This window comes from Centruroides vittatus, unplaced genomic scaffold (assembly GCF_030686945.1).
Source record: "Centruroides vittatus isolate TY-2023 unplaced genomic scaffold, ASM3068694v2 contig_103, whole genome shotgun sequence".
Lineage (NCBI taxonomy): Eukaryota > Metazoa > Arthropoda > Arachnida > Scorpiones > Buthidae > Centruroides > Centruroides vittatus.
In genome coordinates, this window is record NW_027120667.1 from 12,583 (window position 1) to 84,004 (window position 71,422).

General features: G+C 40.0%; 5 protein-coding genes, 1 long non-coding RNA gene, 3 other non-coding genes and 1 pseudogene across 9 annotated transcripts; 1 reads left to right on the forward strand and 9 right to left on the reverse strand.

The window, feature by feature from the left end:
* Positions 1 to 682: 682 nt before the first annotated feature.
* On the reverse strand, positions 683 to 867 carry LOC136989874 (U2 spliceosomal RNA). The gene has a single exon (XR_010882971.1). It is a non-coding gene; the product is annotated as a U2 spliceosomal RNA (small nuclear RNA).
* Positions 868 to 4,311: 3,444 nt separating this feature from the next.
* On the forward strand, positions 4,312 to 13,355 carry LOC136988551 (uncharacterized). The gene is made up of 3 exons (XR_010882775.1): positions 4,312 to 4,327; positions 13,077 to 13,108; positions 13,306 to 13,355. It is a non-coding gene; the product is annotated as an uncharacterized lncRNA (long non-coding RNA).
* A 6,373-nt stretch (positions 13,356 to 19,728) lies between these two features.
* Positions 19,729 to 19,901, reverse strand: LOC136989995 (U2 spliceosomal RNA; annotated as a pseudogene).
* An 8,425-nt stretch (positions 19,902 to 28,326) lies between these two features.
* On the reverse strand, positions 28,327 to 28,980 carry LOC136988762 (uncharacterized protein PF3D7_1120000-like). Its single transcript, XM_067286755.1, has one exon. The coding sequence runs from the start codon at positions 28,978 to 28,980 to the stop codon at positions 28,327 to 28,329; it is 654 nt and encodes a 217-aa protein (XP_067142856.1).
* Positions 28,981 to 29,620: 640 nt separating this feature from the next.
* LOC136988842 (uncharacterized) lies at positions 29,621 to 30,376 on the reverse strand. Its single transcript, XM_067286861.1, has one exon. The coding sequence runs from the start codon at positions 30,374 to 30,376 to the stop codon at positions 29,621 to 29,623; it is 756 nt and encodes a 251-aa protein (XP_067142962.1).
* A 1,386-nt stretch (positions 30,377 to 31,762) lies between these two features.
* On the reverse strand, positions 31,763 to 33,463 carry LOC136988922 (uncharacterized protein T26G10.4-like). The gene is made up of 2 exons (XM_067286968.1): positions 33,253 to 33,463; positions 31,763 to 33,162 (listed from the first exon to the last, which is right to left on the reverse strand). Exons 1-2 carry the CDS (start codon positions 33,461 to 33,463, stop codon positions 31,763 to 31,765), a joined length of 1,611 nt encoding a protein of 536 aa, XP_067143069.1.
* A 7,653-nt stretch (positions 33,464 to 41,116) lies between these two features.
* Positions 41,117 to 44,102, reverse strand: LOC136989071 (uncharacterized). Its single transcript, XM_067287201.1, has 2 exons — positions 43,022 to 44,102; positions 41,117 to 42,969 (listed from the first exon to the last, which is right to left on the reverse strand). The coding sequence occupies exons 1-2, from the start codon at positions 44,100 to 44,102 to the stop codon at positions 41,117 to 41,119; spliced, it is 2,934 nt and encodes a 977-aa protein (XP_067143302.1).
* A 727-nt stretch (positions 44,103 to 44,829) lies between these two features.
* LOC136989169 (uncharacterized) lies at positions 44,830 to 48,493 on the reverse strand. The gene is made up of 3 exons (XM_067287287.1): positions 46,973 to 48,493; positions 45,515 to 46,892; positions 44,830 to 45,473 (listed from the first exon to the last, which is right to left on the reverse strand). Exons 1-3 carry the CDS (start codon positions 48,491 to 48,493, stop codon positions 44,830 to 44,832), a joined length of 3,543 nt encoding a protein of 1,180 aa, XP_067143388.1.
* A 10,714-nt stretch (positions 48,494 to 59,207) lies between these two features.
* Positions 59,208 to 59,397, reverse strand: LOC136990048 (U2 spliceosomal RNA). The gene has a single exon (XR_010882999.1). It is a non-coding gene; the product is annotated as a U2 spliceosomal RNA (small nuclear RNA).
* Positions 59,398 to 69,914: 10,517 nt separating this feature from the next.
* Positions 69,915 to 70,101, reverse strand: LOC136989932 (U2 spliceosomal RNA). Its single transcript, XR_010882981.1, has one exon. It is a non-coding gene; the product is annotated as a U2 spliceosomal RNA (small nuclear RNA).
* Between the last annotated feature and the right edge of the window lie 1,321 nt (positions 70,102 to 71,422).

Sequence of the window (71,422 nt, forward strand, 5' to 3'; positions counted from 1 at the left end):
TTAGCCAATAAGGCTGAGAAGCGATAAAAAACAGATCAAAAGTGCCGACGCGCCAAGTGTGGAGACGTCTTTTTCATTTCCTATGTCCTCAATTGTGACGTCATTTCGTACGGAGCAGTTTTTGCGCAGAAAATCAGGTCAGGAGGAGAATGGTGAGATGATAAAAGCTTCAGGAAGTAACTGGATAGCGCATTTAAAAGTGTAGATAGGTGCCAAATAATCTTTTCGACCATCAGTAGCCAGAGGGAGGAAAACGCCCCCGGCATTCGTCTCGGTGCGTAATTGTGGTACTGATGCAAGTTCGAGTATATAATTGTTTCCCCCTTCCGAAAAAGTTCCAAGCGTGTGTATCGTATTGTACGAAAACAGCCGATTCCGTTTTTGATTTTTTGCATATGGAAAATTTCGAAAAAATTGGTTTTTTCGAATTTTTGGGAAATAATTTTTTTGCTTCCTCGTTGTTTAATGTTTACTTCTTATTCGCTGCACAGTGACTACTTGCGTTATGTAGTATTATTTGTTCGATTCTGCCACATCAAATAAAATACAGGGAGTGTAAAAATATTTTTCATAAAAATATTTCAACTCTGTTCTTATCAGCTTGAGAAAAATTAAGTTGAGAAATAATTCTTTCTCTTCTTAATTTGTGTCTGTTTCTAATTTTGGTTATTTATTTCCCCCAAAGGGGTGGGCTATCTTGAGATGTAGTGCAATACTCGGGCAACTTGTGGTTGGGAGGGAGCAAGTTCTTGTTCTTAGCCTATTTTCAAAAATCAGATTATATTTGAAGGCCCCCGATGGGGGCCCTATCAGATATCAAGCTGATAAGAACAGATACTGCGTGGTTTTAAAGTTTTAAAAAGGGGGAGTACACAAACTACAAAACAGAAAACCCTCAATTCAATGTTTACAATTCACTCCCCCTGTGCAGTATACAATACAAAAGGTTATTTACAATGTTAGACGGCAAGTAGTAATTACAAAAAACAAACCCGACAATAAGTATTAATTTACAATATAAGTTTAACAAGATTAGTATTAACACAAACTTAAAATATAACTAACAATAATAAAACTTATTTAGCCCTATCCCAATCATCAACTACTAAATTACATAAATGCAATATAGTATTACATGAGATATTATACACAATTTTACCAAAATTTTATAATCTTTCAAAAAATAGAAACAATTCATCAAGGTAAGTATAAATATATATAAATCATTAAATATAACTATTTTCTTTTTAGGAACATCATTATACAGTGAAAGTTTCCAATTACAAAAAGTAAGTATCAATAATTAACAAAATTTTAATTTATATATTTTTAGACATAAATAAGTTCTTAAAATATAATATCAAAATACAAAATAGAATATAAATTTTATAGACAAAAGAATAAAATCCAAAAGCGGAAATGTAAAAAAATATAAATGTATAAAGTATAATACAACATAATAAACTGTTAGTAGAACAAACAATTATAAAAGTGTTACCAATTATCACAAAATAAAACATTAAAACCGCTTATTCTCAAGGCTTTATCTGTACCATTATATTTTAAATTAAACTCTCTCTGCGTCATATTACAAATATCACTTTTTATTTTATATGTTGTTTCTTGTTTTATTTTTACACACCATTAATGACGCATTGCACCACTTATTTTCAAATATCATAAAGCACCTTGCTTTCTATAATGATCTCTTAATTAACGCGATCATCCAAGCCAGAAAATAATTACTTTGCCTGTTTGTACAATATCCAATATTATATCTAACAATTTCCCAATTTATTGGAGTTCTACAAATATTAACAAGCCATCCCCATACTGATTTTGCAATATCACATTCAAAGAAAATGTGTTCAATAGTTTCAGTTTGACCGCATCGTGGGCAATTAGCATTGTTATTTCTATGAAATCTCAATAAATATTCTTTTGTTATGACTATGTTATTCAAAATTCGCCAGGAAATCTCTACCCACTCGGCAGGTAACTCGTGTATGTTCTTCCAAATTAAATTCCAGTTTGTTTGGCTTGTTTGCATGTTTGTGTTTACATGTTGTTTAAAAATAATCTTGTAAAATTCTATGGGTCTTATCTTATCATTATTTATAATTTCCGGTTTGTCATTTAAAACTTGTATAATAAGTTCTCTTTACCTCTTGTAAGATTTTTTATTACTTAAATAAAACGGGAACATACCACTATTATTAGAAAGTTTCCTAGAAACGGGTCCTAAAATATATTGTAAAATATAAAAAACGGGGTGTATATTATTTAAAAGATTATTAAAAATTAAAGATAATTGTAAAGAAGTTTCTAAAGACTTAATATCCTTAACTCCCCACCCTCCCAAGTTGACGTCATTCTTCATAATCTTTCGACTTAATGGCTCAAATGTACTAGCCCGAATATAAGAAAAGATCATTTTTTCAATGGATTTAGCCTCACTTGCATTTAAATTTGTATAATATAAAATATAAATTGCCTTAGATATTAGTACTCTATTTGCGATTATAGCTCTTTCAGGTAAATATAACCAGATTTTTGTCCATTCTTGTATTGCTTTACTAATTCTCTTTTTAATTCTGTTCAAATTATTTATATGTGAATTTCTACCGAACCAGATGCCTAATATTTTGATATCTTGTACTTTTTCAATGTCATTTATATTATATCCTATATTTCCCACTACAGACAATAATTTAGATTTATTTTTGTTTATCTTCATACCAGTTAAAAGACTAAAAACTTGGAAAATATTTAAAAATCCTTTCCAAGCTAAAATCATTTAAAACAAAGAAACTTATATCGTCTGCGTGAGCTATAAATTTAATTTTTTCACATCTATTCGGTATATAAACAGCATCAATTAAATCATCATTTTGTATATTTTCAAGTAAAACATTAATAAAAATTGTAAATAATATCATCGATGAGGGACATCCCTGTCTTACCCCTATGTTACATACTATATTTTCAGACATTTTGCCATTGAGATATATAGACGTATAGGGTAGCGTGTATAGTCTTTTTACGCAATTAATTTTATTCTCATTTAATCCATATATATCAAGAATTTTCCATAAAATAACTCTATTCACGGTATCGAAGGCTTTACTGACGTCAACTGAGATAATGGAGAGCGGTCGGTTACAGTTTATATAAGGATCACTTATTGTTTTCATGCAGAATAAATTATTGTGTATTGTTCTGCCTTTTATGCCACCACTTTGTGTTTTAACGATATTGTTGCTAAAAATATTCTCTAAACGCCGAGCAATAATAAAACTGTATATTTTGTAGTCTAAATTTAAAAGAGTAATAGGTCTAAAATCGCTAACACTATTATCCGTCGCATTCTTTTTATTTATTAAAACCATTTTCTCCATACCAAAAAGGCTACTAAAATCACTAAAATTGTATAATTTATAAAATAAATCAATAAAATCATCCCGAAAAAACGATAAAATTCTGCATTTAAAAAATCCCTCCCCGGAGCTTTTCGCGTATGTAGGTCCTGAATCGCATCACTAATATTCTGTTTACTAATTTCTCTATTTATAATGTTATCATCTTTTTCTTTTACAGGTTTAATACATTTAATAATCATCTCCCAGTAAGTTTCATCTGTAGCTGCTTCATGAAATAATTCAGAGTAAAAACCAACAAATTGGGTAAGTATATCATCGATATCTGTTACTATATTATTATTAACTTTTAATTTATTAATTTCTAGGCTTTCTTTTAATATTACTTTCTTTGAGAATAAATGTTTTTCAGCTTGCCTCTAGATGCTATATTTTTCAATTTTATGATTTACGTAACTTTCTTTGTTACGCTTCTCTATTTCGTCACTAATTTCTCTTTCCACTCTACTTATCTCATTGTAATTTTCTTGTAATATATTCCTTGTTAATTCTCTTTGCAATTTTTTCACCTGATTAAATCTTTTCTTTTTAATATTTTTCCATGTTTTTTCAGCTAATTTCCAGATATTCTCTTTTAAATTTATCCAACTATCCCAATTAATATTATCTTTACTATTTTCTAACATTCGTTTTGTTTGTCTTACAAATTCCTCATTTTCTAATATTTCTTTTGTTATCTTTACTCTATTTTGTACACTTGTTTTATTTGCTATACATATATTAACATCAACCATTTTATGATCTGATATTTTCCTATTATTATATTTTATTTCATACGAGGATATACTTAGAATATTATTTAATGTTTCAGAGACGTAGACGCGATCCAGGCGCTCTTTGATTTCCCTCCCTTGCCAAGTAAAATCAAAATGCGATGGATAAAATGAACGGTAAGTATCATATAAATTAAAATCTTGTATAATCTTAGATAAAATTCCCCGTGAACTATCTGGTTGTAAATTTCCATTTTTATCTAAAACTGATAAAATATTATTAAAATCACCCATAAAAATAATGTCTCTCCCGCCAGTTAAAAATTCAATAAAATTTTTATAAAACTCTTTCCTTTCAGTGGTATTCGGAGGTGCGTATATATTTATAACTCTTATCTGATTATTTGCTATTTCTATATCTACTGAGACCACTCTTCCTCTGCTATCAGTCTTAAAATCTTGTACTTTTATGTTTTTGTGAATTAATAGCAATACCCCCGTACTTCTACGTACTGCGAATGAGCTATAAATATTGTATTCTACAAAAATTTTTCTTAAAGATCTAAGTTCTATAAAGTCTACTATATTTGTATCTTGTATCTCTAAAATGTCAATACGATTTGAGAGAACTAAATTTAAAATTTCAACCTGTTTTATAATGCTTTTGAAACCGGAAATATTAATAGTACGAATATTTATATTAGTTTTACTATCCATTATCGTTTTTAGGAGTTAGATTTGTCTTAGATCTTTTACTTTCTGACTCACTTCCCGGATCTATTTCAAAACTTATCAAATTACTTTTTTTTATTGGAGATAACCTATTTAGTTCTATCTGCAAATTATTCATACTTTCACGTCTTTCAATCTCTTCTTGAACGAAATACGTTTACCCCTAGGATCAATTAACCCACTACTCCTTCTACGTTTTTTATCTTCTCTTTCATTTGTCTCCATACTTTCTAGTGTGTGTAATGTCTGCTGCTTAGCTTTTTCTAATTCATTCACCTCACTATTTTCAACTGTACTAACTGTCATGCTTATATTCTCTAAACTTCTCTCACGTTTTCTTTCTATACTTTTTGATCTAGGGCCTTTTTTGCATACCTCTGCGAATGTTAATTCCGTGCATTTACTGTTTTTATCGTGCTTAGTCTTACAGTTATAACATGTGTCACACTCTCTTTTTAAATGATGCCGGCTTTTACAGATATAACATAATTTCACAGTACATGTCGTTATATCATGATCCCAACTCCCACATCTCTTACATTATTTTTGTTGACCGACATATAGAATTTGGACTTGTCGTCCCAAAACTTCAACAAAATTAGGTATATGTTGTCTAGTCAATATAATTACACGATATGTTCCAGTCTTTACCTTAGTACTTGGATAAGTATTTGCTGTAATATTAATTATTTTCCCATAATGGACTAACATATCATTGATTAATTCCTTGTCTACCTCGCACGGTGCCAATCTTACAGTTAGAACTATTAATTCTGTTTCCAAGCTTTCGCACATATATAAAAACTCTCCTACCTTTATCTCCTTTCCTATTATATTCATTTTGTCTTGTACCGTTTCAAAACCGATCTCCACCACGTTTCTGGGATGGTAACATATCTGTTCTACACTGTCTTTTCTTCCAAGTGTTTCTTCTAGTACTTGTATCAGTTCCATTGTATCAATTTTTTCTTTTGTGATAATTCTCACTGACCTTATCTCCTTGTATCTCTTCATCCTTTCCTGTTGTTTTCTAATCACCTCTTCCGCTTCTTTTGCAACATCCCCGTCCTGGATTTCATCCTGTACGTTGGTCGAAGATCCTTCATCAGGAATTAAACATCCGGATCCACTTGGTGTTTCTCCAACATTACTTGTGGCACCAGTCATAAACTGACTCATTCGACGATCCTCGGGAGCAATTTTGTTCACCGACGGGAGAGGGGAACCCGTCTGGTGGCCAACAGAACTCGGCTGACTTGCCGGCAAGATCGTAGCTACCTGCTCCCGATCTCTCGAGGATGTCCGACTCGTCGAAGGACGAGGTGTGTCCTTCTGACGGTCCTTAGCAGTCGGTCGACTCGCCGATGAGCTTGGGGTACTCATCAAGCGGCTGAAAAAGCCGAACTAGTCGGCAAGCAGAGGTTAACAAAAAGTCAGTAAAAGTCCACAAAAACTTACCAAGACGGCTAAAACTGTTGTAGAGAATCGGTAAAAACGTAAAAACTGTAGAACAATAAAAAACTCCAATAAAACCAGGCAAAAATGGCACTTCCAAGCGGTAAAAACTGTAAAAAATAAAGCAAGATTAATAAGTGGCTAAGTCAACTGAACAGATACTATTAAATAAAGTTTATTATTTCATTCAGATCAATACAATACTTTTTTTCTCAGGGAAAACAATTTTCCTTATAAAAGGTGGTCAAATTACATACATTTTGCTTACAGATTCTTGATTACAAAGATAAGTTCACTACACTCTTGATGAATAAATATAAGTATATACAGAAGTTGGGTGTAGAGCATACATCCACATGACTCACATTGGGAGTGTCACATTTATATACGCAAAAATACAAAATAGAGAAACATTAACATTATAGAAACATTACACCTATATTTTGTAGTATGTCAAGTTATCTAGACAGATTGACATCTATTGAGTGATTGATGCATAAGTATAACTATTGTTCCTTTACATTATTCTTACATAACAAAATTTTTTTCTTATTTTTATTATATTAGTATAATAGGTTATCTAGGCAGACAAGACTACATAGTATTGATACACATTTTACACAGATTGAAATGTACGATAATATACAGATTACACATTGGCAATAGACATACATTATTTACGTATAGTTTGATAAAAGCATTAACCGAACAGACAGACATGCATAGAATTAGTGCAAATTATACACAGATTGATTGATGTAAAGATACAAAGAGTAGGCATACACAATCTTAATCCACTATACAATCATAGTTTTATATAATCCGGTATTCAAGCATATAGTCTTAGATAAGTAGATGCATAGTTGGCCACTGGTGCGACCGCGGAGATATCGCACAAAAGTGCAGGAGGGTTACGTAAGGTCGACATTGACAAAAGGTAGCAGCCGGGAAGCAAGGAGAGAGGGGAGTCAGAGCGGAGGGAGCCAAGAAGTCCAGGACTAATCCCATTGGTCGTTTAAGGTGAACTCGTCGTCTTCCTTCTTCCAAATCACCATTTCTGTGCCTCTATATAAGATGTTAAAATCCTTCTCTTTTATTTCTTTGATATCTTCTTTTATTTTTAAGCTTACCACATCTCTAATTTTGTTTGCCAATAGTGTGGCATTGTATCTTTTGTTATTGAAGATTAGGTCGCACCTTGCCTTCCACAGATGTCTTTTTGTGGCAGCCATCAACCAATTGATAAGGTAAGTGTTTTGATTTCTCACCGGGAAATCAACGTGATAGAGTATGGTGTGCCAAGTGAGATTTGTTTTGAATACTTTATTTATCCATCTCCATATTTGGGTGGCAATTATACACTCATAAAAAATATGAAGGTTATTTTCTTCCCTTCCACAGCGTGGGCATTTGTTATCCCTTGTCATACCAAATTTGTAGAGGAGGGCTTTGCACATTACGATGTTATTGATTAAACTCCATGCTGTTTCTCTCCATTCTGCAGGGAGGGTCTTGATGTTATTCCAACATGTTGTCCAATTTACAGATGTGTCACTTAGGTTTTCATTGGGAGAATGTTTATGAAATATGTTATAGATTACTGTAGGTTTTATTCTGTTTATGAGCTGATCATTTTCACTGATAGTATTGATTATTGTTCGCCATTGACTGAAGGTGCTGTTGTTATCAATAAGAAAGGGGAAGGCATTACTCTGCGATTGAATTTTTCCTGTGGCTGGCCCAATGATATACCTTGCTATGTTCGCCAAGGGATGATCACTAGTTTTAATAGCGTTTATTATGTTTGATGTCTGTAGGGAATATTCAAGGTCTTTTATCTCCCATATTCTCCACCCACCATTCATTATGTTATTTCTTATTATTTTTCTCTTCAGTGGTTCGAATTTCTTTTGCCATATGTATTGGTATATTGGTTTTTCTAGATCAGTAATGTCCTTTTTTCTCAGATTGGTTGTGTACAGCTGATACATTATCTTTGCTATAATTATCTTATTCACTACTATGATTCTCTCAGGCAGGTAAAGCCACATGTCTTTCCAGCGATCAATGGTTTCATTTATTTTATTTAGCATATCCTTCTTGTTGAGATTTGTACTATTTTTGCCTATCCATATCCCCAATGTTTTCATGGAGTCCACAGTGCTGATTTTCACATTGTCACATTTAATGCTCCCATAGATGTTTATTATTTTACTTTTGGCTTCATTTATTTTCATTTGAGTTATGCTGCTAAAGATTTTTATTTTTTCTATTGTTTTGTTGAGTGCTACATTATCTGTGATTATAAAGATGATATCATCAGCATGAGCAATATATTTGATTACTTTTTGCATCCCTGGAATGTGCACAGAAGGAATTAGGTTTTCTTTATTGATCATTTGTAGGAGGGCTTCGATGTAGATTGTAAATAGTCCCATGGAACAGGGGCAACCCTGTCTGACACTAGCTTCACAATTTATGTTATCAGATTCGCTGTTACTTATACTGATTTTCGTTTTTGGTGAGCTATATAGTTTTCTGATATTATCTATTTCCTGTTTATTTAAGCCGTATAAATCTAATATTTTCCAAAGTACCTCTCTATTTACTGTGTCAAACGCTTTCTGGACGTCAATGGATAGTATGGATAAAGGTGATTGTCTTTTTTTATAGACATATTGAAGAAGGCCTAGAAACATAGTATTATTTTGGATTGCTCTTTTCTTTATTCCTGCTGTCTGAGTGGAGCTTATCTTGTCTTCAAATATTTTATTTAATCTGTTGGCTATAATAATGCTATAAATCTTATGATCCACATTTAGCAGAGTAATGGGTCTATAGTCATTCACTGTGCTATTATCCTTGTCAGTTTTCTTGATGAGAGTCATTTTCCCTTGATTAAAGTTTCCCACGAAAGGGTTTTGTTTGAAAAGTTTAACAAGGCAGTCAGTGATGTCGTCACTAAAGAATCTGTACACTTCGGCAGGAATGTTGTCTTTACCTGGGGCCTTTCTTATGTGGAGATCTTTAATGGCCTGTTTAATGTCATTTTTTGAAATTTCTCTATTTAATATGTTATTACTTTTTTCTTTTATGGGTTCGATTACTTTTTCAATTTCGTTTCAATAATTAAAGTCTGTTTTGGGCTCTTTGTAGAGGGTGGTGTAGAATTTCCTGAACTCATCAATAATTTCTTTCGAGTCATTGGTCATCCTGTCATTTATTGTTAATGTTTCTATATTGATTTTGCTTTTATTCTTTTTATTCTTCTTGAATATGGTATTTTCTGCATTGTTCCCGATACCCAGCCTACTCATTTTGTATAAGGTATAACTCTCCTTTATCTTTTTTCCCATTTCATTACTAATCTCTTTCTCTATTTTCTCTATTTGGTTTAAATTATTATTGATGATATTATAACTGAGCTCTCTTTGTAACTGTTTTAGAGTGTTAAAATTGTCTTTTTTAATTCTTTTCCAAACTTTCTCTGCTATTTTTAGTATTTTCCTTTTTATCTCTATCCATTTTTCCCATGTGATATCTCCCTTATTATCATCTAGTAACTTTTTAGTTTCTCTGATAAATTCATTATCACTTAACATGATATTGTTAATTACTATTTTATTTGTTCTTTTTTTTGTGTTTTCAATCAGCAGATCCATGTTCATCATTTTGTGATCTGAGATTTTCTTCCCCTCCCATATCAAGTCATTTACTCCAAAAAGTTTGATTTTTCCTAATAGTTTATCAATATATATTCTATCTAGCCTCTCCTTTATGCCTTGGCCTTCCCATGTGAAACCGTTGTGGTTGGGATAAAGAGAGCGGTATGCGTCCTTCATATTTTGATTTGTGATCAGTTCTTCCAAGTTCTTTCTCGAACTGTCTGGGAAGAGTGGGGTGTTTTTTATCTAGCTGGCTCAGCACGCAGTTGAAATCACCTGCCATTATTACATCTCTCTGTCCACCTAAATAATTGTTAATTTCATTAAAGAATTCTCTTCGTTCCGCATGGTTGGGTGGGGCATAGATGTTTGCCACCTTTATCTTCTTATTCCTAATTTGAATATCTATGGTGAGAATTCTACCCTTAGAGTCTGTTTTGAAGTCATCTACTTTAATCCTTTTATTAACCATAGTTATTGTGCCCGTACTACGTCTACTAGCGAAGGAGGTATAGATATTAAAATTTGCAAAAAGTTTCCTTAATTTTCTTATATCATATAGGTCATACATGTTAGTGTCCTGCATCATCAGAATATCAGTTTTTTCTGTCATAAGTAGATTTGCCATGATAATTTGTTTTATTTGACTTCTAAAACCAGAAATGTTTACAGACTTAATATTGATTAGTTGGTTATCGAATTTTACCATTGTTTGTTTTGTACTTTCACTCTTTTGCTCTTTCTTATTCCCTTTTTGTCTCCTTTTATAACCTTTTCTACTTCTTCCCTTATTTCCTGCTGTGATAAGCTAGCATCCAAACTTATGGATAACAGCTTATCTCTAAAATTATCTGATTCTGTTCTCTTCCCTTTCTTCGTTTTCCCATATGTTTTGTTCCTCTTTGTTTTCCTCTATCTGGCTTTCGTTTGTCTCCTGTTCTGTCCTATCAGTTACTATATTTTCTTTTTCCTTACTCTCTTGTGTTCTCGTATCATCTATCTCTAAGTTATTTGTGATATTTTTGTTTTTTTTGTCTTTATTTTTGTTTGTCTCTTGGTTCTTTAAATCGGCTATTATTATCTCCTCCCCCTCTCTCTGATTTTCCTGGTCTCTAATACATCCGTTGTTTCCGTTTTCACTTTCATTGAATTTTATTTGTCTTTTAGCTCTCTTTATACTTCTCTCCCTTTTGCTCTCGTTCCCTTTATTTCTGGCTCCCCTTTTTAGGATTTTTGAAAATGTTGGCGATGGGCAGTTGGTATATTTGTCATGTATCTTACGACAGTTATAACAATGTGGGCAGTCTCTTATGAGATGGCTGGGGCTCTTACAACGGTGACATAATTTGATGTCACAATCTTTAATTAGGTGAGATAAACTCCCGCATCTCCTACACTGTTTTTTCATACCGACATACGTGAGCTCAACCTTATTCCCTAAGAGATCTAAATAGTTAGGTATTAATTTTCTAGTTTTTATTATTGCTCTAAATATCCCAGTACGATATTTAATGTTGTTATGTGTGATAGTATTCACTAGGACCTTTATTACCTTCCCATAGGGAGCTACCATCTTTTCTATAACCCATTTTTCTATCTCCGCGGGTACATGCTTTATGGTTACAGTCACAAGATCTTCTTCTAGGCTTTCGCATAAATAACTAAAGTTGCCTACCTTTATGGAGTGGCCAATCATCTTTTCCTTATCTTCTGGTTTGTAAAATCCTATTTCAACAATGTTCCTTGGTTTGATGCACACCTGCTTCACTTTTCCAGCCTGTCCTATTATTCCTTCACAAGCATCTATAATGTCAGTGATATTGATTCTCTCATTAACCACTACACGAATTGAGCTTCTTGTTGTCAGATTTTTAGACATGTCTAGTTCTTCTTCTACCACTGTTGCGCTGGATGACTCCATGTCCTCGTCAACGGGTGGTTCCGTTAATGGGACAGCCGTTGCTGCTAGACCTGGATCACCATCCTCCCTAACATCCTCAGGGATGATGGGGCACTTTTCATCCATCAGCTTACTCCACTGAACCATGGGCTCCGGTGATGAGGGTGATGACAGCACTGCCGAGGCAGAGGCCGATGCAGATGTCGAGGGTGGTAAATCCATGTTTGATAATGGCTGCTAATCCACAACTCACTACACAAGCACCAAAACACGACACTAGAACACACACTAACTGATATTCAAAAAAGTTGTTCACAAGGCACACGCACCGGGCCAAGATCAAATGCGCAGTAAGATAGGGGAGAAGTGTTAACCCTAGAGTGGGGGAAGACGAGGTGGGGGGAAGACCAAAGGTCAGCCACCCCAAAGGGGGAAAGGGGGGACAAAAAAGAAGTTATATAACCAGCGAATACACAATGTGTTTCAACTGTGCAGGCCGGAGATACGACGAAGAGAGAAGGTGTTAGAAAAGGCTAGAATAGCGAAAAATACTTACCAAAAGCAAAAAGATGGCAACCAGATACTGCGTTTTTAAAGTTTGATGGGGATCCAAGTCCCCGCTCAGTACCGAGTGCAGAGCCCCCCAAAGGGAGGAGTGCAAACGATACCCGCAGATCCAAAAAACATGCCGTATTGCTGCCGGCAAAGGCCCCAGCACGGCGGGTCGCTACCCTATGGCCTCGACCAAACGGCAGGTCTCTGTGCTCCTATAGGCTGCCGGCAAAGGCCCCAGCCCAGGAAAGCGACCAGATACTAAGAGTTTTTAAAGTTTGAAAAATTGTTGCAAACATATGGTGACTAACATACTCCTCAATAGTTGTTCACCATTTACATCTGTTCTTAGGCAGAACCGAACTTACAAAAATGTTATATACAAACAAAAAAGAACCGACATAAAGAAAACAATTTGTTAGTTACATAATAAACCCGACAATAAATTTATAAATACAATAATAAAATGCTTACTAAAAGCATAAAGAAAAATTATTCTTAGTGTAATATTAATTACACAAGACAATTTCATTTATAGGACTACAGGTCAAAAAGGCCTGTAACAAACGGTAAGTATAATTTTAAATTAATTTTTATACTAAATATATAATTTCTTTTGCAGGAACATCAATACCATCATCTTAATATAAACAGGTAAGTAACACAAAAATAATAATTAATAGACATTAACTCAATAGAGTTCAACTATTAGTTTAGGTACAACACAAATATCGGTGTATTACATACAAGAAATACATAATTACAGGTTAAAATAACCCGCAATAAACAATAAGTATATTTCTAGTTTAATTTCAATTTATAATTATTATAATATAGAATTTCATTTACAGGAACCTCAACAACATTAAGATTCGCAAAGGAAATTATAACATCAACAGGTAAGTAGCATAAAAGACAAAAACTCAATTAAATTGGTTTAAAATAAATTAAATATCCATATAAGTAAATTAACATTAGACAAAAATATAACTAACATCATCACAGGAATATTAACATCAGATAACACAAAACGTGAAAAACCTCACGTAATTAAAATTCAAAAAACGAATGTAAAAATATATAAATGTATAATATAACATAAACATCAAAACATAGAAGTTAGTAGAACAAAAATAAATTGCAAGTTATTTACAATTACCAATCATCACAAAAAATAACACTTAAATCGCTAACTCTGAAGATCTGATCTGTTCCTTTATAGCACTTATCAATTTCCCTTTGGCTCATATTGCATAAATCACTAAGAATCTTATAGGACTCTTCTTGTTTAATTTTAATGACCAATAAGGACGCATTACATAGTTTTCTTTCAAAAACAAGTAGGCATCTCGCTTTCTATAATGCTCTTTTGATTAGAGCAATCATCCAGTTTAAAAAGTAACCGCTTTGCCCACGAACGCAATAATCAACATGATATTTAATATTTTGCCAGGTTATATGAATTTTATAGACACTTGCTAACCACCCCCAAACTGATTGTGCGATATCGCATTCAAAAAAGATGTGTTTACTAGTCTCAACGTTACCGTATCGTGGACAATTTGCATCATCCCCTCTATTAAATCTTAATCTATACTCCTTAGTAATAACAATATTGTTTAAAAGACGCCATGAAATCTTAAGCCATTCTGCAGGCAGTGTATGTACATTCTTCCATATTAACGTCCAATCAATTTGGCTATCCTGCATGTTAGAATTAACATGTTGTTTATGAATGACATTCTAAATATGTACAGGTCTTATTTTAGTACTACTATTCACAATTTCAGGTTTATCGTCTAATATTTGGTTTAGCAACTCCCTCCACCTTTTAAAAGATCGTTTGTTGGTAATTAAAAACGGGAACATACTATTACTATTTGAAATGCGTTTCGTAACCGGACCTAAAATATATTGTAAAACATAAAATATGGGATGCGATTTATATAAAAGATTATTTAAAATAATAGATAGTTGTAAAGCAGTTTCAAATTTCTGGATATCCCACACTCCCCATCCTCCCAGGTTGACGTTGTTTTTCATAATTTTCCTACTAAGCGGTTCAAATGTATTATTCCAGATATAAAGGTAAAGCATTCTTTCTATAGCTTTTGTTTCATCAGAACTCATATTTACATAATAAAGTGTATAAATAATTTTTGGTATTATAACTTTTTTAACGATTGTTACTCTCTCAGGTAAGTATAACCAGTTTTGTTTCCATTCATTTACGGTATCATTTATTTTCTTTTTAATTTGATATAGATTATTTTTGTGGGCATTTTCACCAAACATTATACCCAATACATTCATATCGTTAACTTTTTCGATCTTGTTCATATTATTCCAATATCACCCACTACCTTTAAAAGTTTACTTTTATTTTCGTTAATTTTCATATCTGTTAAAAAGCTAAAAACGTGTAAATGCTTAAAAATACGCTCGAGGCTAAAATCGTTTAAAATGAAAAAACTAACATCATCGGCGTGGGCTATAAATTTTATCTTTTCTTTTATCCCAGGGATATGCACTGCAGTCACTAACTCATCATTATATATATTATTCAAAAGAACATTAATGTAAATAGTAAAAAGAATCATTGACGTTGGACATCCCTGCCTCACACCGATGTTACAAGCAATGTTTTCTGATTTATAACCATTTAAATATATAGAAGTATAGGGTGATTTATATAGGCGTTTAATAAAATTAATTTCTTGTTCGTTTAGGCCATACTTATCTAAAAATTTCCATAAAATTTCTCTGTTAACTGTGTCGAAGGCTTTACTTACGTCAACCGAGAGGATGGAAAGTGGGCGGTTTTGTTCAATGTATAAGTCACAAATCATCTTCATACAGGAAATATTATCGTGTATAGATTTTCCTTTAATGCCACCGCTTTGTGTGTTTACTATATTATTACTAAACATTTCTTCTACTCGCTTAGCCACAATAAAACTGTGTATTTTATAATCGAGATTTAAAAGAGTTATTGGTCTAAAATCGCATACATGTTCATCCACTATATTTTTTTTATTTAATAAAATCATTTTTCCATAACTAAAAGAATTACTAAAATCGCTAAAATTGTAAAGAGTATAAAGTAAATCACTAAAATCTTCCCCGAAAAAACGATAAAACTCCGCGTTTAAAGAATCCCACCCCGGTGCTTTCCTAACATGTAACTCTTGGATCGCGTCATATATCTATTGTTTACCTATTTCTCTATTTAATATATTTGCTTCTTTTTCTTTTATAGGTGCGATTTCCTTTGTAGCAGCTTCTCAATATGCTAAGTCAGATCGTGCATCTTTAAATAAGTCTATATAGAATTCAACAAAATTGGTAAGTATTTCTTTTGTATTTTTAATTAAATTATCATTAACCTTTAACTGATAGATTTCTAAATTTTCTTTTATTTTAATTTTCTTTTTGAATAAATGCTTTTCTGCTTCTCTTTTAATACTAAATTTATCCATTTTATGTCTTATATAATTTTCCTTATTTCTTCGTTGAGTTTCATTACTAATTTTTCTTTCGATATTATTAATTTCACTATAATTCTGTTGTAAGATGTTCTTAGTCAAGTCTCTTTGCAACTTATTTATATAATTGAATATTTTCTTTTTAATATTTCTTTATGTTTTCTTAACTAGTTCATTAATCTTTTCTTTTAAATTAATCTAACCCTCCCAATCGATGTTTTGTTTATTTAAATCAAGTAGTCTCTTGATTTGAGTAATAAACTCATCATTTTCCAGAATTTCCTTAGTGATTTTTATTCTATTTCGTATCTTTTCTTTACCTGCTAACCGAATATTTACTTCCAACATCTTATGATCTGACAGCTTTTTATTTTCATGCATTAATTCAATTAAGTATATGTCTAAAATATTATTTAATGTTTCAGAGATATAGACGCGATCCAATCGTTCCTCTAAACCCTTCCCTTTCCAAGTAAACCCCGAATCTAGTGGATATTTAAAACGGTAAGTATCAATAAAACTAAAATCTTCTAAAATCTTACAAAAAATACCTTGCGAGCTGTCCGATTGTAAAATCCCGTTTTTATCTAAAACCGATAAAACAATATTAAAATCACCCATAAGTATAATCTCCCTTCCACCAACTAAAAATTCTATAAGATTTTTAAAAAATTCCTTTCTCTCAACGCTGTTAGGAGGTGCATATAAACCAACAATTTTTATCTGATGATTACTTATTTCTACGTCTACAGTTACTACACGACCTTGCTTATCGGTTCTAAAATCCTGTACTTTAATAGTTTTATGAATTAACAATAAAACGCCTGTACTTCTTCTAATTGCAAAAGAACTATAAATATTGTATTCTGTAAAAATTCTTTTTAATAATCTTAGCTCAATAAAACTTACAATATTCGTATCCTGAATACTTAAAATGTCAATACGACTAGTTAATATTAAGTTTAACATTTCTATTTGTTTACCTATATCTTTGAAGCCAGAAATATTGATCGTGCGTATATTTAGAATCTTATCCATTATCGTTATTTTCTATGGAACTTCGTCTAGACTTTTTACCTAATCTGTCTTTATTCATTATCAAAATTTCTGGTATCCCTAAGGATGAATGTTTTGCTCTATATTCTTTTATACTATCCATATCTTTTCTATTTTCCAGTTCTATTTTATTAGCCATTTGCTTTACTATATTTGGTTCCTCTCGTTCTTCTTCTTTCCTGCGTTTTTTATTATCTATACTAACTTCCATTGTCTACCCTTCTTGTACTGTCCCCGTTTCCTGCTGCTTATCTATTTATACTTCCTTAGTTTCCTTGTTACTCAATACACTATCTTTTCTATTCATTCGTTCTAAGCTATATTCACGTTTTCGTTTTAGACTTTGGTTTCTTTGACCCCTTCTACATATATCTGCAAAGGTAGGTTCCGGACATTTGCTATTCCTATCATGACTACCCTTACAATTGTAACACATTTTACAATCTTTTCTTAAGTGGTATCTGCTTTTACAATTATAGCAAAGTTTTACAGGACAATTAGATATTTCATGTTCCCCACTTCCGCATTTTTTACACTCTTTTCTCTGCCCGACATATAATAATTGTACTTGTCTGCCTAGAACTTCGATATAATTCGGGATACGTTGTCTTGTTATTATTATAATTTTATAGGTACCCGTTTTAACATTTGTTTCAGGGTAAGTATTCCTTATTATTTTTACAATTTTTCCATATCTAGAGAAAACATCTCCCAATAATTTTGTATCCATTTCATATGGGGTTAATCTAGCCGTAATTACCACTAATTCAGTTTCTATACTTTCACACAGATAGAAAAACTCTCCTACCTTTATTTCTTTTCCCATTAACTCCAATTTATCGTTTTCCATTTTTAAACCAATTTCCACAATGTTTCTGGGATGGTAACATATTTGATCAACGCAGTTCTTTCTTTTTAGTGTTTCCTCCAATACGTTAATTAGTTCCAAAGTGTCTATCTTCTCCTTAGTTACAATCCGAACAGAACGAATCATTGTGTATCTTCGCATCCTTTCTCTTTCCTTTTCTTCTAGTGTTTGTTTTTCCTTTTCAGGCTCTTCTACTGGAGTATCCACTTTTGGAGTTGTCGACCACACCAAACTTCTCTTCTGGCTGGTTCCTGGTATCTCCTGGTCCACTGACATTGTTGCATCCACGCTGGTACTCGTTGTTGGATGAGGGGAGGCCAAACAATTATCCCCAGGCGTCTGACTGCCAGCCAGATAACCTTTTCATCTGGCGGCCTCTCGGAGCAGACTGTCCTACCGAAGGGGGGTGGTTCCCTTCTGGCGGCTCCCAGGACCTGGTTGACTCGCCGACGGAGGAGTCTTCCCCGTTCGGCGGTCCTTTGAAGGCAGCCGACTCACCGATGAGCTAGTCGTGCTCATCAAGTGGTCACAAGCAGTTGACCAAGTCGGCGCAGGTAAGTAAAAAAGTCAAAACTGGTCAAAAAAGACACTCACCAAGACAGCTAAAACGTTTGTAGATACTCCTTAAAAGCGTAAAATCTTGTATAAGTCCAATAAAAAGTCCAGTAAAATCCAAAAAACTTCAGCAGCAATCCAAATCTGTAAAAACAAAGGCAAAAATCACTTATGAGCTAAGATAACAGAACAGATACTGAGTCTCATGAATTTTAGGGGGGGTGCGAAAGTGTAGGAGCCCAGTTCCGATCGGAAAAAGGGACATCCTCCCCCGATGCTACATTAGGACTCAGCGTCTAATGCAGCACCACTGCACCAACAGGCGTAACATACCTGTTAGAAGAGAGTGGCCGAAGCCAAACGAAAACTCCCGGTTCGAGCCGGGGACAGAAAGCCTCCAGCACTTGCTGGATTGGCAATTAGGAGGTGTGTGGGAGTTACCCCAGACACCAAAAACGCTACTATGGCCAGGAGCGGAGCTCAGACTGACCATAGCAGGACAGAGAGTCAAGACTGGGAGGGTTCTCAACCAGCCAGGACGAAGGTGTAGTTCCACCAGTGATCACCTCCCAACCTCACGGCAAGACCAAAAACCGCCAAATAGCGGACGGATACAACAAGTATTGATCTTAGCCATAAGGCTGAGAAGCGATAAAAAACAGATCAAAAGTGCCGACGCGCCAAGTGTGGAGACGTCTTTTTCATTTCCTATGTCTTCAATTGTGACGTCATTTCGTACGGAGCAGTTTTTGCGCAGAAAATCTGGTCAGGAGGAGAATGGTGAGATGATAAAAGCTTCAGGAAGTAACTGGATAGCGGATTTAAAAGTGTAGATAGGTGCCAAATAATCCTTTCGACCATCAGTAGCCAGAGGGAGGAAAACGCCCCCGGCATTCGTCCCGGTGCGTAATCGTGGTACTGATGCAAGTTCGAGTATATAATTGTTTCCCCCTTCCGAAAAAGTTCCAAGCGTGTGTATCTATTGTACGAAAACAGCCGATTCCATTTTCGATTTTTTGCATATGGAAATTTTCGAAAAAATTGGTTTTTTCGAATTTTTGGGAAATAATTTTTTTGCTTCCTCGTTGTTTAATGTTTACTTCTTATTCGCTGCACAGTGACTACTTGCCGCCATGTAGTATTATTTGTTCGATTCTGCCACATCAAATAAAATACAGGGAGTGTAAAAATATTTTTCATAAAAATATTTCAACTCTGTTCTTATGAGCTTGAGAAAAATTAAGTTGAGAAATAATTCTTTCTCTTCTTAATTTGTGTCTGTTTCTAATTTTTCTTATTTATTTCCCCCAAAGGGGTGGGCTATCCCGAGATGTAGTGCAATACTCGGGCAACCCGTGGCCGGGAGGGAGCAAGCCCCCGTTCCCTGCCTGTTTTCAAAAATCAGATGATATATGCAAGGCCCCCGATGGGGGCCCTATCAGATATCAAGCTGATAAGAACAGATACTGGTAAATTAAAGTTTATTATTCACAATCATTTTTACATGGGGCATTTTGCCCATATTCAGTAACAAGTCCAGCTCTGTTAACAAAAACAACAATTAACTTTGATTTGTACAATTATCATGTTTAGAAGCAGGCAAGTTGTTTTTAAAACAACAGACTTATTAACAAGAATCACTATTACATTCAAACTTAAAAGTCAGCATACAAAAATTCTATTTACATTTAATAGTAACTTTTAGTTTTAAAGCTACTTACATCAACTAGTTTACGTTAAGAAAGGCTCTTAACATCGTAGACATCAAACGTATTACACTTCCACCACAGTAAGAAAAGTAAGCCTGACTTAGCTTACTATAATAGGAAATAAACAAAGAGGCCCTTCTCTAGCACTTCTTTAATTTGGAGTACTAAGGAGATACAGTAATCTTAAAATAAACATTAACATTTTTTAGCAATAACATATAATAGTCATTGTACGAAAAATTCTATTTACATTTGATAGTAGCTTTTAGTTTTAAAGCTACTTATACCAACAAATTTGACGTTAAGAAGTGGACTTAACATCGTGAACATTAGACATTTAAACACTCTAACAGCATTAGAAAAGTAAGCTTGACTTAGCTTACTACATATTAAACTAAGAGGCTTTTCCCTATTACATTCTCCAATGTGGAGTTCTAGGGAGATACAATAAACTTAAAATTAACATTGTCATTTTTAAACATTAACATATTTACACAGTACAAAGAAATTAATCTTCATTTATATACTCCCAACTATGGGGAGTACTAAAGACTTATAGTGTTAACCTCTACCAATCATCTCTAAAGATGAAGTCATTCCCATCTTTTTTCCATATCACATTTTCAGTTCCCCTGTAATAGTTGTTCCATACACTATCACTTAGTTTTTCTTCGTCTATTCTTCCCCTCGATGGGGGTTCCTGTCCGTGGTGAGGGGACCTCCCAGAGATGGTTTAGAAACTCTTCTTTACCATCGCTGGGATCTGAACGCCCACCCACGTGTTTGCCGTGCGTGGTGTCCCGTATGCCGGAAAGGGGGATCCTGGTAGTTGAGGGGCAACATACCATCCCCAACACACTGCTTTGGCCCCTGCTTCGGATAAACGGGAGGCTCAAATCAGGCTCCGTTTGAGTCAATCGGCTGGTCGTTGAGTCATTGTTGACCTCGGCTTGGAGTCAACCGATCGATGCAGACCGGGCAGACACGTCAGACAAGATGTGCTCTTCTTGACTGCATTGTGAGGGTATAGCTCCTGGGAAACCCTGGTGTGACGGTCTATGGGAGTCTCCCATGTGACGGCATCCCCTTGTTGGACTCCATGGTGGGTGGGGTCACTAGGAGCTGAATATTAATTCTTAAATATGGATCCTAAAAACAACAAACAAGCGACAAAGAACCAGACCTCCAGCCAACCCGCTTACTTAATAGTACATGCAACTGGAGAAAAACCCCTTGCTAAGTGTTCTCCTTTTTTGATTCAAAAGCTATTTGAATCAACCATCGGGCATTTAAAAAAAACGCAAAAATTGAGGTCAGGGGATCTACTAGTAGAAACAGCCTCTCCTCAACAAACAGTAAAGCTTTTGTCAATGAAGACTCTTGGAGACATGGCAATTTCGGTCACACCACACGTAAGTTTGAACTCATCACGTGGTGTGATATCTGAGTTTGACTTAATGTCTGAAGACGAATCAGACATTCAGATCGGCCTCTCAGACCAAGGTGTCACTTCCGTTCGACGCATTTCGATCCGCCGAGACGGGAAGTTGATACCCACAAAACATTTAATCCTCACGTTCAACAACCCTGCATTGCCATCCTTTGTTACAGCCGGGTATCTGCGCTGTGCAGTTCGTCCGTATATTCCAAATCCGCTGCGTTGCTTTAAATGCCAGCGATTTGGACATTCTCAGACGTCTTGCCGAGGCAAAAGCTTATGTGCACAGTGTGGAACTGAAGGTCACGACAGTACTGAATGTAAAAGTACTCCACACTGTGTGAACTGCAAAGATGCCCATCCTTCCTACTCCCGGAAATGCCCTGCATGGCAAAGAGAAAAAGAAATTCAACGGGTAAAAACTGAGAAAAACATATCATATCCAGAGGCTCGTCGCATGGTCACTCCAAGTGCACCTATGCAACAAAAGACATTTGCTGCCGTGTTGAAATCTACTACGACACGTGAGGTTCAAACAGATATTTCTGTATTCCCAAGCGAATCTTTTACACGCCATGCAAGATGCTTATTGATCCCATCTACCCAATCAGAAGAAAAGGAGATCACAAAGACTAAAACCTCTGTAAGTAAATCAGGGGTAACAACCAGAAATGTGGGTTCTAAAAAAGCCAGTAAGAACCCACTTAACAAACAAAGAGTGAAAGCAGCCCTCTCTAAAGTTTCAAAAAAATCAGAAGCTCAATCTGTGAGTGAGTTTTCTGACATATCTGACGAAGAGCCTAATACGGAGGTTACGAAACCAAAGTCACCTCCAAAAGAGAGACCCCCTGTTAAATTAAAGAGGGATACCCTCGCAAAGAATGCTACCTCAAACACATAATGGATTATAAAATAATCCAATGGAACTGTCGTGGTTTCCGCAACAACTTCTCTGACGTTAAACACCTGACATACTCTACCTCATCTCTCTGCGTGGCACTCCAGGAAACACATCTAAAACCTGGAGAAAGAATTTCTTTAAAAGGATTCGATCTTTACCGTAAAGATGACGACAGCCACACCCGCGCCAGTGGAGGTGTGGCTGTACTGGTTTCAAACCGCATCCCGTCTTTACCGGTACAAATAACAACAGAACTGCAAGCTGTGGCAGTCAGAATTTCAATTGGCGTTACTGTCACAGTTTGTTCGATATACTTGCCACCAGATGTCAGAGTCAATGACGATGAATTGGATGCCTTGGTTGAACAGCTGCCAACTCCATTCTTTCTACTTGGTGATTTCAATGGTCACAATCCAATGTGGGGCAGTCCCGACATCAATCGTCGTGGCAGGGCCATTGAGAGATTTATAGGCAATCACCAACTGTATATATTTAATACCGGAGAAGTGACATACTTCCATGCCCCAACAAGAACATTTACTGCCATTGATTTATCATTAGCTAGCCCAAACTTGTTTTCAGCATTTACATGGGGAGTTGGATCTAATCCACTCTCTAGTGACCACTTCCCAATATTTTTAAAATATCGAGGCAGAGAAAGCTGTGAAACAGCCCGTCCACCACGCTGGAAATTTGAAACGGCAGATTGGCCTACATTTTCCTCTTTGGCTAACATCACTGAGGAAATGGTCAATACTGCCGATATCAATGATGCAGTAGAAGTTGTCACATCGAGTATTATTCAGGCAGCCGAAAAAACAATGGGGAAAACGTCAACCAGATATCCAAAACATCCGAAACCATGGTGGGATCAAAATTGTGAGGTAGCATTTAAAAAACAAAAGAAAGCATGGGGGATCTTCAGAAGATACCCCACTGCTGAGAATTTGATAGCTTTTAAAAAAGCAAAGGCAAATGCCAGAAAAATAAGGAGGCAAAGCCAAAGGGATTCATGGAGGAAGTATGTATCTAGCATAACATCTTCCACCAGCTCAAAAGCGGTCTGGGATAAAATCCATAAAATTAATGGAAAATATGCTTCTCACTCTCTGTCCATGCTGGAAAATAATGGCACAATAATCAGTGACATAAAAGGTATTGCTGATTGTTTGGGTGAAACATTTTCGTCCTCATCCAGCAATAGTATGTATACAAAGGATTTTCAGGCTTACAAAGTGCAATCTGAAAAACAATATCTAAACTTCCACTCTCCATCTAATGAGGAATATAATGTGCCATTCAGCAGAATAGAACTATGTACAGCAATCTCTCGCTCGGGGAATACTGCTGTAGGCCCGGATAAAATCCACTACAGCATGATTAAAAATCTATCAGACAATTCCCTCAGTAATCTTCTGAATCTGTTTAACAGAATATGGACAGAACATACTTTTCCAGACTCTTGGAGGCTATCTATCATCATTCCCATACCCAAGCCAGGTAAAGACCACAAGAATCCCTCTAATTATAGACCAATTTCTCTGACTAGTTGTCTCTGCAAACTTTTCGAGAGAATGGTAAACAGACGCCTGATGTTCCTCTTAGAGGAAAAGAACTACTTTTCACCACATCAGAGTGGATTCCGTAGGAACAGAAGTACCACAGACAATTTAGTAATTCTTGAAACATCTATACGCGAAGCGTTTGTTAGACGGCAGCACTTAGTGTCTGTGTTTTTTGATATAGAGAAGGCCTACGATCGCTGCTGGCGATACGGTATACTCCGTGATCTGCACAAATTCGGATTGCGGGGTAATTTGCCAATTTTTATAAAAAACTTCCTGCAGAATCGTAGATTCCAAGTCAGGATGGGCAACACTTTTTCTAGGCCTTTCACACAAGAAGAAGGTGTTCCTCAAGGTTGTATTTTGAGTGTGACTCTGTTCCTAGTAAAAATTAACAGCATAGCTAAGTGTCTTCCTCCCAGTGTGAAACACACTCTGTATGTGGATGACTTTCAGATCTCCTGCCAGTCTAGTAACATGGGTTTCATCGAGAGACAGCTGCAAACCTCGCTAAACCGCATAGACAATTGGTCCAAGATCAATGGTTTTACTTTTAATGCAGAGAAGACCTCCTGTATCCACTTTTGCCGAAGGCGTGGTTTGCACCTGGACCCGGAAATTCACCTAAATGGGGTTAAAATCCCAATAGTCAATGAGGCAAAGTTTTTGGGTGTTGTGTTTGACCAAAAACTGACGTTTTTATCACACTTGCGCAATTTGAAGAGTAGATGTTTAAAATCTCTGAACCTTTTAAAGGTACTGTGCTGCTCATCCTGGGGAGCAGACAAATGTTCTATGCTCAGGATTTATAGGGCCCTTGTTCGCTCTAAGCTGGACTATGGATGCGTTGTGTATGGCTCTACACGTGAATCTACTCTTCGGATGCTGGATCCAATCCACCATCAAGCATTGCGTTTGTGCACTGGTGCGTTTCGAACTTCTCCTGTACAAAGTTTGTATGTGGATGCTCATGAGCCTCCACTATCTCTTAGGAGAGAACAGTTGTCTCTTTTTTATTACATTAAACAGAGATCTCAAAATAAACTTTTAGCTGATTGTTCAGATAGTCAGCTGAGGAGATTATTTGCAGCTCGCCCAAGTAGTGTCCCTACATTTGACATAAGAATGGAGAATGTAAGCAGCACGATTGACCTGGACACAAGCAACATTTCGCAGGTCGAGGTCGATAATATATCACCTTGGTCAATTCCTGTGATAAACGTTGATTTAAGCTTAAAGCAGTTTTTAAAAGAAACCACTCCAGACTACGTTTATAGACAGCACTTCGCAGAAATTCAACATCGTGACAGGAATTTAATTCCTATATACACCGATGGATCTAAATCGGATGACTATGTTGGCTTAGCCTTTGTTTGCCAGGATGAAATCGTGGCAGAACAAATACCACCGAATTCTTCCATTTTTACTGCGGAGTTGCAGGCTATTTATTTAGCCCTAAAGTATATAAATAGGAAAGGTCATCGTTGCTGCGTGATTTACACTGACTCAGTTAGTGCACTTCAGGCTTTGATCTCGTATGAACCTAGTTTTCACTCCATAGTGATTAAAATTCGTAAGCTGATTTGCCATCTTTTTGCGAGGAATTTCTCTATAAAATTTTGTTGGGTCCCAGGCCATGTAGGTATAAGAGGGAATGAAGAAGCTGACGCAGCTGCAAAGTCAGCAAGTCCTTCTCAGCATACAATGCATATTGAAGGAGGTGACTTGAAGCTAGTTGTTAAAAAACGACTAGAGGAGAGATGGCAAAATGTGTGGAACGCACAAGTCCACAATAAACTACACGAGATCAAACCTGTGATAGAAAATTGGACACAGAAGAAACCTTATGACAGGAGATCTGAGGTCATTCTTACTCGTTTGAGAATTGGACATACTCGACTGACTCATCAATACCTTTTGAAGGGTGATGACCAGCCTGTATGTCAGTATTGCAACTGTAATGTAAGTGTTAAGCACATACTGAGCAATTGCATCGCCTCTGAACGGATTCGTAGGCAGCATTTTGGAAATGCAAGTTTTAAAGAGATTTTGGGCCAGAGGCCAAATGTTGATAAATTATTGAACTTTCTAAAAGTTACAAATATTTATAAAGAAATTTAATTATTTATTTATTTATATCCATATACATGTTGTTGTTATACACAGTTTAACTGTTGTATATTTTTGTTATTGGTTTTTTTGTTTTGTTCATTTTTATTGTTATTTATGTACATATATATACCGTAAGTTGTGGGCGCCATCTTTTTTCCATATCACATTTTCAGTTCCCCTGTAATAGTTGTTCCATACACTATCACTTAGTTTTTCTTCGTCTCTTCTTAATTTGATTTTAGCTTCTTCCTTTATTTTTGTTACTATTAGGGTCGGATTTATCCTTCTTCTTTCGAATGTCGCCAGGCATCTTGCTTTCCACAGGTACCTCTTGGTGAGTCCCACCATCCAATTTAGCATATAAGTGTTTTGGTTCTTAGTTTTATAGTTATACTGATACTTTACTTGAGGCCAATCCAAGTCTTCCTTATAAATAGTTTTCATCCATGCCCACACACTTCTGGCCGTTTGACAAGTGAAGAAGATGTGGGTAATTGATTCTATATATCTACATATTGTACACCTTGCCTGCCTCGTCATATTATATTTATGTAGGTATTCCCTACACATTATTATCTCGTTGATAATTCGCCATGAAACCTCTCCTCCACTCTGCCGGTAGATTGTTTATATTTTTCCATGTCATTGTCCAGTTTATGGTCGTATCATTTATTATTTCATTATCTTTTTGCTTATATAACATTCTGTAGATTCTATTAGGTCTAATTTTTTGCCTTTCGTTTCCCATTTCAGGCTCTCTGTTTAATATTATCTCTATACTTTTTCTCCATTTTCTGTATTTTTTATTGTCGTCTACTACAAACGGATATTTTGTTTGTTGTAGTGCAATTCTATTTGTGGTTGGTCCTAAAATATATCTTATAACATAGTAAATCGGGTGATTTTATTCTTTAAGGTTGTTTATAAAGGTGGTAATCACTAGTGATTCTTTAAACACTTTTAGGTCCTTTATTTTCCACCCACCATTCTTTATTTCACTCCTCATTATTTTTCTGCTCAGTGGTTCATATTCACTATTCCATATATATTTATATATGGGTCTTTCTAGCTTTTTAATATCATCGTTACTCAAATCAGTCACATACAATAAATAAACTATTTTTGGTATCGTTAATTTATTAACCACTGTTATCCTTTCCGGCAGATATAACCATTTATAGTTCCATTCTGATATTGCTTCTTCTATATTTTTATACATTAAATCCACATTTTTCTGTTTTGCGTCTTCTCCTATCCAGGCTCCTAGAATTTTCATGCATTTGACTCTTTCGTACTTTAATTGTGGGTTGTCTATATTCCCATAAATCTTTAGGAGTTTACTTTTGTTCTGATTGATCTTCATTCCAGTAAGCTTGCTGAAGTCATTTAAGGCTTCATGAATTTTTTCAAGAGAGAATTTATTTGTTGCAAAGAAGCTTATATCATTAGCATGACTGACAAATTTTACCTTTTCCCTCAAACCCGGAATATACATACTTCCTATCATTTCATTATTTTGAATGTACTTAAGTAGCAGGTTAATATACACAACAAAGAGAATCATCGATGACGGACACCCCTGACGTACACCAACCTTGCAATCAATCGGGTCAGTCTGTTCATTGTTTACCGAAATTATCGTCATAGGCCTGTTCGTAAAGTTGTTTTATCATTTTAATTTCTTTGACATTCAGCCTATATTTACTCAATAGTCTCCAAAGTATCTCTCTGTTTACTTTGTCAAAGGCCTTAGCAATATCTATTTGTAGTACTGAGAGTGGAATTTGTTTTTCTTTGCAGACCTCGGTAGCTAAAGTCATAAAGATTAGGTTATTTTGTATTAATCTATTTTTTATTCCCGCACTTTGAGTTTTAACAATTTCATCCTTAAATAGTTCTTCTAATCTTTTTGCAATGATATAACTATAAATCTTAAAGTCGTAGTTTAATAACGTAATAGGTCTATAGTCTGCAACAGTACATTTTTCTTCTTTTTTCCTAATCAATACCATTTTTCCTTCGTTAAAGCTTTTCGTGAATTTTTTATTATTATACAGGTCAAATAGTATCTCTGTGTAGTCCTCATTGAAATATATATACATCTCTGGCGGTATATTGTCCGTCCCCGGCGCTTTTCTAATTTTTAATTGCATAATAGCATTTTTTATTTTTTTTTTCGTAATTTACTTATCAATTATGCTTTCATTTTTACTTTTTATCGGTGTTATACATCTTGTTATTCTTTCCCATCCACTTTCGTCGTATGGAACTTTACTCATCAAAGTTTTGTAGTAGTTGTAAAACTTATTTTTTATTTCTTTTTTGTCTTTCATATTCTTGTTGTCTTTTTCAATTTCATAGATCTTGATTTGCTCTCTCTTTTTGGTTCTTCTTTCGTATACGCTGGTTTCAATTTCTCTACCACTACCTAGCCTTTTCATTTTGTATCTTGTGTAATTTTCTATGCATTTACTTTCCATTTCTTTTGCAATTTCTGTCTCTAATTTACTGATTTCTTCGTGACCTTTTTTCGAAATAATCGCTCTGGTTAATTCTCTTTGTAACTTTTTCCTTTTGGAAAAAATGTTTTTCCTTATCCTGTTCCATTGTCTTTCAGTAATCGCTTTAATTTCCTTCTTACTTCTCTCCCATTTATCTTCTGTTATTTCTTCTTTTAATTCATCTATAATTCTTTTTACTCCTTTTATAAAATCATCACTTTCTAAAATTTCTTTCGTTATTTTGATGTTCTTTTTAAATTTTTCATTTTCCTCTAGTTTAATTATGGCCTCTATAAATTTATGGTCTGTTAGTTTAATTATTCTTGCCAAGATCATAGCATCTTATACTTTTTGTCTTCCAATTTTTCATATTCGTGTATATTCTATCAAGTCTCTCTTCGATATTTCTTCCCTTCCAAGTATATCCCGGGTAATCGGGGTACTGTTTTCTATATATGTCAGTCAGGTCAAAGTCAACTATCAGTTTGGATAGTGTCTGGCGTGATCCGTCTGGGAAGAGGGTCGAGTTCTTATCAATCTCTTCCATAACATTGTTGAAATCGCCGAACAGACATACTTCTCTGTCTGTATAGAGAAATCTGCTTAAATTCTCAAAAAATTCTTTCCTCTTTGCCGCTCTTGTCGGCGCATAAAGATTAATTATTCTTAAGAATCTGTCATCTAATTTGATATCCACAATCAGGGTTCTTCCCCTCGAATCAGTGGTGAAATCTTGAACCTTTAACGTTTTTCTTATCATTGTGATCACACCCGTGCTTCTTCTAATCGTGAACGAAGCATAAATGTTGAATTCGTGGAATAACTTCCTTAGTTCTCTTAAATCGTTAGTCTCTAATGTTTGTGTCCTGAAGTCCCAATATATCTATCTGTTCAATTTGACTTAAATTTGCCATCATGATCCTTTTATAGTTATCTCTGAAGCCAAGAGATATTTACAAAACCAATTTTTAGGCTTTTATCCATCGTCTGGCTTTTTGTTTATCTTTCCTATTCTCTTTTTTCCATTCTCTCTTTCCTGCTTATTTCTCGTTCGTTTCCTGCTTATTCTATCAACTTCCATCTCCTCCTCCTTTTCCTCGTGTCCCTTTTCATCTTTTTCTTTGTGTTTTCCTTCTTCTCTTCTCTCTTCTTCATTTGTAATTACTTGTTTTTCCTTTTTTTCAATCTGCTTATTTTGCTTTTCCGTGTTTTTTGTTTCATTCTCGCGCTCTTTCGTTTTGTTTTCTTGTTTTTCGTGTTCTCTTATTTCGTCCTGTTTCTTCTGAGTTTCTATTTTCGTCTCTGTCTGCTTTTCTGTCTCTTTTCCTTCCGTTTTCCCTTGTTCATTTTCCTTTCTTTTTTCTGTGTTCTTTTTTGGTTTCGGGAATCCTCTTTGAAGAATCTCTGCAAAAGTAGGCTTTTTGCAGCCTCCCTTATGTTCTTTCAGGCATTGTGGGCAATTCGGGCAATCCTTTATTAGGTGTGTAGTAACTCCACACCTGTGACAGGCTTTAATATTGCACTCACGAGCTTTATGATCTAGTTTTTTGCATTTCCTGCATTGTTCTCTAAGACCCGGGTAGTATAGTTGAATCTTTTTTCCAAATATTTCTATGAAGTTTGGTAATCTCTTTCTCGTTTCCATCACCACGGTGAATGTGCCATTTTGAATTTTTGGCTCTCCCGGATGGTATTTCGGTGTTATTTTTATCACTTTACCATACATAGACATTGCCTTTCTTAATAAATGCTCTTTATATTCTCCCGGTACATATTTTAATGTTATACTTAGTAGTTCGGTTTCTATACTTTCGATTTCATATGTTTTTTCCTTTAAACTCAATTAAAGATAAAGAGAATCTTATCGGGGAGGAAATAATTTTAATGTTATCTCCACTATGTTCCCTGGTTGGAAGCAAATCTGATGAATTGCTCCTGTTTCGCCCAGTTTTGCACTTATTTCATGAACTAGTTCCTTTATTTCTATTTTCCCATCAACCCGTACTCTTATTGATCTAACTTCCTTGTATTCTTGTAGTTTCTCTATCTCTTTTAATTCTCTTTCGTTTTCCCCATCCTCTTCTTCCTCTATTTCACTTTCTTCCTCTTTTTCCGTCTTTTCTGACGACAGGAAGAAGTCGTCCTCAATGCTTAGAACCTTTCCCTTATCACTACTATTAATAGCAACAGCAGCCATCCCTATCCCCTTGATAGGGTCCGGGCCTGTTGCCCCCTAACTAGTCGAAGCACCAGCTTCCCCCATCCTTAAACATCAACACAATCACGCGTCCGACACTAGTCAAAACATGCGCGCGTTAAGTAGGAGCGTTGCCTAGACAACCAGGTGTTGCTATGGCAACGACCGTTAAGCACTTAACCGTTACAGTTTAACAAATGATGAAAAATAAAAACTGTCCTAATTTAAAAACTATACAGCAGAACCTTACCAAAATTTTACACAAGGTTACTTAAAACACCATCCTGCTGATGGTATTCACAAAAAATAAAAAGTTTCAACCTCAAGCCCGATGCGGCCCGCCGAATTCCGTCCATATCCAGAGTTTAAGTCTCTATATCTCCTAAAATCCTGGTCCTATTGTCTAAAAATTTTTATTGTTTACTCACATGCATATGAGGATTGGTGATCCGGTAACAGTTCCGGTTTAGCGGATGAAGAGTCCGGTTGACCGGTCTTCAAACTTCCTCCACTTCGGACCCTCGTAGTTCCCAAAATTCGGCACTGGTCCTCACTTGGGTGACATCATCTTATTCTTCTCAATGAGATGAATCCAACGGTATAAGGAACACAAGCTAAAGATTAGGTAATCCTTCAAAACTTCGCGATTTTCGGGAGCACACAAACTCACAATTTCTCTGCTCAAGATAAGAACAGATTCAAAAGCCATTTATTATGGATCAAATAAAAAATGTACAAAAGTTACCAAGAGGTATTTACAATGTAAGCACATGGGCACTAGCCTGCCAGTGATAGATACAATGGGGTGATTAACCCAGTAAGTAAGTAATAATACAAAGAAAGAGGCAGAGCCTCAAACGCGAAACACGCGATACAAGGGCGCATAGTCAGCTACAGTGGGAACAACAAAAGTAGGAGTGGTTACTGGTGTTGACGCTGGAGTTGTCCACAAAGGTGGTTCGTATAAATGACCCTACTGCCTCTAATGCAGTCACTAACCATGAGTCTTTTCATTATCTTCGCGTAGTTTCTTCTCACACCTAGACGTTGCAGTGTGCTCTCATTTGCGGCGTCGAAACCTCCAAGGGCACCGACAATGAAGGCGTCGGTGAATGTGTCGTAGCCCTTGGATTTCAGGTATTCAGTCAGTTCACGGTATTTATTAACTTTTTCGCTGCGGGCACGGCTGAAAGCGTCGGCACCATTTTCGAATGGCGTTGCCACGTCGATGACAGTCGCCGTCTTGGGGCTGGAGTTGAGCACGACCAAATCAGGGCGACAGTTGCCAGGGTAACCAGGGACTTGTTTATTAACGTATACTTCCAGGTTGTTGTGGTCAAATGAGTTGACTAGGCGGTCGAGTATGGCGTTGTGGCGACGTGTTATTTGAGCGAAGTTTGGCGGGCAATGATTAATAACGTGGGCCAGCGTTTCACGGTGTTTCTGGCATCTCCGGCAGAGTTGACTGGCGTGGCCGAATCTTCGGAGCCCACGTAGTGGCACAACGCTGAGTCTGGCCCGATGTATGAAGCGCCAATCTGCAAATCTTGTGTACTTTCCGTCGCTGAGGAAATGGTTGCTATTATGATTGCCTGAAATAATTTTAAAAGTCTTACCCTGGTCGGGCTTACGTAGTAGAGAATCCAGGAATGTCGACTTGACGGCTTCTGTGACTGCCTTTGAGGAAGCGGCGCTTGACACTGGTCGTCCATTGACAAATAAGGTAGGCGTGTCGTTTTCGCCTGGGCGCCAAACGAGATTTATCCGCTTTTGTAGACGTCTGGTGGCCATCCTAAGACGGGTCCAGAAAGAGGGAATGTCATATGGATCACAACCAAATTCGCCTTCCATTGATCCGGAGAGGTAAGTGCAAAGGTCAGTGCTGGAGGGCTTGCGGCGAATACGTTTCTCTGTGACAAGTTGCAGGGTCCTAAGGGCTAGGCTTGTGACAGTAGGATCCCTAGAGGAAAAAAGATGTGTGGCGTGACTTACCTGGGCGATGTCGGCCATTATGTTACAAGGTGCGACGTTAGCGCCCCCTTGGCTGTGCGGCATGTGCACAACTTCTACGCTGGCCCGTTGGGGCAGGTGCAGCCACCTTTTGACGGCGCGTCTTAGGGTTTTGTCGACTTTGTCGAGTTTCTTTTTCGGTACCGTGCCCAAGGTAAGGTAGAAGGTGAGTCTTGGCGTTAGGAACGTGTTCACGCAATCGATTTTCTGCCACGGGGCCAGAAGCGAGCTGTCGATGGTTTTGATGTCCTTAATGATACTGTCGGCGGTTTCGATGGCAGTTAGGCCCAGCGTAAACCCGGTCGGTATCCCTAAGTGGATTTAGTAGTCGTTCTTGTTGAGGCGAGGGATGCTGCCGCCTTGAATAGTAAAGTTGATTTCTTCATTGCAACAATACTTGCTTGCCACGGAGAGGGAGGCGCACTTTGTTGGGTTAAAGCTGAGACCACAACTTTGTGCCCAGGACGAAAGCAGATTAAGTTGGGCTTGTAGGCCTGGAGCTGTGGCGCTGATGATGGTGATGTCGTCCGCATATGCGAGCGTAGAGATGGATTGACCGTGAAGTTGGTATCCAAGCTGTTGGCTGGTGACAAGGCGAAGCGCAGGTTCCATGACGATGTTAAATAAGAATTGGGCTCAAAGGGCAGCCCTGCTTCACACCAGATTTAATTTGTATGTGGTCGGTGAATCCGGAGCTGGTGCGGACACGGGTGTGGCAGTTGAGTAAGAGATCCCTGATGCATTGGATGGAGGCGGCACCGAGACCAGTCCATTGAAGGCAGCTGAAAATAGTGTGGTGGGGAACAGAGCCAAACGCATTGGCAAGGTCCAACCATGCAACATGGCATTCCTTATTCTTGCGTCTGGCGTCCTGGATGGCTGACTGAAGGGTAAAGGTGTGTTCCGAGCAACCCTCGTGCCTCATGAAGCCCTTCTGGGAGTTAGATATGATGTTATTATCTTCACACCACTGGAGTAGGCGTTTGGCAATGCATGCAGAATATATTTTGCCCAGGGTATTTGCGAGGGCGATGGGTCTCCAATTGCGTGGATCATCGGGATTACCTTTTTTAAAGAGTAATATTGTAGTGGAAGTTTTCCATGCACGGGGGATGGCTCCCACACGCTGGACGGCATTGAAGAGCGCCGACAGGATGTGTCCCTGTGGGTCCAGGCGTCTCCAGATGTAGTAACGAATACCGTCTGGACCTGGGGCGGTGTTGTGACATCTGCCGAGTCTGGTCGCAACTTCTTGGGGGGTGAAGTTATGGATAAGTGGATCATCCGATGATGGCGTTGGGGCCGTGGTAATAGGATATTCGACGGGTCGGTAGTTGATGGGCTATGGATGGTAGAAAAGTGGTTTGTTAACGTATCCTTACCGATTTGGCAAAACCGTGAAGTACCTTTTGTAAGCTCGTCAAACGCCTTGCGTTTATTGATCCGAAACAGACGTTGGATTCTACTGGCTGCAACGGAGTCGTAGTGGCGTGACCTGTTGGTTTGGGCTTGAGGTCGATGTGCCTGTTGACGACGGGTGTGATGGTGTTGCGGCTGGCGTTGCGATGGTGTTGTGGCATCATGCTTCGAGCGAGGTTGACCAGGTCGTTTACCATTACCTCCAGCATATCTTCGTCCATGGCGCAATCAAAACGGTCTCGCCAGGCTATGACCCAGGGAGGAGGTTCCGGCATCTTGCGTGAGACAGGAGGTTGTTGACTGATGCTGTCAGGTGGTATGATGGTGTCCAGCGCAGGAGGTGTGGTTGCTGCGTTGCTGGAGGTACTGCAGTGAGCCAAGCGGTCGTCATCAGGAGCGAGGGGCATGGTGCTGATAGGTCTCACAGATGGGCTTGTTAAGCTTGCTTGACTAGTTGAGGGACTGGGAGCAAGGGGGCTTACCTGGTCGGTAGGCGGAGCAGCTGTAGGCCTAGGTGGAGGCTGGTTAATAAGCGATGGAGTAGTAGAAGCTCGGCGTTTTCGGCGGCGTGGACGTCGTACCAGTGGAGGTAGGTCGTCGTTGGCCGGTGACGAGGCACGGTTGTTGCTATCCGTAAGGTCGAGTTGGGTCGGTGTTAGTCCCTGGGTGTCACCAGCGGTAGAGTTAGGTTGAGCCGGCGTTGAGGTTTGGTCCTCGATGGTCCCAAAGTTGGGTTTGCCATTGTGATCAGGTGAAGTGGTGGTGGTGGCTGAAAAAGAGGATTCAACGGCAGGAGCAGGATCGATGCCTTGTGAGGCGAGATAGGCCTCATCTATACCGTAGTCCCTATTACGGCGAAAGACACCAGCAACATTTATATTGTAGATGCGGGCACGAGGTTTGGGGTCTCTAGTAGAGTTGGGTGAGAGGGCTGGTAGTTGTGAGGAACAGCTGTCGCTTCTCGCCTGGTGCAGTTTAACCTCCTTCAGTTTGTCAGACTGTATGCCACAGATGCGACATTCAAATTGGAGGTGTCCCCCGTGAATGTGGCGTAAGTGCCTAGAAAGCCCACCATGATCGACATAATCACGATATGTGGGTAGGCACGCCGGACAGTGATAGGGGGGACGAAGTGGCACCAAAAGGGTGGCAATGGCACTACTGGGGGGCATGGCCAAGATCAAAAGTGGTGAGAGTGAGGAGGAAAGCAGGTGAAAAACCCTTTGGGGAGCTAAGTGCTACCAACCAAGAAGGGTCTGAAGAGGAGGAACAGACTGCTAGTGGTAAACCCCTAGGTTCCCACTAGTAGTGGAGGAAGACTAGAGCGGTCACCAGCTTAAGGTTGATGGCGCGATAGGAAAGAAGGTTGTTAGTCAAGCAGCGAATACACGGTGCGTTTAAACCATGCAGGCCACTCTTCCAGCGGAAGTGAGAAGAAAATAGGAAAGAAAACCCAAAAATATACTTACCAGGGTTCCGGGGAGCAGCTGGCTCGGAGTCCGGTCGTCGTGGCGAAGATGGCAGGAGATCAGCTTAATGGCAGAGCATCAAGCTGATAAGAACAGATTTGAAAACGATTTATTAATTACTAAAAATTATATACAAGTATGGGATGTAAGATCAGAAGTAATAATATATGTTACATGGGCACAAAGCCTGCTAATTGAGTAAGAGTAGAAAAATATATACAGGTTGATGAAACATGGGCCTGAAAATGCCCGGTACATGACAAGGGCACAAAGTGCCAGAGAGAGTACGCGACATGGGCTCTATGTGCCAGCCAATGGAGATTGCAACATAGTAAAAAGTTTACATGATCAGGAGGCGGACGCGACGTGGGCACAAATTGCCAGCTGGACTCGTACAAAAAGTAGATTTGATTAGTTGTTGGTGCAGTTTGGCTCTGCAGCGTGGGTGTAGGACCGTTGGTCACAACGTTGCTCGTGGCCGAGGTGCCGTAGATAGATCTCACGACTCCAGCGGATGCAGTCGCTCACCATCAGTTTGGCCATGGTCTGAGAATAGTTCTTACCGATGCCCAGGCGTTGGAGGACAGCTATGTTGGCTGGGTCGTAGCCATCCAGGGAGCCCACCACAAAGGCGTCACAAAAGGTGTCGTAGCCCTGGGATCTGAAGTGGCGAGCGAGAGAAGCGTATTTGTTGGTCTTGGTGGATCTGGCTATGTTGAACGCGTCGTGGCCATTCTCGAACGGGATTGCGACATCTACTATGGTGGCAGTCTTGGTGGTGTCGTTGATGGCGACGAGATCGGGCCTGCAGTTTTCCTCGAATCCGGGGACCTGTTGATTGCACCGAACGGTGAGGTCCTGGTTATTTATGGCTCGCCGGAGTCTGTTCAGGATGGTGTTGTGGCGGTCTGTGGCCAGGTGAAGGTTACGCCTACAGTGATTTATCACGTGGGCCAGGGTCTCCTTAGGGTACCCGCAACGTCGGCACTTGGTTGATAGGTTGCCAAAGCGACGATGGCCGTGTAGTGGCATGACGCTAAGGCGGGCCCTATGGATGAATCTCCAGTCAGCAAAGGATGTGTAGCGGCCATCACAGAGGAAGTGGTTGCTGGCGTAGTGTTGTGCTGTGATTTTGAAGGCCTTTCCTTGGTCGGGCTTTTGGAGTAGCCTGCTGAGGAGGGCTTTCTTAGCGAGGTTGGTGAGGGTTTTCGAGGTGGCGTGCCTAGGGATAGGAAGGCCGGCCGAGGTGATGGAGATGGAGTCGTTGACAAGGGCCCAGGAGATATCCATGGTTTTCTGAAGCCTACGGGTGGCTTTACGGAGGCGGGTCCAGGTGGAGTAATGTCGGTGGGTCATACCCGAAGTCATTGTCCATGGACTGTTGAGATGGTGCAGAGATCTCGTCGGTGGGGTCTCGACAGATGCGCTTCCGGACGACACTGCGGAGAAAAGTTAATGCAATAGTCTCACCTTTGAGTCTCTAGAGGAGAGTAGGTGCGTGCCATGCGTGATCTCGCAGATGTTTGAGAGTGTGCTGCAACGAGTAATGTTGCCCCCGCCGTGGTTGTATGGTAAGTGGATGATTTCAGCGCTTGCACGCTGCGGTAGGTTCATCCACTTTTTAGCCGCTTTCCTGATTTGTTGGTCTAGTTTGTCTAGGCGTTTCTTAGGGTTTGAGCCCAGGAGGAGATGGAAGGTGAGCCTAGGTAGTAGCATTGTGTTGATGGCGTTAAACTTTTGCCATGGTGCCAGCTTGCTTTCGTCCAGAGAGCGGATGTCTTTCTCGAGCTTCGTGATGATGTCGTCGTCAGTATGGTGGGTTGTGAAGCCTGTCGGGATACCCAAATAGGAGTAGGACCCTCCTTCACGTAACGGTGGAATGTCAGTCTTTTGCAGACTGAAGGAGTCGCTACTGGTGCTGTGGGTCTTGCCTGAAACAGACAAGGTGGCACACTTACCTGGGTTAAATTTCATCCCGGCCCAGTTGGAGATGCAGTCGAGCTGGGACTGGAGGCCCTCTGGGGTGGGGCTGATCAGGACGAGGTCGTCTGCGTAAGCCAAAATGCTGATGTCTTCCCCTGCGAGGTTGTAGCCATGTTGGAGTTGTTGGACGCCTCGGATGGCTGTTTCAATGACAATGTTAAATAGTAGGGGGCTCAGTGGGCATCCTTGTTTGACACCAGAGTTGATGGGAATGTCGTTGGTGTACCCGTCGTTGGCCCGTATCCTAGTGGTGCAGTGACTGAGGAGGTTGCTGACGATCTGAATGCTTTCTTCGTGGAGTTGACACCACTGTAGGCAACGAATGATAGTGTCGTGCGGCACCGAACCAAAGGCGTTGCTGATGTCAAGCCATGCGATGTGGCAGTTCCGACGCTTCCTCCTTGCATCTTGGATGATTGACTGCAACAGGAAGCTGTGGTCAAGACAACCTTCGTGTTTTAGGAATCTTTTCTGCGCATTCGAGAGGATGTTATTTTCGGTGCACCAGGCGAGGAGTCTGCTGGCGAGGCAGGCAGAGAAGGTTTTGCCGATTGTATTGGACAGGGCTATGGGCCGCCAGTTGTTGATGGTGTCGAGGTCCCCCTTTTTGTGGATAAGGATGGTATTGGACCGCTGCCAGTCCTGAGGGATGTGGTCGGTACGAAGTACCGCATTGAACACACTACTTAGGATGTGTCCATGCGGGTCGACACGGGCCCAGTGGAAATAGCGCAAGCTGTCGGGTCCTGGAGCAGTATTCCGACATTTCCTCAGACGAGCGCTAACTTCAGCGGGAGTAAAAGCAGTCGTAAGTAGGTTGGTAGGATCAGGAGTATTGGCTGATGGAATATAGTCGGGGACAGGCGAACACTGACGAGGCTCGTTGGCGTATAGGCGGTGGAAGTGGTTGAAGAGGTGTTGCTTGTCGATTTAGCAGTAGTTGGGTTGTCCTCCGGTGACCAGGGTGACGGCCTACTTCCTGTAGAGCCTGTACAGACGCTGAATGTGCTTTGTGTTGTCGGCGATCAGTGATGTGGAGTTGGTGTGATGGTTGGTCGTGATGGTGGTGTCGGAGACCGAGCAGATATGCTGTGCAAGACACACAAGCTCTTCGACCATGACCTCTAACATGTCGCCGTCGATTGCTGAGTCGAAGCGGAGTTTCCAGTTGGCTGCCCAGGTGGGAATCTCTGGAGTGGTGGGAATCTGCGGCGGAGGAGTCAGTTGAGCGGCGGATGGTAACGGTGGCAGTAAGTGCGGTCGGACAGGAGGCACTGGTGGGCTGGCCGGTGCGTTGGACACTTCTGGAATAGATGCTGGGGGAAGGGAGTACTCACCTGTGTAGTGGTGGCAGTAGGCGCCGATGTAGTAGACAGCTGGCTGGTGGGTGACGGTATGGTAGAGGCGGATGAGCGGCGTCTACTGCGGCGTGGGCGTCTTCTCAGAGGCGGTAGAGAGTCATCAGCTTCGGATGGTGGTGATGGTGAGTTGGTTGCCAGTGTTGCCGCGGGTGGGCCAGTGGGCGAGGACAGAACAGGTGTCCGGCGTCCACGGCGGCGCGGGTGCCTCAGCCGGGGTGGTGGTGAGTCGGCAGAGGTGGCCGTCGATGGCGGTGAGCTGATGGTCGTGTTCGCGGTGAGCTGATGGTCGTGTTGGCGGGACGAGTGGCTGAAGATTCAGGCCCGGTGGCGTTGGGCGGAGTAGTTGTACTGACGTGAGATGGTTGTTCATGTGTTTGGCGGCTAGGGGTGATACCCTGTGAGGCAAGGAATGCTTCATCCACACCATAGTCCCTTTTCCGGCCTTTCGTGACACCCACATTGAGGATGCTCTCCCGTGGCTTAGGGTTCCTGATGGAGTTGGGTGAGAGAGATGGAAGCTGAGCGGAGCAGTTTGTGCTCTGGCCTGATGGAGTTTTACCTCTTTGAGCTTGTCGGATTGAATGCCGCAGACCCTGCATTCAAACTGGAGGTGGCCCTTGTGGATCCGGCGCATATGCCTAGAGAGCTCACCGTGGTCAACGTAATCACGGTACACGGGCAGGCATGCCGGGCAGTGGTAGGGCGGGCGCAGAGGTACCAAGAGGGTGGCTGTGGCGCCACTGGAGGACATGGCCAAGATCGATGTGTAGATAGAAAGAAATAGGGGATGAGATAGCTTCCTGGGGTGCAGAGCAGCCAACCAAGAGAAGCTGGGAGAGGAAGAGAAAGACTACGAGTGGTAGACCCTTAGGTTCCACTAGTTGCGGGAAGAGACTAGTGCGCTCACCGGCTTAAGGCCAGTGAGGCGATAGAAAAAGTTTTGCTGGTTGAGCAGCGAATACACGGTGCGTTTAAACCGTGCAGGCCACTCTTCCAGCGGAAGTGAGAAGGAGCAGGAAAGTAAAACCAAAAAGAAAGTTTTTACCCCGGGGAGCGGGAGGCTTGGAGTCCGGTCGGCGAATTTTGCGGGAGAGGGTGGTCAGCTTAATGCCAAAGCATCAAGCTGATAAAAACAGATTTAAAAAGCCTATATTAAATACTCAAAAAACTTATTTACAGACATGACAAAAGAGAAAGAACACAGCGACTGGTGACATAACCAGACTATGTGGAGGTGGCACTGGGCTATGGGCAGCCAAAGGTAAAGAAGGGAGGACCAAAGCCCAGCAACGCGGAACATGGGCACAAGCCAGCTAGATGTACAGAAGAGATGAGCCACGAGGAATATGGGCGCAAGCCAGCCGGAGGTAACAATAAACAGAACATGGGCACAAGCCAGACAAAAAATACATGAACGCGGTTACAAGGGCTCAAGCCTGACACATTAACAGGAATTTAGGAAGGGCGACGACCATTCAGATGCATGCGGTAAATTTCACTACTCCATCGTATGGCGTTGCTCACCATGAGTTTTCTTATAAGTTTTGCGTAGTTTCTGCCTATACCAAGTCTTTTAAGCGTAGACTTGTTCTCTGCGTCATAACCACTCAGGGCACCTATCAGGAACGCACTCAAGTGGGTGTTGTAGCCCTCTTTGCGTAGGTGGTTTACAAGGTGGTGATATTTCTGGATTTTCTCCTGTTGCGCAAGGTTGAATGCATCTCTCCCATTCTCGAACGGAGTGGCGACGTCCACAGTTGTAGCCATCTTGGTGGGTTCGTGTAGAATTACAAGATCCGGCCTGCAGTTCACATCGTATCCTGGCAACCGTTGGTTAACAAAGACCTGCGAGTCCTTCTGGTTAAAAGCCCTTACAAGTCTGTCCAGGATGGCATTGTGCCTCTTAGTTATGGTAGAGAAGTTGGGTGGACAATGACACAAGACATGGGCGAGGGTTTCTTGGGCATATCCACAGCGGCGGCAGGATCTTGGGCCACTTCCGAAACGTTTTAGACCACGGAGCGGGACCACACTCAGCCGGGCGCGATGGATGAAGCGCCAATCAGCAAACCGAGTGTAGTTCCCGTATTTCCTAAAAAGTGATTACTTGCTGGGTTACCTGCTGTAATGTGAAAGACTTTCCCCTGGTCCAGCTTTCGTAGTAAACTCTCCAGGAAGGTCAAGCTCATCAGGCTGCTGAGGTTACGGTGGCAAAGCTGCTTTTTGATGATGCAGTCATTGTAAGTGAGGGAAGGAGTGTTCAGGCCAGCATCACACCATTCAATGTTTAATTTTTTCCTTAGACGTCGTGTGGCCATCCGGAGTCTTGTCCATACTGATGAGAAGTCTGTGCAGCCGCTGTCATCTGGAAGAGAGCTATTAAGAAATTGACAAAGATCTGAAATAGATGGGGGGCGCCTGATACGTTGTTCTACCACAGAGTTTAGAGCTGCCACGGCCAAGTTGGAAACAGCCGGGTCTGTGGAGTCAAAAAGATGTAGCACGTGGCTAACTTGGGCAATATCGCCAACGATGGTCGTGGGCATGACACCTGCACCACCTTGGGACGGAGGAAGGAAAGCAACCTCTGGGCTTGCACGTTGTGGGAGACCCAACCATTTTTTGACCAGCTTCTTTGTGGTGATGTCGATCTTATCAAGGGTACGCTTGAGTGTGGACCCGAGGGTGAGATGGAATGGTAATCTGGAAAGTACAAAGGTTTTCAGAGCATTGATCTTCTGCCATGGAGCTAAGCGTGAGGCATCCAGGCAGTTGGCGTCTCTTAGGATGGAGTCGAAGACCTCGGCTTCCGTGTTACTCCTAGCGAAACCCGTGGGGACACCCAAGTGCTTGTAGTATTCAGATAACTTGAGGCTGGGAATGGAACAGTCATTAATTTTAAAAGTCAATGAGTTATCAGAATTGCGGTTACCTGAAATGGCCAATGTGGCACATTTGTGGGTGTTGAAAGAGATGTTTGCCCATGTCGCCCAGTCGGAAATGTTAGCCAGCATGGAGCGGAGACCTTCTGCACTGCCACACACCAGTGCTATGTTGTCAGCGTATGCCAAGGTGTCTATCTTGTGGTTGTATAAGCTGTAGCCTACCTCAAGAGACTGGAGCTGGTGGATAACTGGTTCAAGCGCAAGGTTAAAAAGAAGGGGGCTGATGGGACACCCCTGCTTTACCCCTGCCTGGACCTGGATGGGAGGGGTGAAGCCATCACTGGAGTGGATGCTGGTGGAAAAGCCCTCGTACAAGCGGCGGATGGTGGTGATAGCATCTGGGTGGAGCCCGTGCCATTTCAGGGATTCCCATATGACAGAATGCGGAATTGAGCCAAACGCATTGGCTATGTCAAGCCATGCAACATAGCAGTTCCGGCGTTTTCGACGGGCGTCCTGAATCGCAGACTGAAACAGAAAATTGTGGTCTAGGCATCTTTCAAAATGGAGGAAGCCTTTTTGGGCCTTGGACAGACGATTGTTGGCCGAACACCAGAGGAGCAGGTGATCTGCCAGGCAGGCGGTGTATAATTTGCAGATAGTATTAATCAGGCAGATGGGTCTCCAGTTGCGGATCTCGTCAGCGTTTCCCTTTTTGAATGCAAGAATGGTGGACGACGTACGCCAACTCAGAGGGATGTGGTCAGTGCGTCTTACGGCGTTAAAGATGGAGGCGAGTATTTTTCCCTGTGGGTCAACTCTTTGCCAGTGTAAGTAACGGACCTTGTCCGGGCCAGGGGCAGTGTTTTTGCCCTTTCGCAAGACGACGAGCAACCTCTGAGGGTGTGAAAGGAGCTTCGAACGGATCATCTGTCGAGGCTGGAGGGGGAGCCGGAACGGTAATTGGAGTGGTAGGAGATGTCGGGCTGGCACAGGAGCTGCTAAAATAGTCAAATATGGTGGATTGGTCAATCATACAATAGCGGGACCTACCTCCAGTTATCATGTCGAAAGCACGTTTCCTGTTGGTGCGGTAGAGTTTCTGAATGTAGCTTGCCTGAGCACTTGGGGGAGCTTGAGATGGTGGAGGGTGAATGGTGCGACGTTGGTTGGTGGGATCTATGTCACAGATGTTGTGGACAAGTGACATAAAGTCACAAAGGATCATCTCCAACATGTCTTCGTCTGTAGCAGAAGAGAAGTGAGCTTCCCAGGCAGTGACCCAGGAAGGAACGGTAGACAGGGCTGATGGAACTGTAGGAGGAGTGCATGAGGTGGTGGCCGCTTGATGGGCCACAACTGACAAGTGAGAAGGCTCTTGACAGACCGACGCAGGAAGCGGAGCTATGGTGAGTGGAGTGGCGGGAGCTGGTGAACACTGAGGTGAATCTCTGATGCTTGTAGGAGTGGCGGCTGGAGGGACTACAGTAGTAGTACTTGCTGAAGGAGGAGAGGGCGTGGAAGGGGCTCTCCTGGTGCGACAGCGCCGACGAGCTGCACGAGATGGCGTGTGAACCTGGGTGGCAGGGGGGCCCACGGGAGGTGAGCCAGTGAAAGCCAGAGGTGGGCCTTGGTTGACGGGCTCTTCTGCTGGATGTTGAGGCTGACTGGAAGTAGTAGGAGACTTGTTGTTGGATAAGCTGGGAGGCCTCCGGGTGGAATTACCCATAGGGGGTGAGGCCTGAAGAACCCGCAGTGGCATAGAGGCTACGAGTTGCATACCCTCTGCACAGGTGGCGGTAACTTGAGTGGAGACACGGTGACGGCGGCGGCTGTTGGGGTTGGGTAGGCGTTCACGTTGCCTAGGATCACGGCTGGAGCATGGAGAGACTGCAGGGATCTGGGAGGCACAAGCGGCGTTCCTGGCCTGATGCTGTTTGAGGGCTTTCAAGTCATCCAGAGTTAAGCCGCAGGCCCTACACTCAAATAATAGGGAGCCATGATGAATGCGCCGAACATGTCTGGAAAGGCCACTGTGGTCCACGTAGTCCCGGATTACAGGGAGGCAGTGTGGGCACCCATAGGGAGGGCGCAAAGGGACCAGGAGGGTCACCGCAGTATCACTTGATGGCATGGCCAAGATCAAAGTGTAGAATAGAAGGGCAGGAGATGAAGAACCCCTGGGGAGCTAAAGCTACCAACCAAGAAGGGGTCAGGAGAGGAAGAAAGTTCCTGGTGCGAGCACACACCAGGAGTGAAGGACTAGTGTCGGCACCTGCTTAAGGCTGGTGTCACAATAGACGAAAGTTTTGCCGGTTGAGCAGCGAATACACTGTGCGTTTAAACAGTGCAGGCCACTCTTCCAGCGGAAGTAAGAAGAGTATAGGACAGAGAGAAAATTTAAAGCACTTACCGACGGCTGGGGAGCAGGTGGCTCGAAGTCCAGTTGACGTCCTCAGGAGCAGGCATTAACAGGTATCAAGCTGATAAGATCAAGCTGATAAGAACAGATTTTATAAATTTTATTAGAATGCTAATAAATCATTTTAAGTATATGGGGTATAAAAGTAGAATTAAATGAAGCAAGTTGAAAAACAGAGTGATCGCGACATGGGCTCTTAAAATGCCAGCTGAGAGTATGTACAAGACACCTAAGTGCCACAAAGATGGAACGCGACATGGGCTCAAATTGCCAGCTGAAAATAATTGCGTAACATGGGCTCAATGCCAGCTAAGTATATACAAGGGATGGAGGTAAATAACAGTGTCACATTGGCCAGTAAAACAATCTTGAAGCTTGGGAGAAGGCCTAGGTGCGGAAAAGCCAGCAGGTGGAAAGTCCAAACAAGTCCAGTGTAGAGTTAGTTGTTGGTACTGCGGGGGTCCGTGGTAGAACCGCGATGAGCTGTGGTGTGATTAGCGACTGGTAACTCGAATCCAAGATGGTGGAGGTAAATGTCTCTGCTCCAGCGTATGCTGTCGCTAACCATGAGTTTGGTCATGGTCTTGGAGTACTTCCTTCCGATGCCCAAGCGCTGGAGGACTGCGATGTTTCCTGGATCGTACCCACCCAATGAGCCAATGACAAAGGCATCGCAGAAGGTGTCATAGCCCTGGGCTCTGAAGAATTGGGTGAGTGCGGCGTATTTGTTGGTTTTTATGTTCCTTGCCTGATTGAAAGCATCGTGGCCATTCTCAAACGGTATGGCCACGTCGACGATGGTCACGGTCTTTGTGGCTTCGTTCGTGGCAACCAGGTCTGGGCGGCAGTTGTCATCAAACCCTGGTACTTTTTGGTTGCATCTGATGGAGATGTTGGGGTCGTTGATGGTCAATAGAGTCTCCTTAGGATCGTGTTGTGGCGCTCGGTGGCAAGATGTAGGTTGCGGCGACAGTGATTCAGAACATGGGCCAAGGTTTCCTTCTGGTAGCCACATCTGCGGCATTTGGTGGAGAAGTTGCCAAAACGACGGTGGCCGTTCAGTGGAACTACGCTGAGGCGGGCCTTGTGAATAAAACGCCAATCGGCAAAAGCGGTATACTTACCATCCCGTAGGAAATGGTTGCTAGCGGGATGTTGGGCGGTGAGTTTATACGCTTTCCCCTGGTCCGGTTTTCTGAGGAGGTTGTGGAGGAGAGATTTCTTGGTGAGACCAGTTAGGACTTTGGAGATGGCGTGCCTAGGGATGGGCAGGCCGTTGGACGAGATGGTGATGGTATCGTCGATGCGTGTCCAGGTTATGTCCATGGATTTTTGTAGCTTGCGGGTGGCTTTCCGCAGACGGGTCCATGTAGAAGTAATATCGGCAGGATCATAGCCAAAGTCGCTGACCATGGATCCGTTCAAGTATGTGCAGAGATTGTCGTCTGATGGGTCTCGTCTGATCCGCTTGCGGACGACGCTGCGTAGGAAGGTAAGGGCGATGGCCTTAACCTTTGGGTTCCTGGATGAGAGGAGATGAACCCCGTGGGTGACTTCGCATATGTCGGATAAGGTGCTACAGCGGGTGATGTTACCTCCGCCGTGGTCGTATGGAATGTGGACTAGTTCAGCGCTGGCACGCTGCGGGAGGTTTAGCCAACGTTTCGCGGCTTTCTTGATCTGGCGATCAAGATTGTCGAGCCGTTTCTTAGGGTTGGAACCCAGCAGCAGGTGGAAGGTGAGCCTGGGCAGAAGGAGCGTATTAATGGCATCTAACTTCTGCCAGGGTGCCAGCTTAGAGTCATCAAGGGGACGGATGTCGTTCTGGAGCTTCGTGATGACGTCCTCCCTGGTGTGATGTGTCGTACCCCCCGTGGGGATGCCCAGGTAAGTGTAAGAGCCGCCCTTTTCTAGGGGTGAGATGGTGGCCTGCTGCAGTTGGAATACATCGCCGCTGGTACAGTGAGACTTCCCTGCAATAGAAAGGGTGGCACACTTACCTGGGTTGAACTGAAGGCCGGCCCAGTCAGCCCAGTTAGAAATGCAGTCTAGTTGGCTCTGAAGTCCCTCAGATGTAGGGCTGACGAGAACCAGATCGTCGGCATAGGCTAAGATGCTGATGTTCTCGCCAGCGAGGTCATAGCCGCTTTGTAGACGCTGGATGCTCCGGATTGTAGTCTCGGTGACGATATTAAAGAGCAGGGGGCTCAGGGGGCACCTCTGCTTGACTCCAGAAAGGATGGGGATGGCTTCGGTGTATCCGCTGTCTGTACAGATTTTAGTGAAACAGTGGCGGAGAAGACTTCCCACGATCTCGGTGCTTTTTTCCTGTAGACCGCACCATTGAAGGCAACGGATAATGGTGCTGTGCGGGACAGAACCAAAAGCGTTCCGAATGTCCAGCCAGGCGATGTGGCAGTTCTTGTGCTTTTTTCTGGCATCCTGGATAATAGACTGCAGGAGGAAGTTGTGGTCCAGGCAGCCCTTGTGCCTGAGAAAGCCCTTCTGGGCGTCAGACATGATGATGTTCTCTGTACACCAGGCGAGGAGTCTGCTGGACAGGCAAGCTGAAAAGACCTTACCCAGAGTGTTTGAGAGGGTGATGGGTCTTCAGTTCCCGATGATGTCAGGGCGCCCTTCTTGTGAATTAAGATCGTGTTAGATGATTGCCAACTGGAGGGAATGGACGAGGTCCGCAGGACCGCGTTGAAAACACTGCTCAAGATATGGCCATGAGGGTCAACGCGAGTCCAGTGGTGGTAACGCAGGCCACCCGGGCCAGGTGCAGTGTTACGACACCTCCTGAGGCGGGCGCAAACTTCAGATGGGGTGAAGGCGACCGCCAGCGGGTTGGCAAGCTCCGGGTGAGGTCCAGGCGGGACAAAGTCGGGAGTAGGTAGACAACTACGTGGTTCGGTGGCGTAGAGTTGGTTGAAGTAGGTGTGGAGCTGACGGCCATCAATTCTACAATATCGAGGCTGGCCGCTAATGATGTGATCCATGGCTTTTCTCCTGTTGAGCTGGTACAGCCGCTGTAGTCTCCTGGCGTCTTCGGCTATGGGGGTGCGAGAGGTGAGATGACGGTCTGTCTGGATGGTGGTGTCTGAGACAGCGCAGATGTTTTGCGCAAGGCAGACGAGGTCTTCCACCATAACGTCTAACATGTCGCCATCAATGGCAACGTTGAAGCGGTCGCACCATTGTATTGCCCAAGTGGGGGCCTCGGGGATTGTAGAGGTGCGGGAACCAGGCTCAGTAAGTGCAGAGGATGCTGTTGGTGGCAGGAGGTGGGGTAGCACCGTGGGCTCGTTGGTTGTGTTGCTGGGTGCAGTGCCAATGGGTCCAGTAGGTGGACTAGCTGGGCTTGGTGGTCCAGCAGGAGATCTGAAGATTAGAGGTCTTACCTGGACGTTGGTAGTAGCGGTACCGGAAGTGGCAGACTGTTGGCTGGCTGGTGGTGACGAGGATGAGGCTCGACGTCTGCGGCGACGTGGGCGACGCACCAAAGGAGGCAGGGTGTCACTGGAGTCGACGGGCGACGGAGCTTCGGTACTGATGGCAATAGGGCTGGTGTGAGCCGGCGAGGGGTGCTGCAAGTCCGGTGTGTTCCCACCTGAAGTAGCAGACTGCTGGCTGGTCGTCAGTGCAGTGGATGAAGCTCGATGTCTGCGGCGACGTGGGTGTTGCGTCGGCATGGGCGGGGCGTCGCTGGAGATTGCCGGTGACGGAACTTGGGTTTCGGTGGTTATGGTGTTATTTACGTTCACAGGGTCCTGGCCGATGTTGGTTATAACGTTGGATGTAGCAGGAGAGACGGGAGTGTTGGTCTGGGTAGGGGATGCAGTGGCAGGGAGAGTACCTTGAGAGGCGAGGTAATCCTCGTCTATGCCGTAGTCCTTGCTGCGATGGCTGCGAACGACCCCTACGTTACAGATACGACTCCTGGGCTTGGGATCCCTGGTAGAGTTGGGAGATAGTGAAGGTAGTTGTGCTGAGCAGTTATTGCTTCTCGCTTGATGCCGCTTCAGCTCTTTGAGGCTGTCGGACTGGATGCCACAGATACGGCACTCGAACTGAAGGTGGCCCCCGTGGATGCGGCGCATGTGCCTTGACAAACCACCATGGTCGACATAGTCGCGATAGGTGGGCAGGCACGCCGGGCAATGATAGGGGGGACGCTTCTACGTACCTGTTAGAAGAGAGTGGCCGAAGCCAAACGAAAACTCCCGGTTCGAGCCGGGGACAGAAAGCCTCCAGCACTTGCTGGATTGGCAATTAGGAGGTGTGTGGGAGTTACCCCAGACACCAAAAACGCTACTATGGCCAGGAGCGGAGCTCAGACTGACCATAGCAGGACAGAGAGTCAAGACTGGGAGGGTTCTCAACCAGCCAGGACGAAGGTGTAGTTCCACCAGTGATCACCTCCCAACCTCACGGCAAGACCAAAAACCGCCAAATAGCGGACGGATACAACAAGTATTGATCTTAGCCATAAGGCCGAGAAGCGATAAAAAACAGATCAAAAGTGCCGACGCGCCAAGTGTGGAGACGTCTTTTTCATTTCCTATGTCCTCAATTGTGACGTCATTTCGTACGGAGCAGTTTTTGCGCAGAAAATCAGGCCAGGAGGAGAATGGTCAGATGATAAAAGCTTCAGGAAGTAACTGGATAGCGCATTTAAAAGTGTAGATAGGTGCCAAATAATCCTTTCGACCATCAGTAGCCAGAGGGAGGAAAACGCCCCCGGCATTCGTCCCGGTGCGTAATCGTGGTACTGATGCAAGTCCGAGTATATAATTGTTTCCCCCTTCCGAATAAGTTCCAAGCGTGTGTATCTATTGTACGAAAACAGCCGATTCCGTTTTCGATTTTTTGCATATGGAAAATTTCGAAAAAATTGGTTTTTTCGAATTTTTGGGAAATAATTTTTTTGCTTCCTCGTTGTTTAATGTTTACTTCTTATTCGCTGCACAGTGACTACTTGCCGCCATGTAGTATTATTTGTTCGATTCTGCCACATCAAATAAAATGTTACAGGGGATATTTTCTGACATCAAACCATTTAAGTATATAGCAGTGAGTGGCTCTATATACAATTTTTTAATGAATTCAATTTTTTGTCATTTAGGCCATAATTTATTCAAAAATTTCCACAAAATAGTCCCTGTTTACCGTATCAAAGGCTTTACTGACGTCAACCGAGAGGATGGAGAGCGGACGATCTTAATGAATATATAAATCACATATCATTTTTGTACAAAATAAGTTATTATGAATAGATCTATTCCTTATTCCTCCACTTTGCGTATTAACTATATTACAACTAAAAATATTTTCAAGCCTCTTTGAGATAATAAAACTATAAATCTTGTAATCCAAGTTTAAAAGAGTTATCGGTCTAAAATCACAAACCGTTTTTTCCATGTTATTCTTTTTATTTATTAAAACTATCTTACTGTGACTAAAAGAAGTGCTAAAAACTTTACAGATATTTTTTACACTTTATACAATTTTAAAGTCCTCGTTCAAAAAAACGATAAAATTCCGCGTTTAACAAGTCTATTCCCGGTGCTTTACGTGTATGTAACTCCTGGATCGCATCTATCATCTTTTTTTTGCTAATTTCCTTATTTAAAATATTATCATCATCTTTTTTTACACGTTTAACAACTTTCGTAACGACGTCCCAGTATTCTAGGTTTGTATTCGTATGATTAAACAGAGAAGTGTAAAAATCAGCAAAATGGGTAAGTATCTCATCAGTATTAGTAACTAAATTATCATTTACTTTTATTTGATTTATTTCTAGACTTTCATTTAGTTTTATTTTTTTGAAAATATGTTTTTTCTGCTTCCCTTTTAATATTATACTTTTCCATTTTATGATTAATATAACTATCTCTATTTCTTTTTTCAATTTCAACACTAATCTGTCTTTCTAATCTTTCAATTTCATAATAATCTCCTTGCAAGATGCTCTCTGCTAACTTTCTCTGCAATCTCTTTAAATAAATAAATCTCTTCTTTTAATCTTTTTCCACGTTTTTCTACTAAATCAGTAATATCTTTTTTTAATCTATCCCAAATTTCCCAATCAATATTTGTCTTGTTCTGTCTAATAATTGCTTTGTCTGTTCAATAAAATCTTTATCTTCTAATATTTCTCTTGTAATTTTCGTTCTATTCTGAACACTTATTCTATTTGCTAAACATATATTAACCTCCAACATTTTATGATCGGATAATCTGCGATTTTCATGTAATAATTCATATAAGTTAACATTTACAATATTATTTAAGTTTTCAGAAATATAGATACGATCCAGTCGTTCTTCAATATCCCTTCTCTTCCAAGTAAACCCAGGATAAAATGGAAAAACTTCACGGTAAGTATCTATTAAATTAAAATCATTCAGAATTCGACATAAAATACCACGCGAACTATCAGACTGTAAACCACAATTTTTATCTAGAACAGTTAAAACGTTGTTAAAATCGCCCATTAAAATAATATCACGACCCCCGGCTAAAAATTCAATAAAATCTTTAAAAAATTCTTTTCTCTCTGCTGCTCTTGGGGGAGCATATATATTAATTACTCTAATTGGACGATTACCGATTTCAATATCTACTGCTATCACACGTCCCTTAGTGTCAGTTTTAAAGTTTTGAACCTTGACTGTTTTTTTTATTAACAATAAAACACCCATAGATCTACGGACTGCAAAAGAAGAATATATATTATATTCAGTATAGATCTTTCTTAGGGCTTTTAATTCTATAAAATCTTCAATATTAGTGTCCTGTATCCCCATTATATCTATTCGATTATTTAAAATCAAATTTAGTATTTCTATCTGCTTAATAATATCCTTAAATCCGGAAATACTTATAGTTCGTATATTTATATTGTTATTATTGTTAGCCATTATCTTTCTTTTTAATTGAATTTCTTCTATTTCTTCTCTGATTCCACATTTCACTATCTAAACCTAGTACTCTAGGAAATCCTACTGAAGGTGATGTTACAATATTTTGTCTTTTAGCTTCTATTTTCTCAAGTTCCTCTACCGATTTCTTAACAAAGCTATCCTGATCCTCACTTCTACGTTTCCTTTCTTCATTTCCACCTGTCTCCATTACTTCCACTATCCCTTCCGTTTGCTGCTTTGCCTTATCTATTTCTGCTATCTCTCTATTTTCAAATACACTATCATCTTTATTTAATCTCTCTAAACTACGTTCTCGTTTTCTTTCAATACTTTTACTTCGAGGCCCCTTTTACAGATTTCTGCGAAAGTCATCTCCGGACATTTACTATTTTTACTATGTTTAGTCTTACAATTATAACAGGTATCACAGTCTTTACGTAAATGGGTAGAACTTTTACAAATATAACATAATTTTATATTACAGGTCGCAATTTCGTGGTCTCTGCTGCCGCATCTACGGCATTCTTTTTGCTGGCCCACATACAATATCTGAACTTGTCTACCCAAGATCTTGATAAAATTTGGAATGTTATTTCTGGTCAAAATCACAACTCTATAAGTTCCGGTTTTAACTTCGGTTCCCGGGTAAGTATTAACCTGTATTTTTAGGATTTTACCATATTTCGCGAGAACATCATTTTTCAACTCTTTATCTATTTCAGTTGGAGCCAATTGAACGGTAAGTACAATTAATTCTGTTTCTAAAGCTTTCGCACAAATAATTAAACTGTTATACCTTTATTTCTTTTCCGACAATATTTATTTTATCTTGAACTGTCTTAAATCCAATTTCAACTATATTCCTCGGGTGATAGCAGATATGCCTCTACGCACCCCTTTCTCCCAAGCGTTTCTTCCAGTTTCTGCAGCAACTCCATTGTGTCGATGCGTTCCTTTGTTACTATTCTCACTGACCTGATTTCCGCATATCTTTTCATCCTCTCCTGTTGTTTTTTGATTAATTCTTCCTTTTTTTTTCAGCTTCGTTGTCTTGAACGTTTTTCTCCGCATTAGCCGATGGTTTACTGGACGACTCAACATCCTCAGGCACACCTTGTTGAACATGAGCCCTGGCTGAGGGACTCGCCGAAGGGTGAAGAACTGCTCATTCCTCTTGCTCCTGGATGATGGGGAGCTCGTCGACGAGAGAGGGAAACTCGTCATATCGGCTACCTCTACTCGGCTGGCTCACCGGGGGTGGCGGAGGTCCCATCAAGCTCTCGCTTGGAGATGGCTGACTCGTCGACAGGCGGGAAAGACCTGTCTGACGGTCTACGGGAGACTGGCTTGCCGATGAGCTGGCTTTGCTCATCTTGCGGCCTCAAAACACCGAACTAGTCGGTCAGAGCAGATGTTAAAAGTCAGTAAAAACAGTTCCAAAAAACAATCACCAAAAGGCTAAAACGCTTGTTAAAAAGTCTGTAAAAACGTAAAACCAGTGTAGAACTTCAATAAAAATCCAGGTAAAAACAGGCAAAACTGCAGCAATCCAAAATCAGGTAGGTAAATCTGTAAAAAAAAGCAAAATCAGTATATGGCTAAATCAAAAAACAGAACAGATACTGTGTTTTCTAAAGTTTATATAACAATAAAAATCATAATCACATACATTCATAAGATACCAATTAACACATTATAATTTAGAGCATAGAATGGCATGAACACAGTATTTACAAACACTTGTTAATTACAATAAACCTCAAAAACCGACAATTCATAAAATCAATACATTTTAAACAAAATAAATTCAAAGAAAATTAACATTCCTTAAAGTTAACTAACACTATAAACTTTTAAGATTTTTACAAAGCCAATCAATAAAATGATAATATTGCAAAAAGTGGCCTAAACATAAATTTACAGACATTAAAATAAGAACCCAATTTTAAAACAAACTTACACTAACAAGGTAAGTAATAAATCACACAAAAAGAAAACATTCAATTAATACTTAACCTTAAACAAAATAACTGTTAAGATAGAAAGTAAAAGGTTTTGTTTAAAACTATCACCACTCATCGTTAAACGTTATTTTATCACCATCGACCCTGAAAATTACATCAGTTCCTCTATAATATTTCTCTAGTTCATTTCTGTTCATTTTATTCATATCACTTAGGATTTTAAAAGTCAGTTCCTGTTTTATTTTCACCACTGTAAGCGTTGCATTCCATCTTCTTTTCTCAAAAGCCAATAAACAACGTCCCTTCCACAAAATCCGCTTTGCTATTGCAACACAGCAATTCATCAAATAAATACTTTGATTATGAACCACAAAATCAGTTGTTGATATTTAACATTGTTCCAAGTTTATCGTCGTCTGCCACACCCTCGAAACCCAGAACCAAACGGAAGCTGCCACAGGACATTCATAAAAAATGTGAATAATAGTCTCACACCGCCCACATCTTAAGCCAACTGGCATCCTACACCTCTGATAGAATACGTAGATACTCTTTACACATCACTACATCGTGTAAAATACGCCACGAAATCTCTATCAATTCCACAGGTAAACCAAAAATGTTATTCCAGATTCTAGACCAATTCACAGTTGTATCTCTCATATTTGTGTTTATATATTGCCTATGTATAACTTGATAAATTTGACTTGGACTAAGCCTCTGATTACTGTCAAGAATAAGGCTCTGATTTCTAACTAGTTCACTCAACATTTCTCTCCATCTTTTGTGCCTTTTATTCTTATGAACCAAAAAAGGAAAACTTCCGACTTCCCGTGAAAAATGTTTCGATATAGGACCCAAGATATACCGGACCAGGTAAAACAACGGATGATGTTTCTCTCTTAAGACATTTATCATAATAGAAATCTGTAAGGCGCTCTCAAGATCTTTTAGATCACGTATTCCCCATCCTCCTTCATCAGTATCGTTTCGCATAATTTTCCTATTAACCGGTTCGAAAGTGTTGTTCCACAAAAAGGCATAAATTGAGCTCTCTATATTTCTTACATCAGTAGAAGTTAAGTTAACAACGTATAAATTATAAATGATTGTCGATATCAATACTCTGTTTATTACTACAACTCTTTCAGGCATATACAGCCAATTAATAGTCCAATTTTCAATTTCGTTACTGATTTTCATTTTCATCTCGTCAATATTTTTCTTCTTTTCATCTTTACCGTACCATATACCAAGGATTTTTAACGTGACAACTCTTTCAATATCGCTGACGCAATTACTCAATTCACCAACCACATCCATTATTTTACACTTGCTTTTGTTTATTTGCATACCGGTATAACGGCAGAAATTATTAAGTTTACTCATTATTCTGTCAAGACTATATTTATCAGTTATCAAGAACGTAATATCATCTGCGTGAGCTACATGTTTGATCTTATCTGACATACCCGGTATAAATATTGAGTCGACTGCATCGTCGTACTGTACGCTACCCAGAAATGTTTCTATATAAATCGTGAATAACAACATCGAACAGGGACAACCCTGTCGAACTCCAATACCACAATTAATTGGATCAGAAATATTTTCATTTAAATGTATATAAGTAACCGGATTCTGATATAGCTTTTTTACATATCGAATTTCTTCTTCATTCAAACCGTATCTATCTAAGATTTGCAAGAGAGCAGCTCTATTCACTGTATCGAATGCCTTCTTTACATCAATAGAGAAGAGAGAAAGCACAGAATTACGATCCCTATAAAATTCCTGTATCAAACGCAAAAACACAATATTGTTCTGTATTCGTCTTCTTCGTAGACCTGCACTTTGAGTAACACCAATAGAATTTTTAAAGACAGATTCCAATCTCTGGGCTATTATTATACTATAAATTTTTAAATCGACATTTAGTAGAGTTATCGGTCTAAAATCTTTAACACCTTTTTCCGCATCATCATTCTTTTTTAATAGGATCATTTTCCCTTCACAAAAATTCTCAGTAAATTCATCAGCTCCATATAGAATATATAAAATCTCAGTTAAATTTTCACCAAAAAATCTATAAAACTCTGAATTTAAAGTGTCTCTTCCAGGGGATTTCCTACAGTGCAAATATTGAATTGCATCCTCGATTTCTTTTTTGTTATTTCCTTATTTATTACATTAATACTTTTATCTTTAGCAGGCTGAATCCATTTTAAGATTTCCTTTTTAATTTCATCTTCGCAACTACGTTCTTTAAATAACTCTTTATAGTACCAGTAGAATTTGTTCAATATTTTGCCACTATCATTTATTTCATATCCATTATCAAAGATTTTATCAACACCCAGACTTTCTTTAATTTTATTCTTCTTTTCCAAAACTACTCTTTCTATTTTCCTTTTAATACTATATTTCTCTAGTTTGTAACGTATATAATTTTCTTTGTTTTTATTATCTGTTTCTTTAGTAATTTCATTTTCTATCCTATCCACCTCATCTTTATTTTCTCTTATAATCACTTCTGTCAATTCTCTTTGTAATATTTTTATCTTATTAAATTTATTCTTTTTAATTTTGTTCCAGGTATCTTCTACAATTAACTGCATTTTCTTGTTTTATTTGATTCCATCTATTCCAGTTTATACTACCTTTATTTTTCTCAATAATACAGTTAATGTCTTTGACAAAATCCTTATCATCCATTATCTCCTTAGTGATTTTAATTTTCTTTTCATATATTTGCCTTGTGGTAATATTTATCTCTAGTTCAACTATCTTGTGATCGGTCAATCGCCGCTGTTCTGTAATCACTGGATAGCATCTGATTCCTTTCACCCTTTTTATACCTCGCGAAGCATAAACTCGGTCCAGCCTTACCTGTATAGTTCTCCCCTGCCACGTAAATGATTGCTGATTCGGATATAGGCTCCTAAAAATATCATATAAATCAAAATCATCCAAGATTCTTCTTAAAACGTTTCTGGAACTATCAGGCCCCATAGGCCCGTTTTTATCAATTCTATTCAAAACACAATTAAAGTCACCCAAGAGAATTAATTCTCTCCCTACTTGTAAAAAGTTCGTTAACAATTTAAAAAATTCTTTCTTTTCAAAAGCTCTTGTGGGTGCATAAACATTAATGATTCTGAAAAATCGATTATCAATAGCTATATCAACAGCAATTAAACGTCTTTCTCTATCAGTCTTGAAATCTTGACTTTTAATGCTTTTCTTAACAAGCAATAACACACCTGTGCTATGCCGAGTAGCAAACGATGCATAAATGTTATAATTCAAAAATATCTTTCGTAGCCCACGCAAATCGTCCATATCTCTAATATTAGTATCCTGGATCCCGAGGATATCGATATCACTAGTCAAGACCAGATTCAACAAATAAATTTGCTTACATTTATCCCTCAAACCGGTGATATTTACAAAATTAATACTGACAAATTGCTTTTCAGCCATTATCGGTTACAAAATCTGTATCTGTATCTGGAATCCACTCTGCCATCCTTAAATTCTGGTGCAACACTGACGCATTTGCTCCCAATTTCTGCACTTCTAGCTCTATTAAGTTTATTATTTCTCCCGTTCCATCACCTGTTTCTTAGATATTTCCAACGAATCTCTACCCCTACTACTTCTCCGTTTTCCTTTACTCTGTGGAGTCTCTATTCGTTTACTTTGTGGTGTTTCTGTTTTTTTACTTTGTGATGTCGTCATTTTCTTACTCTGCGGTGTTTCTAACTTTTTACTCTGTAATGTGTCTTTCTTTTTACCTTGTGGTGTCTCTCTTCCTCTCTCTATCCCCTCCACCTGTTGCCTAACCTTACCTTGTTCTCTTTCCCTCTCCCTCATTTCTCTTACATTTGCACTTCTATTCTTATCTTGATCTTTTACTAGTGTTGCACTTGATCTCTGTGCTTTCAACTCTATTACTTGTCTTTTCTCCCTCTCCTTTATGCTCTGATTCTTTCCCTTTTCCTTCACTTTGTTTTTCTCTCTTCCACCTCTCTAGACTCTTTTCTCTCTTTCTCTCCAAACTTATCTTTCGGGGACCCCTCTTACATATTTCCGCAAAAGATGGCATTGGACATTTTCTCCCCTTATCATGAACCTTTCCACAATTATAACATGCATCGCAATCCTTTATCAAATGCATTCTACTTCCACATCTGTAACAAGATTTAATTACACAGTCTTTTACTTCATGATCCAGGTTTCCGCACCGAAAACATTCTTTTCTACTTCCCACATAATTAATCTGAACTCTTCTATTAAATAGTTCCATGACAGTTGGGATTCTTTGTCTTGTTATTATTGACACTCGAAAGACACCCGTACGAACCTTAGTATTAGGGACGTAAAGCACATAAATGTTCACTATCTTCCCGTATTTACCGAATATTTCTTTAATTAACTCCTCATCTACCTCGGCCGGCGCATAACGAATAGTAATTACTATTAAATTTGCTTCTACGCTTTCTATATTATAAAATTTATCTCCCACCTGAATTTTTTGTCCTACGAGTTGTTCCTTTTCTTTTACAGTAGACAAACCTATTTCCACAATTCCTTTGTGTCTGTAACACACTTGAACAACACTTTCTTTCTTCTTTAACTTTTCTTCGCACGCTGTAATTAATTCCATCGTGTCGATTCTCTCTTTTACCATTATTCTTACCGACCTTATGTGTGAGTATTTCTCTATCTTTTCCGCTTCTTTTCCCATTACTATTTCGTCTTCCGGTTGTTCCAAACGCATTTCTGAACTCATATCTTCATCACATTCATGAGACATCTTATAAGAGGTGAGTGATAAAGAACCCTCACCTTCCAAACTTTATCTAACAACAGTACTACAACTCGCCGATGGAGAAGTCTCATCCATCTCGCGACTTCGGCTCTCGGCCGAAGAAAACGATTAAAATTAACTATATAATTAACTTGCAGGTTGAAATTATTAACTAATAAAGTCTTTGTGATAATTTAATAGAGTCCAATTACTCACAGGTAGAGGAAACTGACAGTGACTCAGCATTTTCGTTCAGACACTCGAAGTTCACTTCACAAGTTTGTAACTCAAAATAATTGTAGAAATATCTAAATTAAACAGCAATATATTATTAAATAAATCACCACTATTATAAATATCAATCCAAAACTCAAACGGGATATAAATATCGCCGATATAAGCAAAAACAAGGAGCACTCGAAAAGTCAGCCAACAAGGCCGAGAAGCGATAAAAAACAGATCAAAAGTGCTGACGCGCCAAGTGTGGAGACGTCTTTTTCATTTCCTATGTCCTCAATTGTGACGTCATTTCTTACGAAGCAGTTTTTGCGCAGAAAATCAGGCCAGGAGGAGAATGGTGAGATGATAAAAGCTTCAGGAAGTAACTGGATAGCGCATTTAAAAGTGTAGATAGGTGCCAAATAATCCTTTCGACCATCAGTAGCCAGAGGGAGGAAAACGCCCCCGGCATTCGTCCCGGTGCGTAATCGTGGTACTGATGCAAGTCCGAGTATATAATTGTTTCCCCCTTCCGAATAAGTTCCAAGCGTGTGTATCTATTGTACGAAAACAGCCGATTCCGTTTTCGATTTTGTGCATATGGAAAATTTCGAAAAAATTGGTTTTTTCGAATGTTTTGGGAAATTATTTTTTTTCTTCCTCGTTGTTTAATGTTTATTTGTTAATCGCTGCACAGTGACTACTTGCCGCCATGTAGTATTAATTGTTCGATTCTGCCACATCAAATAAAATACAGGGAGTGTAAAAATATTTTTTAAAAAAATATTTCAACTCTGTTCTTATCAGCTTGAGAAAAATTAAGTTGAGAAATAATTCTTTCTCTTCTTAATTTGTGTCTGTTTCTAATTTTTCTGATTTATTTCCCCCAAAGGGGTGGGCTATCCCGAGATGTAGTGCAATACTCGGGCAACCCGTGGCCGGGAGGGAGCAAGCCCCCATTCCCTGCCTGTTTCCAAAAATCAGATGATATATGCAAGGCCCCCGATGGGGGCCCTATCAGATATCAAGCTGATAAGAACAGATTTTAAAAAGCCTTTATTAGGTAATATGCAAAATATTTACAGACAAATTGTGAGTAGAGGTAAATGACAAACAGAGCTGGAGAGTTATCCAGACTCTGAGAGGAGGTAGGACCTTGAGCAGCACAAAAGATAAAAGGGAGGAACAAGGCCAACACCTCCTAAGAAAACAACTGCGAGTAACACGGGCGCAAGCCAGATAATGGACAACAGATCGCGAGTTACATGGGCTCAAGCCAGAGAATGTAAACATAAAGGAGGACGCGATTCACATGGGCACAAGCCAGGTAATGAACAATAGGTCGCGGGTTACATGGGCTTAAGCTGGGTAATATAGAGAGAGACCACGATTAACAAGAACTCTTGGCCAGCCGGGGAAGCTACAGGTGATGAGTGAGCTGCAGATAGGAGTAGCAGACTAGGAGCTTGACAGGACTTAGTTGACACGACGGCCCGATAGATGCTGGCGGTAAATTTCACCACTCCACCTTATGGAGTCGCTTACCATAAGCTTACGCATAAGGTAAGCGTATTTTTTACCAATGCCCAGCCTTCGGAGAGTAGATTCATTGTCCGAATCGTAAGCGCCCAGGGCACCTATGAGAAAAGCGCTGATGTGAGTGTCGTAGCCTTAGGAGCGGAGATGGGTGACCAGATGGTGATATTTTTGAAGCTTTTCCCGGTGAGCCAGACTGAAGGCATCCTTACTATTTTCAAAAGGAGTTGCCACATCCACTATTGTTGCCGTCATCGTGGGGTCATGCAGGATTACGAGGTCCGGGCGGCAATTGACGTCGTAGCCAGGTATGCGTTGGTTAACAAAGACCTGGGCGTCTTTCGGGTTGAAGGCTTTTAGCAGACGGTCTAAGATGGAGTTGTGTCTTTTAGTGATAGTTGAAAAGTTCGGTGGGCAGTGGCACAGGATGTGTGCCAGAGTTTCTTGAGGATAACCACAGCGGCGACAAGCTTTGGAACCGGAGCCGAAGCGTTTTAGGCCACGAAGAGGGACTACACTCAACCTGGCGCGGTGGATAAAACGCCAGTCGGCAAAGCGAGTGTAGGATCCGTTGTTTAAGAAGTGGTTGCTAGCAGGGTTGTTGGCGGTTACCTGAAAGCACTTACCCTGATCCGGTTTACGGAGGAGGTCAGCAAGGTAAGAGCCTTGTAGAAGTCTACAGAGGTGGCGCTGGCAGGCTTTCTTTTTGATGATGTTTTGTTGATGGTAAGGGCAGGAGAGCCGAGGCCCACGTTTGCCCATTCAATGCTTGTCTTCTTGTGCAGCCGACGAGTGGCCATCCGAAGCCTTGTCCACATTGAAGAAAAGTCGGTGTAACCCATGTCGTCGGCTAGGGTGCTATTAAGGAATTGACAAAGGTCATTAATGGATGGCTTACGTTTGATCCTCTGTTCAACGACTGAACTAAGAGCGTTCAGTGCGATTGAGGAGACCAAAGGATCAGCCGATTCAAAGAGAGTGAATTGCGTGATTTAATTGGCTGATGTCAGCAATAGAGGTGGTAGGGATTACACCTGCGCCACCCTGGGAGTGTGGTAAAAAGACTGCTCCAGCAGCATGCTCGCTGGGCTAGACTCATCCATTTCTTAACGAGTCTTTTGGTGCACTTGTCGATTGTTGTCGAGTGAGCGCTTTGGTGTTGGAGCCCAGGGTGAGATGGAAGGAAAGTCTGGATAGTATAAAGACGTTTAGGGCCTCGATCTTTTGCCACGGGGCTAGTCGAGAGGCATCCACGCTTTCTGCATCCTTGATGATCTCGTTGAGGACTTCTCTGGCAGTATCACATCTAGCAAAACCTGTAGGAACTCCCAGGTGTTTGTAAGTTTCGTTGGCCGAGAGGCTAGGGAGACAGGAATCGTTAATTTTAAAGGTGAATTGGTTATCAGTACGGTGCTTACCTGAAATTGCCAGAGTAGCATATTTGTTGATGTTAAAGGAAATGTGAGCCCAGTCAGCCCATGTAGAGATAGAGGAAAGCATGGACTGGAGACCGGTGGGGCTACTGCTCAGGAGCACAATATCGTCAGCATAGGCCAAAGCACCAATTTGGTGGCTGTAAAGATTGTAGCCTACCTCAAGTTGTTGTAGTTGACGGATTGCCGGTTCCAGTGCAAGGTTGAAAAATAGGGGACTTATTGGGCATCCCTGCCTGACCCCAGCAGAGATGTTTGATGGGGGGCGTAAAGCCATCACAAGTGCGAACACCACGTCGAAAAGCCTTCGTACAGAGCTTTTGACAATAGAGATAGCGTTCCGGCATGCAGAGGCCGTGCCAACGCAGGGATTCCCACAAGATCGAGTGGGGAATAGACCCGAACGCGTTGGCCACATCCAGCCAAGCTACGAAGCAGTTCTTACGCTTTCTCCGAGAGTCCTGAATAGCTGATTGAAGTAGAAAGTTGTGGTCCATGCAGCCCTCAAAGTGCAGGAATCCCTTCTGGGCCGTGGACAAACGGGTGTTAGTAGGAGCACCAGGAGAGAAGGCGGTCAGCCAGACAAGCCGTGTACAGCTTGCAGATTGTGTTGAGGAGGCAGATTGGACGCCAGTTCGTAATGGTGCTTTCATCGCCCTTTTTGTGCGCCAAGATGGTATTGGACGTTCTCCAGGAGTAAGGTAAGTGCCCAGTACGTCGGATGGCATTGAAATATAGCTGCCAGAATGATCCCCTTGGGATCCACTCTTCTCCAGTGGAGGTACCGGATTTTGTCCGGACCCGGGGCGGTGTTTTTTCCCTTAGCTAGACGTTTGGCAACTTCTTCAGCTGAAAACGGGGGGTCGAACGGATTGTCCGTCAAGGGAGGAGGCGGCGGCGGCGAAGAGATGGGCGGGACGTCCGGTGTAGAAGCAGAGTAAGTCTGACTGAAATGGGCAAGAATAGTGTCATGGTTAATATTACAAAACCGATTGTTACCTCCAACTATAGTGTCGAATGCCCTCTTCCTATTTGCACGATACAGACGCTGGATGTAACTAGCTTGTACCGCAGCAGATGCTTGGGAGGAGGGAGTTTGAATTGTACGAGGCCTGGTGGACGGCGAGATGGCACAGATGTCATAAACCAGGGACATGAAGTCACTGAGAATAGTTTCTAACATGTTCCTCGTCCATTGCAGAAGAGAAGCGGGCTTCCCAGGCAGTGACCCAAGGAGGGACCAAAGGTGGAGCTGGTGGGTCCACAGGTGGAGAACTGGAAGCAACAACCGCTGGGTGTGAGGAGCACACAGAAGGCGAGCCAGGAGACCTCTGTATATCCAGGGGCAGGAGGCGGAGCGTCAGGTTGAAGAGTGGGAGAAGGTTGTACACGCTGTGGAACAAGCGGAGAACGCCTAGGATTAGTTGCTGCGGTGGCTGAGGAAATGGAGGTCACTAGATTCATAGCAGAAGGTGAGGGGGTTACAGGAACTCTTCTGGTGCGACGGCGCCGACGAGTCGAGTGAACCGGCGAGGTACCTTGTGAGTCCATGAGGCAAAAGGTTGAGGGACTGCCAAGATCCCCTGATGGGCCAGGCTGAGCGGAAGCCACTACAGTAGGGCTGTGGCTAGCTGAGCTGGAAGGACCCTCATGAGCGGCAGGCCTGCGTGACGTTGGAGACTGTGAGACTGAAAACAAAGATTCCTCAGCGGCGGCGTCCATGGCTTGGGTGGAGGCACGATGACCGGCGGCGGCTGCTGGAAGGGTTAGGTAGACGTTCACGTTGCCTAGGGTCCCGGCTGGAGTTTGGAGAGACAGCAGGGATCTGAGAGGCACAGGCAGCATTCTTGGCCTGGTGCTGTTTGAGAGCTTTCAGATCGTCCAAAGTTAAGCCGCAGGCCCTGCACTCAAATAGGAGAGAACCATGGTGTATACGCCGGACATGCCTGGAGAGGCCGCTGTGGTCAACGTAGTCTCTGACCACAGGGAGACAATGAGGGCACCCATAAGGAGGGCGCAAGGGGACCAGGAGGGTTACCCTCGGCATCACTTGCTGGCATGGCCAAAGACCAAAGTGTAGAGTGGAGGGATAGGGGATGAAGAACCCCCTGGGGAGCTAGAGCTACCAACCAAGAAGGGGTCAGGAGAGGAAGAAAAGTTCCTGATGTGAGAACACACCAGGGGTGAAGGACTAGTGCGGCACCTGCTTAAGGCTGGTGTTGCGATAGAAGAAGGTTTTGCCGGTTGAGCAGCGAATACACTGTGCGTTTAAACAGTGCAGGCCACTCTTCCAGCGGAAGTAAGAAGAGTATAGGACAGGGAGAATATATAAGGTACTTACCGACGGCTGGGGAGCAGGAGGCTCGAAGTCCAGTTGACGTCTTCAGAGGCAGGCATGGACGATTATCAAGCTGATAAAATCAAGCTGATAAGAACAGATACTAAGGTATAAAAGTTTGTGGAATATCAAAAACTACAAAGATAAAATATACAAAAGGTAAACACATCAGCAACGTGTGCTTTACAACTTCCACAAACAGCTTAAAAACAACGTGAAATCACTCCTAGTATTCTTACAAACGGGTTGTTAATACATGAAGACAAACTCGACAATTAAAGATGTTAATTATCACAAGAACAAATCCCGACAAACATTATTTGTTAATCAACACAAAATGAATCTCGACAAAATTAATTTGTTAATAAACGTAAAATAAATTAAAAATTATAATATAATACAAAAATTCAACTTAGATCAACATAACAAATAAAACATAAAAAATAAACATCAAAAGCTTCCAACCTGGATAATTTATTACTAAATTTTTCCAGGTTTACATATAAAAAACTAACAATTAAAAGAACAAGGTAAGTACAAAATAAAACTAATAAAACTATTACCAATCATCATTAAACATGATCTTATCATTAGTAACCTTGAATATAACGTCGGTACTTCTATAAAACTTATTCAGTTCATTTCTTGTCATCTTATCAAAGTCACTTAGAATCTTATAGCTTAATTCCTGTTTAATTTTCACAATTAGTAAAGAAGCATTCCATCGCTTTTTCTCAAAAGTTAGCATACACCTACATTTCCAGATCAGCCTTTTGGCCAGACCAATACAACAGTTCAACAGATAGTCACTTTGGTTTATCACAAGCAGATTCACATGATACTTCACGTTAATCCAATCGATTCTAGTCTTCCAAACTCTGGCTATCCATGACCACACAGCCCTGGCGACTTGACACTCAAAAAAGACATGTATTATAGATTCATTCGACCCACATCTAGAACATCTAGAGTCACGGCATTTATGATAAATTCTCAAGAATTCTTTACACATTACTACGCTATGCAAAATTCGCCAGGAGATTTCGACCCATTCCACTGGGAGACTGAGGATATTCCTCTATATAGCAGGCCAATTTAGACCGGTATTCATCATATTAATGCTCGTATAATTTTTATGTAGACATTTGTAGATTAAACTAGGCCTAATCTTTCTACTGACATTTATCACTTGACTATACTCATTCGACAGTAAACGTAAAATATTTCTCCACTTTTTATATCTACGCTTGTTGTTCACAATAAATGGAAAGTTTTCGTTTGTACCCATAAAGTACTTCGCAATTGGCCCCAAAATATACCGTACTATATAGAAAAGAGGATGGTTTTTTTCACGTAGAACATTTATAAACGTCGTTATTTGCAGTGAAAATTCAAATTCTTTCAAGTTTAACATTCCCCAACCACCTTCTTCGATTGTGTTGCGCATTATTTCTCTATTTACCGGCTCGAAAGTATTATTCCATAAATAAGTATACAATCCTCTTTCCAATTCTTTCATATTGTTATTATTTAAGTTGGTAATATACATTTTGTAAATAATCTTAGAAATCAGAATTCGATTTATGACTTGTGCTCTTTCTGGCATATATAACCAGTTCTCAGACCACGTTTTAATTTCGTTATCTATACTTTCCTTCATCTCTTTAAGATTTTTTGTATTGCAGTTATTTCCATACCAGACCCCGAGAACTTTAATTATTTCCACACAATCAATGTCTTGTAGAACATCTCCTATATTTCCGACCACATTCATCACCTTACATTCGTTTTTATTAACCTGCATACCCGTGTACGAACAAAAGCGATCAAGCTTACTTAAAATTCTATAAAGACTAAAACGATTGACAAGCATAAATGTAATATCATCAGCGTGGGCAACGTAGACACACCTCTCCGTCATCCCAGGAATATAAATGGATTCAATTAAAACATCATTATAAACACTCTTCAATAAAACTTCAATATAAATAGAAAATAGAAGCATAGAACTCGGGCACCCTTGGCGTACACCAATTTTACAATGTATCTTGTCGGACATCTCGCCATTTATACAAATACTCGTATACGGGGACTGGTATAATTTCTTGATACACCATATTTCATTTTGGTTTAAACCAAATCTGTCTAGTATTTTCCACCAAACTGTTCGATTCACGGTATCGAATGCGCGCTTTACATCAATCGACAAAAGAGAGAACTCATCTTCTCTTTCTCTATAAATATCCTGGACCAATTTTAAAAGCACTATATTATTCTGAATAGATCTTCCCGGTATTCCTCCACTTTGAGCGTTTCCAATAACATTTATAAAAATCGACTCAACACGTTTGGCGATAATAAAGCTGTAGATTTTATAGTCAATATCAAGTAAAGTAATCGGACGGAAGTCTAAAACACTCTTATCTATATCATCGTTTTTATTTAGTAGAACCATCTTGCCCTGACAAAAACTATCACCAAAATTACTAAAATTATATAATTTGTATAAAATATCGACTAAAACATTTCCAAAAAATTTAAAAAACTCAGCATTTAGGAAATCTATTCTGGGTGCCTTACAAGCTTGTAACAACTGAATTGTTTCTTTAATTTCGTCTTTGGAAATTACTTTATCTATAATGCTTTCTTCTTTATCTTTCACAGGGTTTATATCATTCAAAAATTCACTTTCTAGTGCTTCGTCATACTTTAGATCATCAAAAAGGTAGGTATAATACGAATAAAATTTATTAACGATGTCACGTGTCTCTACAATATCATTTCCATTTTCCACTAATCGATTAATCTCCAAGCTATCCCTCTTTTTACCTTTCTTTTCGAAAACAGCCCTTTCTGCCTCCCTTTTAATATTACATTTTTCTAACTTATATCTAATATAGTTTTCTTTATTATTTTTATCAATTTCCTTAGTAATTTCATTTTCTAGTTTACTTATTTCATTTTTTTTATTAAAAATAATCATCGTCGATAGCTCTCTCTGTAATTTTTTTATCTTTAGGAATCTTTCTTTCTTAATCCGTTTCCATGTAGATTCTATTATTAATTGGTATTCTTCTTTCATTTTCTCCCATTTTTCCCACGTGACATCATCTCTATTGCTTTCATTTATCCTATTTATTTCATTAACAAAAACGTTATCATCTAAAATTTCTTTAGTTATTTTAACTCTTCGTTCACATTCTCTTTTTCTTATGGCATTTAAACTTAACTCAACCATTTTGTGATCCGTAAGCTGTCTTAATTCAGACCTTATGTAATATGCTTTAATATCGATAACCCTGTCAAAACTTTTAGTTATGTACACACGATCCAATCGTTCTTTAATCTCTCTGGCTTCCCAAGTATAACCAGGATGAGACGGATAAAAACTCCTGTAGACATCATAAAGGTTAAAATCATCTAACAAACGTCTTAAAACATTTCTAGAACCATCCGAAAACATACGACCATTTTTATCTAGAACATCCAATACACAGTTAAAATCGCCCATTAGGACCACCTCCCTTCCAACTCGCAAAAACTCTGTTAAAATTCTAAAAAACTCTTTTCGCTCAAAGACCTGAGTCGGTGCATACACGTTTATAATTCTGACATACCGGTTTCCAAAGGCTACATCAACAGCTATCAGTCTTCCACCACTGTCGGTTCTAAAATCTTGAACCTTAACACATTTCTTAATTAATAATAAAACCCCCGTGTGACTCCTCACGGCGAAGGATGCGTAGATATTATAACTAACAAAAACTTTTCTTAATTTTCTAACATCAATCCATATCCCTTATGTTTGAATCCACAATTCCTAACACGTCGATTTCATTGGTAAGTACCATATTTAATAAATATATCTGCTTGCAATAGTCACGAAAACCATTTATATTTATAAATCTAACGTTAATTATTCTTTTTTCAGCCATTATCTAATTGTTTTTTTGCGGCTCGATATATATCTCCCAAACTACTTGATTGTTCTATTGGGATATCCCCCAATTTGTCTACTTCAGCAGCCATAACCTCCAACTGTTCCCTTGTTAAAGCCCTGTTCTTTTCTATAGCCATAATATGTTTTTTAGCCATTAACTTTGCACTCCTTTTCGCTACTTCCTCTTCTTTTTGCTTTTCTAACTGGTGTCTCCTTAAAATCTCCTTCAAACTCTTGTACTATATCTTTTACTTTATTTCTTTCCCTTCCCCTTTTTTCTATTTCGTTATCATTCTCATTCTCTTTCTCTTCATTCTCATTAACACTTTTTTCTACTATTACTAATTCTCTTATTTCAGCAACTTCCTTTCTCAACTCTATTTCCTGTTGCTGATTTTTTTGCTTTTCTTTATTCCCACTTTCTACTCTTTCTTTCCTCCATCTATCTAGACTTCTTTCACGTTTCCTCTCAAGACTCTGTTTCCTAGGACCTTTTCTACAGATTTCCGAGAACAAAGGGGCGGGACAAGGCTCTCCCTTTTCATGCACTTTTCTACAATTATAACAGGCGTTACATTCTTTAACTAAATGCATATTACTTCCGCACCTAAAACACAGTTTTACGGGACAGTTTTTAATTTCGTGATTTAAGTCTCCACATCTAAGACATTCTTTCCTACTTCCCACGTAATATAATTGAACACGCCTATTAAATAATTCCATAAATGTCGGTATTCTTTTCTTCGTTATCAAAGTTATACGAAAAGTACCCGTTCTAATTTGAGTATTTGGGAGATAACCAGTACTGACTTTAACAACTTTACCAAATTTACTAAAAATTTCCTCAACAAGTCTCTCGTCCACCTCAAAAGGGGAATACCGCATAGTTACAACAATTAAATCAGCTTCGATACTTTCTATAATATAATTTTTAGATCCTACCTGAATTTCCTGACCAACCAAACGTTCCTTTTCTTCTACTGTCGACACTCCTATCTCCACAACGCCCTTCGGCCTGTAGCACACCTGTTTAACACTTCCAACACTTTGTAATTTCTCTTCACATGCAGATATCAATTCCATAGTGTCTATCCGTTCCTGACACACAATTCTAACTGACCGTATTGCTGAATATTTTCGTATCTTTTCCGAATCATCTTCCGACGATTTTTCATTTATTATCACTTCCATAGAGTCGTCCGAATCGATTGTAGTCGCTTCGAGACCACTACGAACACGAATAACTTCCCCGTGAACAGAGTTAGAAAAATTATCACCATCTAAAGTCTCGCGAGAATCCATTGCCCAGCTAGTCGATGGGGAACACTCCCCCATCTGATGGCTTTAAGCTTTCAGCCGACAAAAACTAACTAATAAACCGTAAGAGTAATTATCCAGTATTTATTAAAGTCAGTATAAACTAATAAAGTTTCCAATTTAAATCAAACCTTTACAGCACAAACGACAAGAATCGATTGAACGTCCCAGACACTCCAACTGCACAGTTCGGCGATGAAAGTCGATTTTTAAATAAAATTTTAATTATTTCCACCAAAAAACTATTCGCTAATGATTACTAGCTCTTCAGTAATCCAATTCACCAAAAAAGTCACACAATTTAAACTCAAAACAAGCGCGAAAGGCTTACAACAAGGAGCACTCACGAAGTCAGCCAACAAGGCCGAGAAGCGATAAAAAACAGATCAAAAGTGCCGACGCGCCAAGTGTGGAGACGTCTTTTTCATTTCCTATGTCCTCAATTGTGACGTCATTTCGTACGGAGCAGTTTTTGCGCAGAAAATCAGGCCAGGAGGAGAATGGTCAGATGATAAAAGCTTCAGGAAGTAACTGGATAGCGCATTTAAAAGTGTAGATAGGTGCCATTTAATCCTTTCGACCATCAGTAGCCAGAGGGAGGAAAACGCCCCCGGCATTCGTCCCGGTGCGTAATCGTGGTACTGATGCAAGTTCGAGTATATAATTGTTTCCCCCTTCCGAATAAGTTCCAAGCGTGTGTATCTATTGTACGAAAACAGCCGATTCCGTTTTTGATTTTTTGCATATGGAAAATTTCGAAAAAATTGGTTTTTTCGAATTTTTGGAAAATAATTTTTTGCTTCCTCGTTGTTTAATGTTTACTTCTTATTCGCTGCACAGTGACTACTTGCCGCCATCTAGTATTATTTGTTCGATTCTGCCACATCAAATAAAATACAGGGAGTGTAAAAATATTTTTCATAAAAATATTTCAACTCTGTTCTTATCAGCTTGACAAAAATTAAGTTGAGAAATAATTCTTTCTCTTCTTAATTTGTGTCTGTTTCTAATTTTTCTGATTTATTTCCCCGAAAGGGGTGGGCTATCCCGAGATGTAGTGCAATACTCGGGCAACCCGTGGCCGGGAGGGAGCAAGCCCCCGTTCCCTGCCTGTTTCCAAAAATCAGATGATATAAGCAAGGCCCCCGATGGGGGCCCTATCAGATATCAAGCTGATAAGAACAGATACTATAGAGTTTTTAAAGTTTGAAAAAGATAATTACATGCTTATGGTGATTAACATACCCCTCAGTGGCCGGTCACCATTTACATTTGTTCTTTTTGGGCAGAAACGAGCTTACAAAATTTGTTATTTACAGAACAAAAACCGACACAAAAAGAACAATTTGTTAATTACAAAATAAACCCGACAATAAATGAAACATAAAATAAAATTAATGCTACTTATAACTATAAGAAAAATTATTCTTCGTGTAATAAACAATACACAAGACAATTTTCAAGACTACAAATCAAACAGGACCTTTAACAAACAGTAAGTATTCTTTTTTAAATTACTTTTAACATATTAAATTACAATAATATAATTTCTTTTTCAGAAACATCCATAACGCTAAGAATAACATAAGACTTAAACAAGTAAGTAATTATAGTTACTAAACATTAACTCAATAAAATTTAACACATTAAATAAATTTCAAAAATTGCAGGTTAAAAACCGCCCGCAATAAATGGTAAGTATATTTTCTAGTTTAATTTAAATTATAATTATCATAATATAAATTTCTTTTACAGGGGCATCCATAACATTAAGATTTTCAACCAATATTTCAAAACAGGTAAGTAGTACAAATTATAATTACTAAACATTAACTCAAAATAAATTAACTTTTTAAACAAAATACAAAAATTACAGGTTAAAACAACCCGCAACAAAAGGTAAGTATATCTTCTAATTTAAATTACTATTATCACAATATTAAATTTCTTTTACAGAAACATCAACAACGTTAGGATATGCAAAGAATATAAAAACAATAACAGGTAAGTAGCATAATAGTGTAAAAGTAGAATTAAATTAATTATCCATAAGACAAAAATTTAACATTAAACATTTTCGCTTCAAAAATTAGACATCAAAAGAACACAAAACGTGAAAAACCCCACGTATATAAAATTCAAAAAACGAATGTAAAAATATATAAGTGTATAATATAACTTGAACACCAAAACATTTAAGTTAGTATAACAAACAAATAAAATTTCAAGTTATTTACAATTTACCAATCATCACAGAAAGTAACATTTAAATCGCTAACTCGAAAGATCTGATCTGTTCCTTTATAGCATATATCAATTTCCTTTTTACTCATATTACAGAAATCACTAAGTATTTTATAGGACGCTTCCTGTTTAATTTTAATAACCAATAGGGACGCATTACACAATTTCCTTTCAAAGATAAGCAGGCATCTCGCTTTCCATAATGCTCTTTTAATCAAGGCGATCATCCAATTTAAAAAATAACCGCTCTGTCCACGAACACAATAATCAGCATGGTATTTAATATTTTGCCAGGT

Bases quoted from the DNA above. Each gene is read 5' to 3' on its own strand.
- LOC136988762 (XM_067286755.1), bottom strand. From the start codon at position 28,980: ATGATCTTGGCAAGAATAATTAAACTAACAGACCATAAATTTATAGAG.
- LOC136988842 (XM_067286861.1), bottom strand. From the start codon at position 30,376: ATGTCTATGTATGGTAAAGTGATAAAAATAACACCGAAATACCATCCG.
- LOC136988922 (XM_067286968.1), bottom strand. From the start codon at position 33,463: ATGGAACCTGCGCTTCGCCTTGTCACCAGCCAACAGCTTGGATACCAA. The intron at 33,163-33,252 runs GCAAGTATTGTT...AAATCCACTTAG, and splicing joins CGCCTCCCTCTCCGTGGCAA to GGATACCGACCGGGTTTACG.
- LOC136989071 (XM_067287201.1), bottom strand. From the start codon at position 44,102: ATGCCATCAAGTGATACTGCGGTGACCCTCCTGGTCCCTTTGCGCCCT. The intron at 42,970-43,021 runs GTAGGTCCCGCT...TGACTATTTTAG, and splicing joins TTTCGACATGATAACTGGAG to CAGCTCCTGTGCCAGCCCGA.
- LOC136989169 (XM_067287287.1), bottom strand. From the start codon at position 48,493: ATGCGCCGCATCCACGGGGGCCACCTTCAGTTCGAGTGCCGTATCTGT. The intron at 46,893-46,972 runs GTAAGGTCTTTT...GACGCCCAGAAG, and splicing joins CACCCTCTCAAACACTCTGG to GGCTTTCTCAGGCACAAGGG. The intron at 45,474-45,514 runs GTAAGTATACCG...TTTATTCACAAG, and splicing joins CAACCATTTCCTACGGGATG to GCCCGCCTCAGCGTAGTTCC.